Below are 65,604 nucleotides of genomic sequence, written 5' to 3'. Positions count from 1 at the left end.
TTCCCTGCTATGAAAAAAATTGCAAGTTTAATTAATAATTCATGTACCAAATTAAACATTAGCACTCATTAAACTCACCTCCTGTTTAATGTGGACACTCGTTTTCTTCTGTCAGATTAATCGCTAGGGCTAAATTGTTATTCTTTGACTTGCAAACAGTACTAAATCCTGATCCCCCCCCTCCCCCGAAGAAAAAATTAATTTAAATAAATATTAAAACTGGGAGTTTCTCCGGAACATGGACAAAAGTCCCCTGGTTAAATTTTTAAAAGTATTTATGTACAGAAAAGGACGGGGAAAAGGTGATATAGAGGATGTGAGCACCATGCAAGTATATAAAAAGTGAACACCAAAATCCATGTTTTTTTGGTCACGTTCACATACAAAAATTAACTCTAGCAGATTTTTTTGAAGATAATAGTACGCTACACACCTGGCCAATGGGACCCATTTTAAGTATGTTTTGAAATTGCTCGTACATAATCCTCATGGTAAAGTTTCCTTCTGAAAGCTTCTGCAGAAGCTCAGGTTGCTGATCCATGGGAACAACTTCATGAATCTTGTCCATAAATCCAGACCAATCACCCATGCCTATTAAAGTTCAAGTTGTTTATTACCACAATTTCACACTGAAAAGCAGTTGCAAATAGAGTAATTAGATGGGGAACAGCGGGAGAAGTAAAACGAACCCAAAAGACGGCTCACAAATGGTTTAACATCAAATACTTCAAATTCATCCATATGCTCTCCAGTTCCAATAAATATAACAGGACTTTTTGTTGCTGCAACTCTGAAAAAAAAAGTGGAGATATTAAAAAAATCGGATTTCCACATTAGGAAGATCAACCCTTGATATCCTGATTTACAATTAATCATATGATACAAAAAACATCTAAATAACATAACATACAATTGCATATCCGCCTACACTATTATACTGCATTTTACGAATGCATTTCGCAAAACGTTGTGGTTTATCCAATGTAGTTCACCAAATTAGAAGTCAGACACGATTTTATATGGATATATCATGCCACAATATTCGATAAAAATCACTAGATTGTGAGTCACCAAGCTATGTGGCTAAATTATTGCTACTTCCTCGATGAACAACAGTTATAAAGAAGCCAAAAGCAATGCCAAAGGCTTAGAAACATTTTCTTTCCGCCTCTGACAAATTGAAATATTTTCCTTATATTTTCTGGTAGACGTAGTAAAGAAAATAATTATTAATCAACAAACAAGTATCCACCGATTGATTATTTAAAGGTTAACAGAAAGGCAATTTGCAGACCTCAAACCGGAAAGGCTGAATTGCAAGTTATAACTATAAACTCCTCTTTCCAGTGCAACAACTTCGCTTTACAATTAACAACATATTATCCATTTCCATAACATAATATAGCATTCTGGACTTATGGTATACAAAACAAACTTTCTTAATTTCATTACCAATATTCTCATCATAATCTCCACTAAAAACTACTCTGCATGGTGCTGCCGTACAGATATGCACTCTAGAAGTGTAACTAAACCCACAGTATAAAAAGGTATCACTGCCATGTAATGAATAATGTACCTATTCAACAAGGCTTGAGATGATACAATCACACATAAAATGAACTTAAAATTCCCAAATTGTACATTATAGAAATTATTTGAAAAAGCTACTATCGTAGTTTAAGACTTACGCACTAAGAGCACCCCCTCCCTTTGCATGTCCATCCATCTTTGTAATAATTACAGCTCCAACTGCAACACTTTGTTTGAATGCTTGCGCTTGATCAAAAGCAGCTTGACCAATACTGCTATCCATTACAAAAATTACCAGATCTGGTTTCTGAGACATTATAAAAGAGATTAGCATTTGTAATAAAAGGGAACTGAATGCACATTCAAAATATCATATACCGTTGCTTCTGAAACTTGTCGCATCTCTTCAAAAAGAGCTGCTTCCTGTTTGTGGCGTCCACTAGTGTCCACAATTATAAGATCACAATTTTCCTTCTTAAATCTTTCTACACCTTCCTCTGCAATTTTCACTGGATCCGACTCCATGTAGCTATAAAAAAAGGAATCAGAATTTGAATGTGGATATCAGATGATATTTCATTATATGATGGTCTTTGTGTTACTGTAATGAGTTTCCAAATAGATAAATAGAAAGAATAGTCCTAAATTCATTATTACTAATTTTTGACAAAATCTAATATCATACAATTTCGGTAACTGAAAAAAAATGAATACTACCACTACGGTGAACACATCCTATCACAGTCAATTTCTATGGAGTGGATTGAGCTCTCAATCTTATTAAATATCAAACCTACCATGAGTACATTATGCTATTCTGAGAATATCACTTGCATCAAATATCCTTGATAAACATCTTGTCTAAGATTTATGTTGTTTAGGTATTTAATTTATTGGGGTCAAGGGCTTATAGTCCTGGGATAAGACACCCCTCTCCCGTGACCACTGACCAATGTGAGTGACCACTGACCAATGTGATAGTTTCAAATCAATTTCTCACTCACCCCTACCTATACTTAAATCAAAAAAGTAGCTTATTAATATGTAATATCATAATCAAATAATATAAACGCTCTACTGCTCAAATCAATTTTGTTATAATTAGAAGCCTGCATAGTTGTGGACTTGTGGGACATTGCTACTCTTACTGCATATTTGCAGTATTATGGACAACAAGAATAAAAACGACCGGAATAAGATTACCTTCCATAGAAAGGAATTTTTGCTTTCGTAGCATTCTGCTTCAACTGGTCAAAAGCACCAGCTCTAAATGTATCGGCACAAACCAAAGCTGGTTTCCAGCCCTTCTTCTGATGATAAAATGCATATTTTGTACACGTGGTGGTTTTCCCCGAACCTGAAGTTAATTATATCAAATAACAACAATCCCTTATTCACAATAAAGGATACTAATATCTCAAAATCAACTTCAACAAACAATAACTATCTACTCAAAAACTACTCCTGCAAGAAAACATACAGCACCAAGTCCACAACAACACGACAAAGGTATCACAAAACCCAGCTTGTAAGTTTACTAATTAGCAAAAAAAGTGCACATTACACATTAACAAAAACCATAAATCACAATCTTAATTCCTAATATAATTGGGAAAAACAACGAGTACCTTGTAAACCGACAAACATAACCACACTCGGTTTCCCCTTCTTCGGAGCAAACGCAGGCTTCCCCGGATCCAAAATCTTACACAGCTCATTAAAAATCGCCTACACACACAATTCAACCAAATCAACCCCTCAATTCCACAAACAATTCACTCAAACCACAAAACACACACAACATCAACACGACACCGTATCGAAAACATAAAACTACCTTCTGGATAATATTACGCTTGTTATGACCAGCAGCGAGATCATCGAGATTGACAATCTTCTTAATGTTCGTTTGCATATCACGAACGAGCTTGAATTGAACATCTGATTGAAGAAGAGCGCGAGTGATTTCGTTCAGACACTCGTTCAGAACTTTCTCGTCGATGATTGTAGCATTGCTCATCTGCTGGAGAGCACGCGTGATGCTCCCCCCTAATTGTTGTAACACCATGATTGAATTGGTTTTTTATTCGATTCGATTGATTTTTGATCGGATTAAATTGAAGATTTGTGTGGGTTTTGATTTTGGGCGTAGAAGGGAGGGTTAGGTTTTGGATTTTATGGCAATTTGCAACTACTACTACTAAAGATATATATTTCGGCAACAACTGCTCGTTTCATCTAAATATATCAAATTAATCACTGATTTTAAAAATAACCTACTTAATCACTTAAAATTTGCATTAAAATGATCGTTTTGGTAATTTGGTAATGATTAAATAGACACAAAATTTTCAACAATTTAATGATTAATTTGATATAAATTTTATTAGTAACTGAGTTGAATCATTTTTCGGTAAATAAGTAATTGGATGTATTTGGATGAAATAGGTGACAAATTTGATGTTTATTCCAAAAAAATAAAGCTATATATCTCACATGTATTAATAAATATATAATTTTGTTGATTTTAAAAATGGATTGATGTGTTATTTAACATAAATAATTTTATCTTCGTACTTCTATACTTACTGTATTATTACTATACTATAATAAATAAAACATAATATAATTATTGGCGGTTTGGTTCAACCATATAAGAGAAATAATAGTCGTTAGTTTTTTAGTAAATAAATTGGAGTCATTGGATACGTACTAAAATATTCTCTTTTACACTATTTTACAAAAAATGTAAGTTTTCAATCCTCTTAACAAAAAATAATAAAGATATTATTTATTATTATATATGAAATGCACACTCAGGGGGTGAATGTGTGTTTTTTTTTATTTTTGGAATATGAAAATTACTTTCAAGAAAATCAAGTTTTATATTTTAGGTTTGTAACTCAACAGGTTATATGAAATTTGCAGTGATAATTAATTGACCGTAGAAAACACAAAAAAATAATTATTAAAACTTACTTGATCTTTATTAAGAATCAAATTAGTTGTGTAAAAAATATGTGTTCTTGAATATTTTTGAACACGCCTACTTCTTCAGAGAATACAAGAAATTCGAGATCTGTTTTGTTACTTCTTAACTAAGAACATGTGACATGTTCTATAGATCAAAATGCACTGTTTACAGAGATTGCACTAAAATAGACTAACACGTTTTTTTAAGTACTTTTAACTATTTTTATTTTTAGTGCAACAAATATAAATATAATCTTCTAGGTATGACCCTCCTTTGTCCAGTTCATCTTAACCCTTGATCTTGCACTTCCCAAGATAATGTAGACTTTCCATTTTGATGATAAAATGGTTTCTTGACAGATAATCTTGAATCTTCAGGGTTGATGTTTTCTGTAATTCTTGAAGGTGTTATCGAGATCTTCATATTGTATAGAGATGTCTATATCGAGATGTAGAATGACTTGTCGATATTTTCACTTCTCTACATGTGTAAATGACTTGTCGATATCTCCACTTCCCTACATGTATTCTGACTTGTCGATATCTCCACTTCCCAACATGTATTCTGACTTGTCGATATATCCACTTCTCTACATGTGTTTTGACTTTTCGATATCTCCACTTCTCTACATGTGTTTTGACTTGTCGATATCTCCACTTCTCTACATGTGTTTTGACTTCTCTACAGGTAAAGTGACTTCTCTATAGGTGAAATGACTTGAGATGACTTCACTACAAGTAAAGTGACTTCTCTATAGGTGAAGTGACTTCTCTACAAATGAGATGACTTTTCTACAAGCCAAATTGACTGCTCGATATACTTTTTGATCTAACTTTATCTGTGACTTCTTGACATTTGACTTAGAACATTTTCAATCTTCAGCGTTATTCTTCACCAAGCAGTTTATCTTCAATACGAGGCATGATCGGGCACGATCTTCTTCCAGATATTTATTCATATCTTGTTGACTGTTTACTGAAAAATACTTCAGTCTAGTCTATTTGAACATTTTTACAGAATTAAGAAATATCATTACATATACATACGATTACAAGTCAACTAAATCTTAGGATTGTCAATGTGACTTAGTCTTGTTATGTTAAATGCATGTCTTGCACAACATGTATTTAGGTTATTTTACCAAAAACCGAGAACTGAATCCTCCTAACAACAATATTAAAAGTTAGAGTTAACATTATCAGTAATTTTAAGAAATATATGCAATTAATTGTATAGCTATAATTATTATTGTTAATATAAAACTCAATATACTCTGAAATAAGTAATAAACATTTACATCTTATTTGGTTAGTGGTTATGATGGACTTTTATACAACATATTGCATTATTCTCCAATCAATATAATAAATTTATAATTTTACTTGACAATAAAGAACAAAATATAAATCGACATTCTTTATTGCAAAGAAGTTGTTGTGATTGAAAGGAATATGTCCTAAGTCCAATCATGTATTAGGATTTAGGAATAACTTCCTGTGTAATCTGTTTTGATTTCATTGATATTAATAAAAGACTTGTTTTGTTTTTATTACGGGTTCTATCTATTTAAGTGTTTAAATAAGATATACCATAGTTTAGAGTAAAGCTTTTATGGATTATGATGAGATCATAATAGTGAGACCTAAAAGATGATAACTCTAAACTTAAATAGTTCCTGGTCATAGGATTACTAACTGGTAATTAATAATCCGCAAAGATCGGTACATATTATGCTTGCTTCATTATGAAGGATGTCTGTTCTCATAGAAATTTGTGTGGTGACACTATAGCTAGTATGTAGGTGCTTATTATAGAATAAGTTCACTAAACATGACTCGCACAGCTGAACAACTGATGGAGTTCACTCACGTGTCAGCAGTTGTTCACATAGTGATAGTTGTACAAGTATCCTTAGACTTGAGGTCATCATAGTCATCTTGTGTACACTGAACTATACTTTGGTTTAGTTCTTAGTCTCCAGGAACAATTATTAGGGCTCTACTGGGTATAGGAATTTGTACACGAAGATAGTGTATGATCAATATAGGATCTACCCCTTCCAGTGAAGGAAGCGAATGTTCAAGGCTGATCCACTTATGCTAGTTCAGGAATCTCTGGTCAGAGTGAATGAAATTAGAAAGGAGTTTCTAATTTGCATAGAACTACGCATAGTAAATGGTAAGCAAGTGATTAAATTAGATAGGCTTGACATGAGATTCATGCCTTGTATTTAATCGGGACATTATAGGGTATAAGAAGTTTATTGTACGGTAACTATTCACTGAATAGGTTATTGGTATTCTAAGCAGTGAATTCATATTATCCGGATAGTCGCGATATGCTGAGAAGTATCCCTCACGATGTAGAATAAATATGATTAATTAATTAATCATATTTAATAAATTAGAGAATTTATATAAATAATGATAAAATAGTTTTATTATTATTTATTTCTACTACCGGCTTAATATTGAACCTACAGGGTCACACCATAAAAAGAGAATGATTTAATGGTGGAGGAATTAATTAATAATGGCTAATAATTATTTATTTATGAAATAAATAATTAATTGGCAAATTTAATAATTAATTAAATGAGATTTAATTGATTATAAATTAATTAAAAAAATTTCTTAATATTATTAATTAAAGGATTTAATTTTGGAAATTAAATCAAGAGAGAGAATTATTTCTAAAGTGTTTAGAAAAAGGATTAATAATTAAAAGGTGTTTTAATTATTAATGAGAATAATAAATGGGATAATAATAATAATATTTATGAGAAAATTTCAGCTGAAAATTTTGCCTATAAATATACTATTATAGACCCTATTTTGATTCGAACCCAAAAACCCAAAAGTTTTAGAAAACCAAATTCTCTCCACCTCCTCCTCCTCCTTAATGTCATTTTCTTGGTGGATACCGGTGGAGTGCTTCACGTTTGAGGAGCAGCTGCTAAGGATCTCCGAACGTTGCTTTTGGATCGCATATTAAAGGTTAGTAATCGATCCCTACGTTTTTACCACGATTTATATGCTTTTATTTGGATTTTGTATGTGTAAAAGTGTTTTACCATGCCTCCGTTACGTTCAAAATCCAACAATGGTATCAGAGCATAGGTTGTATGCATATAGATCTGTGGTAAAAATTTCAGAATTTTATGTGCTTGTATGAATTAATTATGATTTTTACAAGTTATATCATGGATTAATTTTGTCTGATGAGAAATCGTTTCTCAGAATAATTTTGAATGTTGATCTGGGTTCTACAAGTGTTGTAGATCGTCTGGGTATTTTTTTCATAATTTTAGGATGTATAGATTTTTTATTATGAATTTTTGAAGTTCTTACAATTAAATTCGTAATTAAATAAATCATATATATATATATATATATTGATTGTAAGTATGTATATATATATGTACAGCGTCTGTTGCTGTTTGATTGCTGCTGCGTGAAAGAAGAAAGGTACACAGATGTCAGGCTCGTTTTCCGAGGAAAAAGACGGCGACTGCTGCAGGAAAGAAAAAAAAAGGGTGTCGCGCATTCCGGGAATGCGTTACACCTTGTGGCGCATTCACGGAATGCGTTACACCTTTTAATGGCTTAAAAGGGTTGTAACGCATCACCGGAATGCGTTACAGGGCTTGTAACGCGTTCCTGTAATGCGTTACAGCCCGACTGTCCACATTAAATTTGATTTTCTGGGAGTTTCGCAACTCCGTTTTGGGCGTGCAATATACCGTTGGATTCGTTTTTCCGAGACGGATCTAATGGAGTGATCAATTTTAGTTTATATAAAAGTTTTTGAACTGTTTATATTTCCGAAAGTGTTTTAAAGCTATTTTAACTGTTTTAACTGCTTTTAAATGCTTCATGTGATACATAGAGATGTATAATGCTTAGACCAATATGTTAGATGATGTAACATGCCTACCTTGATGTTTATTCATGTTTATATATGTGATATATGCTTAGTTTATCATGCGATGATAGACTTAGGTGAACTTAAATGAAATAAGGCGTTTGTTAGACAACCTAGTATAGTGAAATAGTTTCATAACCTTAATAACAATATTATGAATACAATCATGAGATTCTTGTGTTTGTGAAACACGTAATTGAATATGAATTTTCAATATGAGAGAAAGGATGATTCTGTCAACAACAGATTTTTATCTGTAAGAAAGGGTTATTAAGTGACACCTCTTGACAATGTTCCACCTGATCTGGGAATCATCTGATTATTGATTATTGATTTGAAATATTTAATTTAAAAGGAAGAATCTCTTTATAATATGATTATGATTGTAACGTAATATAATCCCCCTAAAATTAAATAATATCAAGTAGTAATTGGCCAATGACACAACGGGCTTGTGTCGGTCATAGCCTTCCAACATGATAGAAAAGTAGTTCTTATTTTTGAATCATTGTCATTTCGTGCCACAGCCGAGGGCTTTGATTTCGAAATAAGAAATACTTGTCTATTACATAGAGATGTGTACATTGAATAAGAATCTAAAGGTCGTTACGTGCCACAGCCGTGGGCCTTTGGGGACGGATTCAATTGTACGGAATGTTGGGTTAGACTTGACTTAGAATATTGAGTTTATCGTGCCACAACCGAGACTCAATTATTCAAGAGGCTAAAGTTTGATTAGGGAATAACATAAGATGTAATTGACAAGAGTTATCTGCCTATTGAACATTACATGGCGGTTCGTGCCACAGCCGGGGTTGTGTAATGGAATGTAGGATCCCTATTCCCACTAGCATTATGAATGCTTAATTTTTCACGTAGGGGGTTGAATAAATTAGGTAAACTAGTGGGAGCCACTTATGAATAAAGACCCGATTTATATAGTATTTTAAAATGAAATCGAATATTTGCTAAGTGTTGTTATGTGTTTATCATTTACAGATTTACAATATACATTATGTCTTCTGCACTATCACTCATGAGCATACTAGATGCTCACAAATTGATTGGTCCTAATTATGCTGACTGGCTTCGAAACTTGAGAATTGTTCTCAGGATTGAGAAGCTGGAATACGTGATTGACTCACCTAAGCCTAATGAAGTTGCTAGTGATGCACATAATGATGAACATGTTGTGTATCGTAAGTGGATAGATGATGCAAATGTTGCTCAATACATCATGCTAGCTTCCATGAACATTGAGCTACAGAAGCAACATGAGCATATGGATGCTCACACTATCCTAATGCATCTACAAGAGTTGTATGATGTGGCGGGGAGGACAGCTCGATATGAGATATCGAAGGAGTTGTTCAGTTGTAGGATGTCTGAGGGATCATCTGTGAATGACCATGTACTTAAGATGATCAATTTGATTGAACGTCTTGGACAACTTGATTTTGCCATGGATGGGGAGCTGAGCCAAGACTTGGTCTTGCAATCGCTTCCGAGTTCGTTCTCGCAGTTTGTTGTGAACTTTCACATGAATAAGTTGGATGTCAGCCTGCCTGAACTCCACAACATGTTGAAGACTGCGGAATCGAATTTTCCCCCTAAGAAGAGTTATGTTCTTCTAATTGGTGAAGGTTCCAATCCTAAGAAAAGGAAGAGGAACTCTTCCAAGAAGAAGAAAGTAGGTGAGAAAACGACTACCGCTTCTGATTCAGGTATGTTCATGATAGAAGTGAATATGTCATTAAATCAAATTTCTACTTGGGTATTAGATACCGCCTGTGGTTCTCAAATCTGCAATTTGTTGCAGGGGCCAAGGAGAAGTAGGACTCTTGAGGAAGAGGAGGTGATTCTACTGATGGGAAATGGAGCAAGAGTTGCTGCTGAAGATGTAGAATCATTTCATTAACATATGCCTACGGTCAAGACTATTGTTTATATGCTTTTATTTGGATTTTATATGTGTAAAAGTGTTTTACCATGCCTCCGCTGCGTTCAAAATCCAACAGTGATAATCCTTCACTTTTTTGAAATAAATAAATAAGATAGATTGGTAGTTTTAATTTTTTCAAAACCATCTTTTTTCAAAATAAACATCTTATATGAATTGAGGTATTGGAAAGAAAATAAATTAAGATAACTTTAAAATAACTATTGTTGCCGAAATAAAGCTGAATTATCTGATTATTGCTCGCATCTCACAATTTAACAAAAATAGGTCTAACAAACTATAATTGTGTTTCCATAATAGCATCTCCGTAATAAACATCAATATATATATATATATATTCCAAAATAAGACCAAGTTCGTCGATATTTCACACTGGTTATAAGGTAGTATATTTTTTTAAAAAATTACTATTGTCATTTTAAAAATATTGATATCTAGTTACTATTATAGTGAAAATAATAAAAAAATAATATGAAATCCTGAGTTTATTGTTTAAACTTACTTATTAAATAATGCTTTTATTTTTGAAGGTGTCGTGTAGTGATTAAAAGTATATTTTTTTTTTATTTTTAAGATATAAAAATGTAAATTGAACCATTGAATATCATGTATGATTTTCTTTTTCTTTTTTCGAAAATATTTTGATGCGAGGATCCGCAAGTAGATATACCTTTATAGCATCGTTGTCCTAACATACATTACATCTAATATGCCCCCTCTTTCAGATATAAGGATATTACAAGTATCGATTTTTTTTAAAAATAAAATTTCTTGCAAAATAAACACTTTTGAGGTAATACATTTTTGAAAATTTCCCCCAAATGTTTTTCCAATCTTTATTATAAACAATAATATAATAAGGATATTAACTCGTGCAAGGCACGGACTATTTTCTAGCAATGTTTTGTAATACAAAGGGTATGATTTTTAAATTTCAGTTTGTGCGGGTTTTGTTAGAAAATAAAATGTATTGCCCTAATTATTTATTTGAAATGCACGAAACATGTCATCAATGATTGTTTAGATTGTTGAGTGATGAAGTATTATGTAGTGTTTACAGTTTTTTTCTTTTTACGCGTTGATGATTCTGGTCACGATAGGTATATGTGATCTTTGAGTTAAAGATGTGTCGATACTAAATGTAATTTTTGTGGTCAAATATTTATGGGTGTAAGGTAATTGAAACTTGTTATATTTGAAATCGACAATGTCTCTATCCAACTTCAGTAATCTCGTATTAAAGTATTGTTATATTCATGACCGTCATGTAGATTAAAATATAGGTATGTCAAATGATATATATGTATTTTATAATATGTTATAGTGTTGGTCGTGTTGATATAGGTCAGGCATAGATTGTTTTCTAGTATAAGGATTAATATAAACTTTTCTTAATTATTATTAGATTTTTATTCGTTAATGATTTCGACCTTTTCCATATACTAATTCAATAATAATATTTATTTATTTTTCAACCCAGAGTCTTTTATCTGATATGATAGGTTAAAGACTAAATCGAAATCAACTGTATTTATAGCTTCTACGGAAAAGCATACATCTTAAAAGTTTTGGTGATCAACAAATTTTGTGACGACTCATGTCAAATTTCATGTATGTTAAGTACATAAAATAATTCATCTTTGTCCAATTCAGTAAATTTGATACATATTAGTTATTGAATTGATCTTATAAAAAATATCAAACACATTTAATATATTGATATAAAATATTTTATCGTATTGATCAGATGTCTTCTTCATACTCATATTCAAATTGACTAAACTTACGTAGTGAATCGGTTCACATAGGCAAATGACAAATATTTTTCAAAAAAGGGCCAAATTTTGAATTCAAATTAAGCTGAAATATTTAAAGTTTTTTTAAACAAAGGGTCAAATTATTATTTCGAATTCAACTGTCGTACACCCTCCCTTTATATTCCTGAATATATATTTTCAATTCATATTGTTCAACCCAAAAAAAATTCTTTAATTTTAGAAAATAACAATAAATGTAATTATTTTAGTCGTCACGGGTGTTACTCGAAGCCATCGAGTTCAGAAGCAGCAATTATGAAATTAACGTATTGAAATACATTTTCAGCTATGAGCATATCACCCTACGATACAAATATAATAGTGATCATTATCCCTCTACTTCCGATGTTGATTATTCTACAACACCATATAATAATATCTATGGTATTCTTATTTATAATTTTTAAACCCGAATTTTTTTCATATGACCTCACAACATATGTAAACACTTTCAGGAAAAAACTTTCATTTTATTTTGAAAGGGCAAATGTCAGGCAAGTTTGAGAAATCTCTCTCATACCAGCATATGTGTTTAATCCAGTTTTTTTTATAACTTTTGAATGTTATTATTTATATTATTTTTAATTTGACTTTATAAACTGATGAAAATCAGAAAAGACATATATTGAAAGAATCGGAAATTTTAACATAAAATATGTGTAAAAAACTGGGACCCCGAGTGATTTTGATTTTAACCGGGAGAAATTATCACATAATGAAAATAATTTAAACCATTCTTTTGCTCCAATAAGTTTGAAATTTATAGTAGATACAATATGTAATTTTTTGAATATATTTTCTTATGAGATATCCTTTCATATGTGTTATTTTGAAATTCCTGATGAAACTTGCTCTAAATCCGGGGTGACACTGGTTAGTGCGTGAGCCACGCACGTAATTTTACAATGTAAAATTGTATATAAAATATTATCAAGTATTCCAATTACCGTTGTATTTTAAGAAAATAGTTTATCGAAACTCAAATTGTTAAAATCCCATTATGAAAGAAATGCTAAGTAGACTTGTTTTCAAGGACCCGGGCTAAAAAATGACATTAAGATGTAAAAACACGTTAAAAAAATTATGACTTATGATTATTAATCTAATTGCAATAATTTTTATAGAATTACATTTAACATCTCTTATTTTTATTATTAAATTAATTATTTATAATGTTAAATATATGCATATTAGTAAATCTTATTATGTGATAATGAGGAAGTAGAAAACTATGCACTCATGACATTTGAGCAAGGAGAGTTATCATCGTCAAAAATACAGGTATCAACTCTTACCACTATTAATTTAAATGAAAGTCAATATAAGGAGACTGTTGAAAAGATGACACTACTAGAAAAAGTAGATTAAACATCGTCTCTTAGACATCGGCTGCTCTAGGCATCGATGTAAGAATTGTTTTTACATCAGTTTTTCCCAACCGATGTCTTTGTGTAATATAGACATCAGTTGTTTTATCTCAACCGATATTAAAAGTGTGTTTTTAATAAATGATCCAGCACGGCTCCCATGTTTCCCCCCTTAGCCAAATAATTCATTCTCTCTTAAAATTCTCCCCATCTCATTTTTTACCTTTAGCAAAATTTCAAAATCGTCATCTTTCCCTCTTTTAACTTTATACATAAGATTTAAATAAATTAAAAATTAAAATACATTGACATACTCTCATCTCTTAAACATAAAAACAGAAATCAAATAAATCAAAAACTCTCTCCTCTCTCTCTGCTCGACTGAAAGAACAACTCCATCTCTCTCCCTCAACTGCTCTCGCTCTCTCTCTCTCTCTCTCTCTCTCTCTGCTCAACTCCTCTCTTTGCTCTCTCGGTATGCCCTCTCGTCAAACTTTGAAAAGTTTGGAGGTTGTTCAGGATGGGAAGTAAGCTCAAGTTAGAGTTTAACGGTTTAGCAGTTGAGAACTTAAAGCTCAAAGCGGAGTTTAAAACTCAAGTCGGAGGTCAAAGTTTGAATTAGGTAAGCCTGATCCCTAATTTTTAAATTGGGGATTTCAATTTCAAACCCTAATTTTGTAATTAGTTAATTTTAATTAGATTTAAATAGTTAATATTCTACCTGTTTTTTAATACTTCCACAAAGTTTAATTATGCATTAAGTTGTCCACATTACGTTGGTAGAATGGGACGAGGATCGTGGAGCGCAAAGAGACACGACAGGGGAAGATATGAAGGGGGGATGCAATAGACTACTTTCATAAGTTGATGTTGTAGTTTGATGGTATCCTGTTCTGTGTTGTTTCTTTGTTGTGAACTTGTTTATTACTATCATGTTGTAGTAGCACCGTGGCTTAGTAATTGTGTATGTATTTGTAAACTTCTGTTAATTTCAGTTCATCCTTGTATTGTATGTTTGTTCTTATGCTTTTTTGTTTCAATATATGTTTTCTGCGTGTTCCTGAATGCAAAATGGTTCCGATATTTTGTTCCTGTAAATGTCGCAAAATGTCAGAGTTTCTAAATCCTACAAGATATTGGTTTCATTCATTTCATGAGTTTAACTACAACATCAACTTATAAAAGTAGTCCATTTTTATTCTTCTTTTTTCTTGTTGTCCAGAATTATTTTAGGGGAAGATATGATCTTGTGAGATTTATAAAGACAGTGCAAAAAGTTGGGCTTTATGTTCATCTCCGAATTGGACCTTATGTTTGTGCTGAATGGAATTTTGGGTATTCATCTTTCGGAGATCTATGGTTTCGTATTCTTTGTGTTGCTTCTATTGCTATTCAGATTTTTAGCAAGGTGATAAAATTGGTCTTTCTTTCTTTTGAGATGCAGAGGTTTTCCTGTATGGTTGAAGTATGTTCCTAGAGTTAGCTTCTGAACTGATACTGGACCATTCAAGGTTTCAAATCTTATATGTACAGTAAATTAATTAATTCCTGATTATTGTACATGGTTGTTAAGTTTGATTCTCACATGCTTCGAAGGTTGCAATGCAAGGATTCACCCAAAAAATTGTTCAGATGATGAAGAGTGAAAACTTTTTGAATCACAGGGAGGGCCAATAATCTTATCTCAGGTTTGCGTCCTTATATAATCAAAGAATATGAAGTGGCAATGTGTAGTAATAGATAATAATATACTAAGGTTACCTCTTGGACTTGATACCGGAGTGCCTTGGGTGATGTGCAAGGAAGATGATGCACCTGGCCCAATTATAAGTATCCTCGAAGCTGGCCATATCTATTAAATGTTTTTCTTACTATTGTTTCTGATGATCTACAATCAATAGATAGTTCAATTACCTAGAAGATGAAGATTCAAAAGTTTACCAATTACCTAGCAATTTTTGTGCTTCTTTCTATTGCTTGGATAGGCTATGAGGTATGTCATTATTTTTTGTTTTCACGATATTCAACTTATGTAGTCTACCTTGCGGCAGCTAATGTAATCACGTGTTATTGTGTGTGTATATACTAATCCTCAGAGCACTCTGAATATTTATGGATCCATCTAATATCTGTATGTATGTTTCTATTGATTCTGATCATTTATAGTTTATTTGTTCTTCTTTTCTCTTCTAATGTTTGTGTCCGGGTTTTATTGTTAACTTGGTTGGTGATATTTAACTTCAGGAAGGACACTTATGGTGTATTCTCCGAGCATGTTGATCCGAATGAGGTATTCTTTTGTACTTGATGCATGGTTGTTTGATCTAAAAATGAATCATATTTGTTAATTAATCTTGTTTATCCTTTATAGCTTCCTGATTACCATGAGATTATTGAGAATCCTATGGATTTTGGCACCCTAAGGAGGAAACTCGATGTAGGATTGTATTCAAACCTGGAACAATTGGAGGTTAGTTATTGGGTTTTTGCAAACTAGCTACTGTAATTGTGTAATATTGTGGTAGTATATAATATATATAGCTAGATCATGGTGATGAACTCTGAAACAACATGATTTAGGCTTGTAGCTATTGATAATGTTATCTAGTTAAATATTTTGGTCCGGATTATTACACGGCTTTTGGTCTTACCCTTCATGTTTCCTCTAGGTCGCCCTGTTTTTAAGACTTAACCTTCTTTCAAGTCATGCCTTTAGGTCTTCTCCTATGGTATATCTGAATTTAAATAAAAGGCCAGTCCATGAGGGACATTAAGCGCACAACTTTAGTGTTTGGTCAGACTCAAAAGGTTAAATGCTAGTTACCATATTGCCCAGTCTTAATCATTTAAGGTCATTTTTAAACACCTAGTAGAAATTTAAATATGTACAATATTTTATTTCTTTTTTTTTTCCGGATATGTATACGACTATCCATATCTCTTTAGTTACGCGGCTACTTCTATAACTATATTCATTAAATTTAGAGTCTAGTCTGTTATTTTTCCGATCATATGCGTTGGTTGATTCATGGCTCCGCGAGAATATAATATAGATACATATGTATCTGAACTGAGAAATGTTATAGTCATTCTTGGATTATCTATTTTGGTTTCTTTTGTTGTGGTATGCGTCGCTCTGATGCGTACTTCCATTTTCAGGTGAGTGTTTGCCGCAGAAACCCCGGTCTATTCTATTCTTTGCAAAATTGAATTATATCTATGTGTGACATGTTCAATCTCTAAGCAATTATGACTTGTTCAGAATTAATAATTTCGAGTTTTTTTATATTTCATTCCTTTTGCTTTTTAGATTTAGTATTCTTTATTTTCCATATTGTCTTTTGTGTTTTTGCAAAATTTTCCGTAATATCTTTCTGTATTTATGAAGATTAGAGTACACTTCAGTAAACCTTCCCAACTGAAACATGGTTACCTTTGCTATATATTAGCAACACTTAGGGCATGTTTGGCCACCACTAAATAAGTGGCTTATTGGCTTATAAGCCCGTAAGTACTTATCGATGAGTGTTTGTCGACCCAACTTATAAGTTGAATTTACAACTTATAAGCTGATAAGTTGAATGGTAGTAACAACGTACTTTTTCTCAACTTATTTTAATTTTTTTTATTAATTTTAGTTTTTAAATTTATGTTTTTAAATGTTAAGTTAATTTAAAAGTTATGAATTAAAATAATTATATTTAAAAATTATTTATTTTAGTTCATTATGTTAAAAAAAATTGACTTATAAGTAAAATTAACCAAACACTTAACTATCTTATAAGTATTTTATACTTATCACCTTTAAGCCACTTATTAATTTTAAGTTATAAGTTACTTATTTTAAGATTTCTCAAATGGACACTTAACAATTATATACTCTATATAAAGTTCCTTATTTTTTATGAACTTCTTTAAAGATAATAAGTGTTGTACAGGCTGTTAATCTAGACATAAGTAAATCATTTGTTTTTAATTGATATTTATCTTAAATTTTAATTTTATAAGTTTGATTATTTTACAGGCATTTTCTGTAATTGCTACTTCTCCGGTGCACGTAGACCTATCATGTGTCCTCGAGCATCTTATTGAAGAGTTAATTGCATTCTTAAGGAAGGTATTTTGAATGATTAATTCTATAGTTTAAAATATTTTGAATAAAAAATCCTATTGGAACTTCTATAAAAAAAAGAACTTATATTTATTCCTCTCCTTTTATTATTCCTTGGCTTATTTATTTAGCTTGTTTCTTCTCAAATACAGGCTAATCGAGCACCGAGACAGGCAACACTTGAAATGCTTAATGCGCTGATTTCTGCCAATGGTGACAAATTCGGCTCAGCCGCATAAGGAGTTATCATCGAGGAACTTTCAACCGTGATAAGGTTTTTCTTTATCGGCTACTTTTTCCGAAGTACTATACAGAACCTTTTGCATATTTTCACTATCTGAATATTTTACTTATTCTCTGGCTTGTGCATGTTACTTTCTATTTTTGTTTATCAAGTCTGGGGGATATTAGGTATCTTCTAATCACATATTTTAATTTTTTATAATAGAGATTTTGACTTGCATGTGACTGCTCTCGCCATAAAGCTCTGCTCTACCGTGCTAGCTGACAGAAATTCAGCACCACAAGTTGGCTCAACTGTCAGATTTAAAGTTTCACCCTTCAACGTTTTGTCGCGAGCCATCTTCATTGTCTGATCTTAATGGAGATACAAAATAGTTAATGCCGGTACATCTGATTTTATGGCATGATGCATTAGCAACCCTTGTTTACATTTCACATCTTTTAGGACTAAATCTTCTTAGTAGTATAAGAATTATAACTCTGTTTTTCCTCTGCTTGTACTATGTTGGGATGATAATTTGGATGTTTGGAGATTGGGATGCTAATTTGGATGTTTTGGAGATTGGAATGTTAAATTTGGATATTTGGAAGGATATGACAGTTTGGTAAATATTGGAAGCTGAATTCGATTGTTGATTGGCCATTTTTGGTTTTTCTGGCAATTTTTTGGCATCTATGTTTCTAAATTTTGCATGAATAATACAGGTGATCAGGTATCATTTTATACAAAGCAACTGATTTTAAAACAAAGCCATTTATCATCGGTTTTTAGATAAAACTGATATTAATTTAACACTATAAACATCTGTTACAGAATAAAAAAATGATGTCTGTCAAATCTTAATACATCAGTTTTAGTTGAACATTGACATCAGTAAAACCGATTAAAACCGATGTTAAATACTATAGCAAAAAAAGTCTTAAAGCAGAAAACCGATGTTATTAAGCTTTATAGACATCAGTTTGTCACCAATAAAAATCGGTTTCCAATAAAAAACTGATGTCAAATGTTATATTTACATCGGTTTTAAAGGAAAACCGTTGTTACTGGTATTAATAACATCAGTTTAATGGGTAAATGGAAAGATTTTGGTTAGCTCACATATATTTAAACTGATAAAAATATCATATTATGATAATATATGAAGATTAGATATACATGAGAAATTTAATATTAACTTTGATAGGGACAATATCCCTATTGAATTTCAAGATTGTATTTTGTTAGAGTCTGATATTGAATAAAATCAGCAGCTTTTGTCAAAAAAAAAGTTACAGATATCGGTTTCAATCACAAAACTGATGTTATATGTCTTATTTGACATCAGTTTAAAACCGATATTAAATGGGGGGTCTTTAACATCACCCACGAAGACATCGGATTTTTTTGTTCATAGACATCGGTTTTTCTATTGACGTTTTTCTAGTAGTGTGAGCATAGAAATGTTCCACATCCATACTAGCATGGTAGCAGCTACTCAGGAGGTCAGTAGATTATCAAAAGCTAATGAGAAGTTTGAGAGTGAGAAACAAAAGTTTGAGCTACTGCTTGTGGAGTTTGAGATAATCAAGCAAGAGAATTAATATCTAAAGAACAAGCTGAAGTGTGCTAGTGAAATAGAAGCTATGTTAAGAGAAAAGATAGAGAAGAATGAGGTGAAACTGAAGTCATTTAGGAATGTGTCTCAGCTAGTTGGTCAGTACCATGCAAAGAACATGCCATGTGCAAACATAACTATTGGTTTGGATTATGATGCATTGAACAACAACAAAAAGGTTGAAGGTGACAAGGGAAAAACAACCGTAAATGAAGATGTCTCAGCTATGCTGAGAAAGGTTGGTTCACCACTGTTCAAAGCATGTGAAGTAAATTTCAGTGAAGAGGAGTTGATCATAAAGCAAGAACTTGCTGATGAGTACAATGAAAAGAAATGCAAAGAAACAAATCCACCTTCTAAAACTGAGAAGAAGCCCATGGTGGATCAAACCCCCAAGAAGCCAATCAAGGAGGTTAAGACTGAGAATGCAGAAAAGAAGAAAAATAGAAATGGGAAGGTTGGAATAAACAAAAGCAATAACTTTGCATTTGTTGCAGATGCTCCCAAGTAATAGTGTCAAAAGTTTGGCTTTGTTAATCATCTAACTCACCTTTGCAAAAAGGTTGTTAGCACGCCAGGATTGGGAGAATGCAAATATAATAAAGCAAAGGCTGATGATCTCTACTCATTCTGTGACAAGTTTGATTGCATACCTTGCAACATGAAAGTAATTACAAGTTGCCACAAGCTGAGAGTAGATCTTAAGGAAGTCAATATTGAGTCCTCAGCTAAAAAGGAAAATACACATTAATCAATGAATTCTATTCTTTCTGAATCATCAAATTTAACTTCTACCAAATCTGTTAAAAAGAAGAAAGTGACCAACATTGCTTGGGTTGCTAAACACACTTAATCCTCATTGTGTGCAGGGCAAAGTGAAGAAGGTCATATGGATCATAGATAGTGGATGCTTAAGACATATGACAGGTGATATGACCCTGCTATCATAATTTGAGGAGATGGTTGGCCCATTATTGACTTTTGGAGACAACATCAAAGGTTTCACAATGGGATATGACAAGATAATTTCTGGAAATGTTGTCAGAGATATGGCAAGATAATTAAGTATTGACTTTAGTTGATCCACTTGAAGGGGTAAAATCTATAGGGTGCAAGTGGGTTTTCAAGAAGAAAACTGACATGGATGGTAAAGTACAGACCTATAAGGTGCGACTAGTGGCAAAAGGTTTCAAACAAATTCATGGTATAGACTATGATGAGACTTTTTCACCAGTTTCTATGGTCAAGTCCATTAGGATTTTGTTAGCAATAGTTGCTTACTTTGACTATGAGATTTGGCAAATGGATGTCAAAACCGGTTTCTTATATGGGAGCCTTGAAGAGGATGTATATATGATACAACCTGAGAGTTTTGTCGATCCAACGTTTGCTAAGATGGTTTGTAAGTTGTTTCTATCTACTTATAGATTGAAGCAAGCCTCAAGGAGAATGAATATTCATTTTGATGAAACGGTCAAAGACTTTGGCTTTATTAAAAACGAAGATGAACCATGTGTTTGCAAGAAGGTTAGTGGGAGCCATGTGATATTCCTAGTATTATATGTAGATGATGTATAACATATATGGAATGACATACATTCTTCACAGGCTGTTAAGACTTGGTTGAGAAATAATTTCTCGATAAAAGAATTAGGCGATGCTACCTATATATTAGGGATCAAGATCTATAGAGATAGATTGAAGAGATTAATCGACCTAGTCGGAGTACATACATTGATAAAATATTGCATCATTTTAGGATGCAGGAGACAAAGAAAGGATATGTTTCGATGTCTCATGGGATAGTGATCTCAAAAGATAATTGCCCCCTAAATCATTAGATGATAAGGGCCATTTGAGAAAGTTCCATAAGCTTTAGCAATTGGATCTATAATGTGTACAATGATATGTATTTATCTTGATGGTTTGTATGCTTTGAGCATGACGAGCAAATACCAGTCTAATCCAGGTGAGGGTCACTGGATAATTTTCAAGAATATTCTCAAGTACTTAAAGAGGACTAAAGATTTATTTTTGGTGTATGGAGAAGATAGGGAACTAGTTTTAAAGGGTTACAGTGATGCTAATTCCTGAACCTAATCTTTGGACAGACAAGGATGATTACGTGTTTATGTATGTTATGTGTTTTGTCTAAATGTAAGTGATGTTAGCTGGAATAGTTCACAGCAAGAACATTGATGATTCTATAATGGAAGCCGAATATATTTATATTTTTGAAACAACCAAGGAGACTGTTTAGGCATGTCCATAGGCGATATCACCTTATTAATGAGATTAATGATCAAGGAGATATAAATGTAAAGTGCATATTATTGATAATATTGCAGACCCACTGCCCAAGGCTTTGTCACAACAGAAGCACGATGGTCGTACTAGTTCCATGAGTATTAGATACATGGGTGATTGGCTCTAGTGCAAGTGGGAGATTGTTAGTGTTTGTGCCCTAGAGACAACACTATGATGTTTTAGTTTAAGACATTTGGATTATTAATTTTTATGTTCTATCAATTATTCCTTTATACTTTATTAATTCTTATTTTACTGCGATATAAATGTTAGATTAATAAATATCCTTGGATACGTGACTTAGAAATGAGAATATGAGAATAGTATCAATATTCCTAAAGGTCCCTAGTCGAGTATTATTATTAAGGGACAATACTAAATGCATTAAGACTGGTGTATTTGTTGACTGATGATCACATCTCATTGATCATAGGTATAGTGATACTAAAGTCAAAAACACAGGCAGATGTAAATGTACATGGTGCTGGAAAGACCCGATATGAGATTCTACATGTCTGTTGTGTCATAAGTAATTCTCACAGTGATAATGATGTAATAGTCCTTAGACCTGAAGTCATTATATTTCTATATGAGAATTAAAATACATTGATTCCATTAAAAGTTATCCTTGACCGGGTAATGATAAAAGTGGACATTGGGTATATTATGAATCGTATGAGAAATATGAATGATCTAGATGGGATTTAACCCTCCTATTTTAGGAGTGATATTATTGGCCTCTTGTGTGAGTTAGACTATGAAATGCGTGGCCACGCTCAAATGTTAATTTGATATGATAGTCTACTCATTGATCAAGGAAACTTGGATTAAACTATGATGAGGATGACACATTACATGCCTCTAGTTTAATTTATAATATTTGGTTAAAGGGATTATATTACATTGTACATTATTCACGAAATGTTTAATCGATCACCGATTCAATTATTATTACTTGGGTAGCAATGATGCATTACTAGATGCCGCTCATTGTTTACGATTTTAAATTAGATTTAAAATCCGTTGTCAACGTAATAATAATATATAGGGTCACACACTAAGCATGCTTGAAGGATTATTTAATTTAAATTGGATTTAAATTAAATTAAAGTAGTTCGAATTATTCATAATATTAATTAAGTATGACTTAATTAATTAGATAAATATTGATATTCGAGTTTACTAATATCAATTATGAAATTTAGTTGTTAAATAATTAAGTGTGACTTAATTATTATACAAATAGGAATTTTGAATTAATAATAACTCCTAATTACTTAAGAGTTATAATTCTTTTTCTACTCTTTATATAATATCTCTTGTGTGGCTGATTTTGGGTGCAAGACTTTTACTAAAACCCTAGCCACCAAGAGAGAAGATGGAGAGAGCAAGAAGAAACGAGTTTGTGCTAATACACATCCAATCCTTGAGTTCAAGCATTCGTATGGATATCGATAGAGCGTAGATCACGAGAGCAGGATGCGTGGTGATTGAACAATCTTTGGATCTCCATTATTCAACCAATTTGTAAAGCTTCTTAAGGTAAGCAATCCGACCTACGAATTAAATATCTGTTTTTCGCATGGATCCTGCTGTGGGTTTCGAAAATTCTAGTTTTTCACATTTTTTAATTACTGTTTCCATTGCATTTATGTGCTCGAAACCCTTCAAATAGATGAAGTGTCGAATGAACAAGTGAATCATGAAAATGGAAGCTCATCTCAAATACCCGAATTTGATAGCACAAACTCAGGGGAAGAAAGAGGAGAAAGTTTTGCAAGTCATGCCAATGATGAAGAAAATACAAAAAATTTAAGTCAACAAACTCACACCAGAAAATGGGATATGGGTCACACAAGAGAAGCAATAATTGGTGATCCAAATGTTGGAGTGAGGACTAGAAGTGCAACTGCTAATGAATGTCTACATACATGATTTCTTTCACAAATTGAGCCTAAGAAAAATGTGAAAGCTCTACTTGATCCTGATTGGATATCTGCTATGCAAGAAGAGCTAAATCAGTTTGAAAGAAACAAAGTTTGGGAATTGGTTCCTGCATCAAAGAACAGAAGTGTAATTGGAACAAAGTGGGTGTTCAGGAACAAAATGGATGAGAATGGAATTGTCACTAGAAACAAAGTAAGGTTGGTTGCAAAAGGTTACTCACAGGAGGAAGGAATTGATTATGATGAAACTATTGCTCCAGTTGCAAGACTTGAAGCAATAAGGATCTTTCTTGCATTTGCTACACACTAATATTATAAGGTATGAACCATCCGCTCTTTTGATGGAAGGAATTAAGGAAGTTGTACAAGCTACATTTGGCAGTTCAACCTCTTCAATTCTCAACCACCATTATCTACATCATCAAATCTCCAACTTCAATTTCTACAACAGCAAGGTTCAACTCTAACGCCTCTAATGACTCACTCACAGCTCAGGTTCAAGCTCTCACTTCTCTAGTGCAGAGTCAACAAAATGACATCAGGACCCTGGTAGTCTCCCACAAACATCTTCAAATGCATAACTAAGTTCATTTGGGAGTTATCATGGGTGCCTTGAATGTTCCTTTACCTGTTCTTCCTGAAGCTGTGAGGCCAAAAATTCCCAATCCACTACTCCTGCCTGTCAACAAGACTAAGGGGGAGATAGAAGCTAGGATTCAACAGTCCAAGGGAGCTGGTAAATCTACACAATTTCAAGAGGCTGAAAAATCTACTACTCACTCTGGTCAAAGTTCTATGCAATTAAAACTCTCTCAAAGTGTCAGTAAAGACAGGCTCCAGAAAGCTGCAGAAGGACCCTGTCAAGATAAGGAGTTCAATGAGCTACTGGAAGTTCTAAGAGTCTCTCTGGACAATAACTACATTACCTACAAGAGAGCTTTGGCCAACAACATCCATTTTTTTAGAGTGGTAATAGTGAAAGTTGACAACTTTTTGGAGAAAAGAATTGTAGCCAATATCAATGACTGTGGCTTAGACAGATGTCTCCAGGTGTCTCTTTCAAATCTACAAAGAATGAGAGCATCTGAGCTGGATGTGATAATTGACAAAGTTAATCCAGTAATTCAAGAGGACACCCAATGGCTCAGAGAACTCAAGCAAGCTCAGATAGCTGCTTTTCCTGAAGCCTATCTTCATCCAAGAAAGGGGGTGGCCTACATCCGTTTACAAACTAAAAAGTGCAAGTTCTTCACAGTTCCAAAGAATTGTGTAAGAGGAAATGTGAGATTGATAATGACCCTTGAAACTGATCTAAATTCCAAGAAGAACAAGGAAATTGAATATGAGGAGATAATCAGAATCTTGGGAAGATGTCTTCAAAATGCTGATACCATGTTGCCAAACTCACAATTCAACTTAAAAGATGACAATGATGATGATGAGAAGAAGCATGATCAGCAAAAACCTTTTGGCTCAAATCCAAGTCATTTTTCTAAAGCAACTGGTAGCAAAGTAGAATAAAAGAAGAAGGATGAGAAGAAGAGAGATGATAAGAAATGGGAGATTAAAGAAAAAGAAAGAAGAGGGAAGATGGTGAAGGCTCAAAGAAAAATGTCCAATCAATTCAAATCCAACATGCTCAAGCCACTAAACCTACAAGCTCAAACATTCAACTACCTTTGACCTCAAAGCCTAAGCTTTTGCATAAACAAACTGCAAACACACTACTTAAAATATCAATCACCACTAGGAAAAACCACTCTAAAGAAAATCTCAAACCTACCTTCATTTAAGCCACCACTCAAAACTCATTTCAAATTTATGGGGAGAAAACCAAAGAAGCTACAAGTTGAAGAAAGGGCTATATGGAATTGTTTTGATCAAACTGACTTTCTGCCACTAAATTGGTGCATCACAGATGATGACTACTTTCAACAATTAGCTGAAGAAATGGTCAAAGTTTGGGTTGTATCATTGAGGGAAGTCATAATCTATTATCAAGATGGATCATACATTTTACTTAGCAGGAATTTAATGGACACATTCTCAACCACAGAAATAAAAAGGGTGATTAGCTTGATGAAGGGGAAGGACACTGGTACAAGAACATGGAGGGCTGTGTTGTGTGTATGGTTGAAAGTAAGGGATGAAAAAAGAGCAAAAGCAAAGGCTGAAAAGGAAGAAAGGGATAGGAAGTATGCAGCACAAATTGCCATGTTTGAACAAAGATCAAATGAGCTCAAGGTAAAGGGGATGAGCGGAATTTCTAAGGATGGACATTTTCTGAACATTAAGGTTGGCAGATTCTCAAGATTCAGAGTTGGTTACTTGAATGGTTATTCATTGGATGATTGGCTCAAGCTTGTGGAAGCTCTAAAAGGGACTGTATTGTGCAAGGCATACATGTACTATAACAAGACTAAGTCAAACTGACAGCCCTAAGTAAGTTGTATGATAATCTAAGTTTGCATTTTGTATTGTATCATTTAATTATGTAAAAATGAGAATATATTAAACTCGAGTATTTTTCTGTAAACAGTCTCAAGCCTAAGAATAAACTCTGAAAGAAGATCATGAAGATCATGCCTAAGAGAAAGTGTGAAGAAGCTTGGAGTTAAATAAATCTGTTTTGGGAAAAACATTCTAAGTCAAGAAATCTACAAGTCACAGATTAAGTGTTATAGAGAAGTCATTCGAGAACTCCAGAATGACTTATCGAGAAGTCAAGAAAATCTTATGGAGAAGTCTCAGGGATATCGACAAGCCAAATTGAAGACATGAAGATTGGAGATATTGACAAGTCATTTCTTTACTAGAAGACTCTAAGATATCGATAAGTCAAAATATCACCAGAGAATTCAGAGATATCGATAAGTTGATTCTACATGCAAAGAAATGGAGACCTTGATAAGTCAAGTTCACTCGAGGACTCAGAGATCTCGATAAGTCAAAGTTACACTCGAGAACTCAGAGATCTCGATAAGTCAAGATTATACTCGAGAACTCAGAGATCTCAACAAGCCAATTTCACATTCGAGAACTCAGAGACTTCGATAAGTCTATCAACTACAGAGTAATAAGAGATCTCGATAAGCCATTATACTTATCGAGATGTCTAGTTCTCTGTATACCAAACTGGAGATCTCGAGGTAAAAATCAAAGTATAAAGTGCAGACTAGTTAAATATCCAAGATTGTCAATCAACAAACAAATCAATCAATGATTTGAAAAGTCTACAAAAGCAGTTTGAAGAGTACAAGATCAAAGGCCAAAATTAACTAACAAAGTAAAGTCACAGACATGCATGATTTGTAAAGATACACTAAGCCAGAAATAGAAAGTTTTAGTTAACTTAAAGTAGGGTTTAGTACATGCTATTGCATGTTGTGTAAAACCAGTATTTACTGTTTTATAAAGTAAACACTGAATGCTTTGTTTTAATAGTAACAAAAAAAATCCAGAAATCTTGTAACTCTCAAGAGAGAAGCCGAGTTATTAACATAACAAAAACCCAGAAATTTGTAGCAAAACACATACTTGATTTTAATATAAAATTAAGTCAGTTTTGAAAGATAGTGTGTTTCTGTGCATTTTTTATTATTCCTGTTGAAACATATTATCTCTACAAGTTAGATTACTTTGTTCACCATCCAAAAATAGTTCAAAAAGATTAAAATTGTCTAAAACACATTCACCCCCCCCTGTGTTGTATTTATTACCTAACAAACTAAAATCTTTGAAGAACTTCAAGTGCTAGTAAATCTTAAGGACCTTATTAGAAATGAGCCAGGTTATGAGAATTTCATGTAATGAATATACTTCAAACTCATGTAATCACTCAATGTATAAAAGCTGTATTTGTATTCTGTCAATTTTTTGTAATCTTTTATTGTTCATTGTAACTTGGGGTTAGTCTTGTTACCAGGCATGAATTTGTGATAAACAATCTTCTCATACATTGACATTGGGGGAGATTGTTGTGCAAGTCATGCATGTACTATAACAAGACTAAGTCATATTGACAACCCTAAGATTTAGTTGTATGATAGTCTAAATCTGTATTTTGTATTGTATTACTTGAGTCTGTAAAAATATCAAAGATCGGACTGGAGTATTTTTCTGTAAACAGTCTTAAGCCTAAGAATAAAGTCTAGAAGAAGATCAACAAGATCATGCCTCAGATAAAAGATGAAGAAGCTTGGAGTTGAATAAATTTGTTTTAGGAAAAATGTTCTAAGTTAAGATATCTACAAGTCACATATCAAGTCATATAGAGAAGCCATTCGAGAACTCCAAAATGACTTATCGAGAAGTCCAAGATATCTTATAGAGAAGTCTCAGAGATATTGACAAGCCAAATGAAGACATGAAGATTGGAAATATCGACAAGTCAAATTATCATTAGAGATCTCAGAGATATCTACAAGTCAAAATGTATATAGAGATCTCAGAGATATCAACAAGTTATTTATACATTAGAGATCTCAGAGATATCGACAAGTCAAAATGTCTATAGAGAACTCAGAGATATCGACAAGTCATTTTCTACATGCAGAGTTTTGGAGATCTCGACAAGCCAAGTTCACTTATAGAGAACTCAAAGATCTCGACAAGTCAAAGACACTTATAGAGAACTAAGAGATCTCGATAAGCCATTATACTTATCGAGATGTCAGTTCTCTATAGATCAAACTGGAGATCTCGATATAACCCTCAAGTACAGAATGCAGAAAAGTTAAAGATCCAAGATTATCAATCAACAAACGATCTAATCAATTAGATTGAAAAGTCTACAAAAGCAGCTTGAAGAGTGCAAGATCAAAGGTCAAGATTAACTGACAAAGGAAAGTCACAGACCTACACGATTTGCAAAGATACACTAAGCCAGAAATGAAAAGCTTTGGAGATAACTTAAAGTAGGGTTTAGTACATCTTATTGCATGTTGTGTAAACATGTGTTTACTATTCTATAAAGTAAACAATGGTCCTTTATTTTAGTTGTATCAAACAGATCTAGTTTTTCTTGTAACTCTCTCAAGGAAGAAGATGAGTTCTTTACTTAAAAAGAACCCATGATTTGTAGCAAAACACTAGCTTGATTTTAATACAAAATTAAGTGATTTTGAAATGTTGTGTGCACTGTTTTATTTTAGCTAACATAATATTACTGCATTTCTAATCTGTTTTGTTAACCAAGAAACAAACATTTAAAAAGTCTTAAAAATATCAAAAACACATTCACTGTCACTCTGTGTTGTATTCATTACCTAACATTTTGAATTTGTAATTTTGAAAATTAAATATACTTTGTACATGGAGGCTAAATTTAGGGAAATTATTAAATTGTTAATCCTTTGATTAATTGATGACTCATGTTCCTTTACACGTACTATTAATTTTTGCATATAATTTATTCTTCAAGCTACTGGTACGTAGTGTTTTGTCTAATTTTTTGTATACATGAACGAAGAAAAAATAAACCTAGTCGCGATTAAAAGACTTATTGTTATTCACGCTCATCACTCATATATCGAATGTATGAAGAAAGATGTAAATGTCTCCATGTGTCCATATTGTGTTTATATAAGCTGAAGGTACGTGTGAATCATATAATTTAAGAATGTGGTTGATATGGAGTCACTAAATCATTCTTATCCTATATTCCTATATCAACTAAAACTTTCGTCAATGTCAGAAGCTCTTAATCAGTGTTGTGAAAATCGCATTAAGCGGGCGCTTAAGCGGCCGATTAAGCGGAAGCGGGACTTAAACGTTTCGATTATAGTAAAATCGGGTTTTTAAACGTTTAGTGGAGTTTAAGTGGGTCAAAATCGGATTAAGCGGATCAAAATCGGATTAAGCGGGATTAAGCGGGTGAATTAATAAATAAAAAATAAAACAAACAGATAAACTCCAATTTTACAAATGATGATTGTGAAATTAAATTTTTTAAACTATTACTAAAATTTCAAGATTCGAGTATCGTCATCAACATATTTTATTACTTTTATTATATTTTTCTTATTAATGAAAAGTATGTACTGATTATGAATAACAAGATAAAAATATAAAAAAAATTATATATAATCCGTTTAATGGTCCGCTTTTAAAACCATTTAAGCGGTCGCTTTACCGCTTAAGCGCTAGAAGGCCATCTCTCCGCTTAGGTCCGATTTGCGCTTTTTACAACACTGCTCTTAATACGTGTTACATGAGATCTTTTTAGACATCAAAAATCCAATTTAAAAATATGTCTCAGAAACTATGAAGGGTCTATGGATGTACGCCTTGTGCAACAACTGGTGGATATTGCTAAAATAAAGTGCCCTGTGATTCATCCACTCTCACGCATATAAATTTGAAGTAATTAAAGTAATTAAACAATACCCTAAAATAACATAACAATGATTACAGCCTTATGAAATTTATCTATTTCAACTAACATGTATCTAGAAAATAAATTATTTGACGAAATACCTTTTAACAATATTTTGGTATCAAATTTGATTTCATCCTTCTAATTTCGCCTCTAGATTTGTATTTCACGTAATTTTAGTATAACACTAAAATTTGTTGGAATTCTATTTAATTTCCATATTTCCTTTATTATAACAATTTCTATTTCACCCACAGATTTCTATTTCACGTATAATTATATTATCTTTTACTGACATTATAATTTTAAAATTATTTTATAATTGCAATTCTTTTGTTATAATCTACGTGACTTGCAAATAAATTAAATTTATCATATATTTATTTGAGAAAAAATGACGAAAATACTTTTTTTAAGGTACTTTTGCCCAAAATATCCATTTTAAAATAAGGTGTCCTAAATATCCACCGGATACTTACGTCACTTTCTGTGGAGTATAGGGTGAATAGAGTATCATGGTTGATACTTATCTGTCAATGGAGTATCAGTCTTGATACTCTTTTCTGAGTCGAGTATCATGCTTGATACTCCACTATCATTGAAGTATTATGTATTTTATTTTGAAAATTTTAATATTTATTTAATAATTTTATTATTTAAATATGTATCTTATTTTATAATTTTTAATATTTTATGATTTAATAATTCCCCATTTGGAGTTTAAAAATATTTTAGAACTGAATAAAAGTAAAATTGATATAAGGTTTAGGGCGCTTTAAACCTTAGAGCTTAAACTCTAATTAAAGTGTGTACCTTAATTTAATAATTTTAAAATTTAAGATGATATTCCACTAACAAAAAAGTTATCTTATATGATTAAACTGATAAGTGAGTATCTGGATTGATACTCCACTGACAAAGGAGTATCAGGCATGATACTCCACTGATAAAATTTTGGGATTTTAAAATTTTAGATGATATTCTAGTGACAAAAAAGTATCTCATATAATACTCTATTAACAAAAGAGTATATGGGTTGATACTCAACTGACAAAAGAGTATCAATCATAATACTTCACATAATACTTCAGTGGCAAATGAGTATCATTCTAATACTATTATGCTATTGGAGTATTTACTTCACTGAAAATGAAGTATCTAATATGTATTTTGGGTAATTTAAAATTTTAGTGGGTATTTTGGACGATGGGTATTTAAATATGATTATTTAGGAATTTCATCCTTTATTTGACATTCTTTTTTTAAATTTCACGTCAAGTAAATAATGTTGTCGATGTAATTGTTCATTATGGTTATAAACTTATAATAAAAAATCTATTATAATTTTTGAATAATTATTAATTAACTAGTTTACTAAGTCATGTTTCGCAACAAATTTCTAATACAATGTTCACTTTTTTTTCTTTTATATTTCTTATCTGATCTTGGTCATTCTTAAATTATGAATAACTAGCATAATAACCCGTGCGAGGCACGGGTCATTTTCTAGATTTTTTTTATATCATACAATTATATTAGTAAAATTCTTAATCGTTTTCTTATTGATAAATATTGTATAACGTCTAAAATATATCAAATACAAGTTGAGTATCTATTAATAACGTTCTTAACATTTTTAAATATATCTCATTAACTATAATACATATTTTCTTATTTGTGTCGTGTAATTTGTATTTATTAAATGAATACAAGTAGAGTAGTCACTGTACTGTACGTGTAAAAGAAAAAAATTGTAATTAATCCATCAAATATTGTCAATATGTTTATAAAAAGAAACTAAAAATTAACATATCTGTATATTACAGAGTCGAGTAAATTTTTTGAGTTTTGGTCAAATAAACCCGGAGTAATGTGGTATTTTATTACTAAAGTCATTACTAATTTACAATTATCTTGCTTAATTTAAAAGGATCAGATGATCAGTAATGCATAATTAAAGTGGTCAAGAGCTGCAATCGTAATATTCAACAAAGTAGAATTTACAGTTCAATTAATATAAGTTTATTTTTATGAAAAATATAATTTCTTTAATTCAACGTTTATGTTAATTTAATATCATTGCTAATTGCTAATGTCTTAATTCATTAACTAAAGTTGATCTCGACCATGTATTTAGCTTTTAATCATCTCCATTATACAAAGTTAATTTTATAAGATGTCAGGTTATTGTCAATTCATAAATTAAAATTAACATAATCTATTTAGTTTTTAACACTTTGAAAAAAAAACTTAAATTTAATAAATCATTCTTATTTTCAGAACATAAAAGACTTTTGTTATTTTCTTCTAGTATATATATCAATAACTCTGAAATACAACATCAAAATTGAATCTTTTAATATCTTTTACGATAAAGTCACATGTGTGTGTAAGTATGTAAATTATTATTTATTATATTTTTGAGTAAATTATGTTGGTCTCGTTTATTTATATTCTAGATATCTTGGGCATGTATATATCTAATTGTTATTCAGTAAATTACTCAAAGAACATGTATTTATGATTATAAATAAATTATAATTATTTATATATCGTAGTCGTAGTAGCACTGAAAATCAAACAATATATATTTTTACTCAACAGAGAATGAGTCATGGATCTGACATAAAAATAATTCATGATTGTCAAGACTAACTACAGATATTCAGAAGTTTTTTTTTCAAAAATCTGAAAAAATTTTGTACTAATATCATCATTCAAATCATTTTAAAGTTTTTTTTCATTTATGATACTGATATTTCTTTTTATAGTAACTTGATAACATTGTATACTATTTTTTTTTAAATTAAATATTTTCAATTTGATGATTTTTTTAAAATATTAGTTGAACTTGTTAATACTTTCAAAATATCGACTAATATTATTTATTTTATTTAGATAGCATAACATGGATTAAATCAAATAGTACAATACATTATAGTTTTAAACTTTGTTCAAATAATTTAAAATAGCTGTACAATATTTTCCAACACTAAATATTTTTTTTGTAAATTTATTATTGCTAATTTAATTTTTATTTTTCAAAATATTGAATTATATAATTTTACAAGTTTCTTATATATATATATATATATATGAGAGTCTTTGTTTTTAGTTCAGTACGGGAGTCCATATATGTTCTGCAAACAAAATAGTATAAAAAATAGTAATTTTGATATATAATATCAATTGACTTGATCGTATAAAAAGCTCAAAAATATTAATTTTTATTAATATAAGATATTATAAAATTTATCCTTATTGGTAAGATATTCCCGTCCAATTCGTAATTTAAATTTATTAAATCTAGATAGTGATGATGTATTTTCGGCTGGGTCATGTATTCAAATTTCGAGTATTTTTTAAAATGAGTAAAATTCTGATTTTGAAGCTAGTAATTTTGATACATAAATCAATTGACTTGATTTTATAAAGATCTCAAATATATTAATTTTGTTGGTAAGATTTTCTCGTCAAACTCGTAATTCAAATAAAACCTAAGTAGTGACATGGTATTTACGGGCAGACCATTTAGTCAGATTTCAAGTATTTTTTGAAAAATGGGTCAAATTCTAATTTTGAATTCGAAATAAATCGAAGTACGTTAATTATAACTTATCTAAATATGTAGTACATATATATATTATTTATATAAGTGTATCTCTTTTTAACATATAAAAAATTAACTATATGTAGAATTTATTTTTTTATTAAAAATATATATTAAAAATATATGAGACATACTTTTCAAACTAAATTATTTAATAAATAAGGTAATGATTCGTTTATATATTGTACTTAACTTTATATCTCAAATTCAATTGTTCAAAACTAACTCTACAAATATATTAGTAACCATGTTTAAAGTTAAATAAATTGTCGTTATTTACGACAGTCACATATTATGTATATGATAAAAATCTTAAGTAACAGTGTGGTGTAGTGGTAAGGTGATGTGCTTGTGAACTTGAAGACTCAGGTTCAATTCCTCCTAACAACCTCTTTTTATATAAATTTAAAATGCAGGGGTAAATTAGTCATTTCAATGAGACTTTTTAATCTCATGAATTTATCCCCTTGTTCTCCTATTATATATAGAAGAGATAAATACATGTAAAAAATCAAGAAGTTTAAAAATTCGTTCTCTCATATTAATTATATTATTTATTATTCAATAATTAATATACTATTTTTTATTTAATAATATAAAAAATTGAGAAAATTACAAAAATAGACTGAAATGAATGAGAAGCGTCAACTCACCGTTCTCGTCTTCTCCACTACATAGGTATAATATAATATAGACTTTTTTGCACATTGGTGGCTTGTACTATTATTTTTTTTCACTTTTGTGGCCGACTTTAGAAACTGAGCAACTGTGTGACTATAAAAATAATTTTAAGCCATCTGCATGGCTCCGCATAAGGACCGTTAACGGTGAGGCAGGGCATATTGGTCAGTTCATATTTCAACGGCTCTATTGTGTGTGTATGCAAGTATAACCCTCAGTTTTGCATACCCAAATCAGAAAATCTCCAAATTGAAGCAGATCTAAACCAAGAATGAACCACCAATGTTTATGCAGAAATTGGGCAGTGGAGAAAATGTCATGGACTGAGTATAATCCGGGTCGTCGATTTCTAACATGTGCTACCCAAACCTGCAACTTCTTCAAATGGGCTGAGCCAGAGTTTGATAGTCGAAGCAGAGGTGCGATTAATGGTCTGTTGAGGAATATAGGGAGGAAGGATAATGATCATATCATGGAGTTGGTGGCAGCTCGAAATGAGTATAGTGAGGAGATCAGGCAGTTGAGAAATGAAGTCACGAAATGGCGTGCATTTGTTGTGTTGCTCATGTTGTATGTTTTCCATACATGGTTTAGCTCAGTTGCTGAGGAAAAAGGCGATATCTAGTGTTGCTCATGTTGCTCCTGTTGTATGTTTTCCTGTTGTAATATGGATTTTAAGGAAGGATGTTATGTTATTGTATTAGGACTAGTCTTGTATTAGTGATGTAGTGATGTTATTAAAGTTGTATTAGTGATGTACTTTGGTTTCTGCCATTAGAGTTGTTGTCCGTGTTATTATAGTAGTGATGTTATGTTAGTAAAATATTATGCCAAAAGAGCAACATTGCCATAATCTTCAACTCAGTCATACAAAATCAGCCATAATCTAAAATCAGTCACTAACAAAATGATCATAGACATTTTTGATCATCAGCCATAATCTAAAGTTTTGATCACTAACATAATGCACAAACATAAGTACTCATACAAAGAAACTTAAATCCTCCATCCTGGTTTTGCAATCATATTATCTTTATTGCAACCTTCTTTCTTTTTGCTGCTTCAAGTTGTCTTAAAGTAGTTACTTCATCTCTTTTACTACCTTCAGCTCCATCATTTTGACCTTGTTGTCTTGTCATTCTTCTTGTTTTAAGTTTCTACACAGGAACTTCAACCTTGTCATTTGCAGCTATAGCAGTGTTGACAAGATTGATTGTTTTCTACAAATAAAAATCCTTGATTAGTTGTAAACAATCAAATGGTACAACTAGAGTTTTCCACTAAATTTTTAGTACCTTTGCAGAACAAGTCCTTGAGTTATGTCCTGTCTTTTTGCAAGTTTTGCAACTAACAGTTGTCTTGGCAATATTTGGCTCTTTTCCTTCCTCTGCAGCCTTCTTTATTTCATCACTTTTCTATTTAAACAATTTTATACATTTGATTAGCAAAAATACTGAAAATATGTAAATGTACAAAGAAGAGGAGCATACCTTGGCAGGACATGTTCTTATGTTATGGCTTTCTGCCTTGCAATATTTACGATTCATCTTCATTCCAGTCCTTGGCAATTTGGTTGCATTTTCAAGTATATCATTATCGGTATTTCTTTTCTTCTTGGGCCTACCAATCTGAGGCCTTATAGTTGGTGGTAGAGGCATTGGTTCAGGGGCCTCTTCCCAAAATTCATGACCAGCTATTGGTTCTAGTGTGTAACTATAAAGCTGTTAATTCAAGAAATTAGTAATGTAGTATAGATAAATTAATAATGTAGTATAGAAAAATTAGTAAAGAATTTGAAGAAAATATATTACCTTCATGTACTGAGATTTTTTGTAATGATCACTAACATGAATTTCCCAAGGGTCATTCCTAAATGTTATACATGCATGATAACAAGGAATCCCTGTCAGATCCCATTTCCTGCATAAACAAGTTTTATTATGTAGGTCCACCACTAATTTATGTCCCCCCTCAGAGCATATTACACTGTATTTGGTTCCTCCAGACCATGTTACCACACAACCAGGAGAATAATTTAGGGCCCTAAAAAACCATTCTTTAAGTCATAAACATATAGAGTCATATGTAAGACAAATAGAGTCATAAAGAATTGTACATACTTGTTCAATTTTTTTGTGCACTGGACATATAACCAGTTCCTTTTCCATCATTTTATCCCTTCTCACTTGTATCATTCTCATCACTGCTTTATGAATCTCTCTCAACATTGTTAACACTGGTAGGTCCTTGTACTTTCTAATACTGCTATTGAACACCTCACAATGATTGTTAACAAACATATCACTGCAAGGTGTTGTTCTAAAAGCAGACCTAGTCCATTGTTGTCTGGGTTTTTGATTCAGCCACTCATAAGACTTGCTAGATACCTTCATTAATTATAGACATAAATGCATAGCTCAGTGACATTGCATATAAATTATAGATATAAATAGATGGTGATTGACCATACTTCCTTCATCTTATCCATGTGCAGGTTAAACTCCCATGCAGTGCTTGCCCTTGCAGCCTTCCATAACAAATCTTTCTGTGTAGCACTTTTGCGCTCTTTGACCATATTTTGGAAAAGATGCATTACACAAAATCTATGTTCAGCATTTGGCACAACATATTCCAAAGCATTAATTAATCCCTGCATAAGACCATTACACATTAGGGCTAATACAAATAGTGAAATTAAAAGGGAAATACAATTACAAATACCTTTTGCCTATCTGAAATAAAAGTCCAATCCTTGTCATTCACAATTTTAATATCCTGGTAAAAGTACTGCAAGAACCAGTTCCAAGCATCTGTATTTTCAGCCTCCACAATTGCCCATGCAATTGGATACATTCCATCATTTGCATCCACTCCAACAGCTGCTAGTAGTTGTCCACCATAGGGCCCTTTCAGGTGACAACCATCCAACCCAATAATCCTTCTACAATGTTGACTGAATGCTTCTTTGAGTGGTCCCAGACAAACATAAAATCTCATAAACCTACCTCTATCTTTTTCTGGTTCAGGGTTCTCAGTCAGAATCTTAATGGTTGAAGATGGTAGCACTCTTTTCACCTCATGAGCATACTTCCAAACCTGTGTGTACTGTTCCTCACGTGTTCCACTAATTTTCATCAAAGCCCTCCTTTTAGCTCTATAAACAGCATGCTTGTTTACATCACATTTCAAATCATTCACAATTTTCCTATGAAAAGCATTCACAGGCCATGTTGGGTTCATTCTGAGCTCAGTCTCATAATAATCAGCTATCCAAGCTGAATTGATTTGTTTCTGCTTAAATGTGGGTGAGCAACTGTGTTTGTTATTTAAGGTCTTGATCTGAAATGTGGGGATTCCTTTATGCATTACTGAAGCATAAAGCTTCCATTCACAGGGTTTTTCACACACATACTGCACTTTCTTTCCAAAATTCCTAATTGCATGTTTCTTTACTGCTTGTCTTAGTAGTTTGGAATCCCTAAAGCACATTCCTAATTGGAAGACAGGTTTTATCATGTCAATCTTTTTATTAAAAACTGGATAACTTAATTCATCCTCATCAGTTGAATTACCTACCATTCTCTCATCTTCACTATCAGCATACACACTTGAATTACCATCAGAAGCACTATCTACCTTATCATAATAAATATCATCCACATTTTGCTCAAAGATTAAATCATCATCTAATTCATCTACATTGGAACTGTCTGAATGAAATGTTTCATCACTACTTTCCTTTTCTCTAATTACATAATCCTCGTCACTGTCAGGATCTGAAAAGTCTTTCACTAAGCCCTCTAATTCCCTAAACTCTTGTTCAGTGTCTATTTCTTGTTGTGTAGTGCAAGGGAACTGAGTACCATTCAAATCAATTTTATCATGTTCAGGGGGTATGGGTTCCTAAATTCTAAGTTTTGTAAAGAAGATAGTGGAGTTTTAAATTTCACAAAGATGTCAACATATCTTTCCTTAGGCATCAGTTCACACATTAACATTACCTCCTCATCTGAATCTAATACAAAGCATCCTCTTTCCATATTTGTACTAGGTAATTTATACCATAACTGGGCAAATCCACCAATGCATCTTATTTCTTTTAACATATTCTTGGTGATTTCAATTAAACTTATTTGATCTGAACTCACATAATCAATATAATCAATTTCACCCCCAACATAAGACTTAGGGTTTTCAGTCATTTCACCACCACGATGAAATTTAATAGTAAAATACTCAATTTCTACAAATTGACAAACAATAGAAAACAATTTACACTTTAAACAAGTATGCAAAAATATGTAGCGGGGCATTTTAAAAGTAAAAGAGTTCGATTAGGGCAAAAAAAACTATAATATACCACTTAAACAAATACTTCGAAGTTCAAAACAACTTAAATATTTACCCAATTGAATGCAAAGAACAAAAATTTCAGATATACCACTGTAATCAGGGCATTTACGAGGAGCGTATACGTGTTCATCTTCCTTCTATCGCTTATACCAACTCATCTTCACACGATCGCTTCTTCAATTATGGTTTTGATCGGCTCTTCTGAAAAGGGGGTAAACCAGCAATGCGTTTTGGAGGCAAAATAATGTGTCTTTATCTGGTTTTTTAGGGTTTCTAACTAATAATTCAAGGAAAAACAGTAAACGCCGTTAACGGTCCTTATGCGGAGCCATGCAAATGGCTTAAAATTATTTTTATAGCCACACAGTTGCTCAGTTTCTAAAGTCGGCCACAAAAGTGAAAAAAAATAATAGTACAAGCCACCAAAGTGCAAAAAAGTCTATTATATAATAATTTAATATTTTTAAAAAATATTGAGAAAATATATTTATAAAAACTTGCCTTTGTAATATTTCCTCTGCTAAAAATTAAAGAAAAGTTATTAAAAAATATTTTATATTAGGTTTTTTTTTTGGAGAAAGTGGAGACATAATATTAAAAAAAATAAGAGAATATCAAGATGGTAAATTGATTTTAAAAAATAAATAGAATTTTTAGGAAAATATTATTATTATAATGGTAGGTTGATTTTAAAATTTTGAATGTATAATGTTGTAGGAACTTGAGATGATTTTTACAAATGATCATTATTATTAGATACATGTCACTTGAGAAGAGACAATTTTTTTTTTTTGTGTACACTTTCCGGGTGCCGCCCCAATATGTGTATTTATTTACATTAAAACATTTCTTTAAAAATATATATTTATTATTTCGAAACAAAGAGCACCTCCTAATAGCAACCTATTGGTTGCAAATAATATTTTTATAAAAGGATTCCCTGCCAGTGCAAATATCAGAACCAAACAGCAGCATTTCTTCATTTTTCTCCTAGGCCGGCCTTGGCCTTGGCCCTTGAGAACAAAAACAGGTTAACCCATTTATGGTATCAGCTATGCACTTGACATTTATAAGCTCAAAATACAAAGCGAAAATAATAACTCCTACAAAACTTGTATACATATATCCAAGAGTCGATAATTGTCTTGCTGCCACATCTCTGGAGTCTATGATATCACCCACATATTATGGTTGATATGTTTGTGATGTTTAAATTTAAATTTAATCTACAGGTATCGGTTTAAAATATTTACGAAAGAAAAAAGTTTATAAAAAGGTCCATTTGATAATTATGACCAACTGCACTAATATTCAGAGTCTGGAAACCCCACACTCTGAATTGCAAACAACAATTTCTCTGTGTTCTATCAAAATTGCGGGCTACAGGTTGTCTTTAAACCATTTTGCAACTCCATTTGCTACAGTCCTGCCAAAACAGAGCAACTAGATCATTATATATATGTTGCTACTGACGATACATACTTTGAATACACCATAAGCTTTGGCCTTTGAATGGCTAGAAAATCCATGTCCAGAATAACTTCGGTCATTATTGGATAAGTAACAAATAAGTTAACACATGATGTGCACTAAACGAGCAACGAAACACCAAAAGAAGGACCAGAGTGAAAAGTGAAAACAAAATTATCAATATGAACACTAGACAAACTTTTTCAAACCAAAAATGAAGGTCAAGCTGCAATGCAAACTACGTAGACAAGACAAAGGCCCATAACTAACTGTGGTATATCTAGATTATGCGCACACAAGGCATTAATTCATTTCTTTAAAACCTCCCCAGCACAAAGAAAATGCCATAATTTATGCAGTTATGCCACCTTACACACTGTGGAAAGAAGGTTGTCTTAGACAAATTACTTCACAAGTAAAAGCTAGCAAGCCATACATCTCGATTCTAATCAAAAAACGTTAATCTTAGAAAAGCGATTTGATGTTTTTACTGCATCTAAAAATTTAAATACGTTTACCTTCAGATCAAGATAATTTGTTACATCTTCAAATCATGAAGGACAACCTATAAGTCTACATAGCATTCCATATGTTGGAATCTAAACAGAAGATTTACATTATCTTAATAAAATTAAATCTTGATTGATAAAAATCTAAAATGAGTCTCATGCTGGCATAATTTTTCAAAGGCCAACCTTAAGACTAGCGATTATTACTCGATCCAACTATCAATTCAGATACTATACTTGAGCTTTAAGGATAACTATTATAATTCACTTCTTTAGAAACTGTTATATAACAAAATTATTAAATTAGTGTATTTAGGAACCACATATCAGATATTCTGCGTATTATAAAGGGGAGGAATATTACCCAGCTAAATCTTTTAATGAATTCCATACGTCATCTTGGCCTCCTGATTCCTCATTTTCTTCAATTATCGAACCGTTTTGACTTTCTGCAACACTACCTGCAGGGATGGGGGGCATCTTTCAAATTAGAATCCTTACCAACTCAGACAAACATAGGTATGTCATTGCTTGCACAGAAAGAGAGTCATTGCAAGTTTATGCAGGATAAATGAAATAAACATTGTCCTACAGTATTCTGAAAATATGACGTAATATTGTTATGGAAATTTACCAGCTTGCTGAACTTTAGAATGGCTCCGTGTACGGCTGGTTGGAGTGCCATTAAGAGAAGCAAGTTCCTCAAGCAGGTCACGCTCTTTAGTGCTAAAGGAAAAGGGAAGAACTAATCAGAAGTTTACATGTAGTCCAACAATTTGAAATAAAATCCAATTGCTTCAATATTATACTCTTGGTGACTCAGTGCAGGAGTCATCATTGACAATTTCCAGTTCCAGCAAAGACCATAACCACTTCCCCAGCCCATCTCTGGTTATAGGGATGGTCATCACTTCGCCAGGGAGAGCTATCCCCTGCCCAGTTCCCCAAACCCAAAACTAATCTATTCAAAGAAAAATACTAGCATATCGGGAATATCACATATTGAACATATAGAAATCTATACACACACACATACACGAAGCTACACTATAATTTACTCGATCCAGTGAATGCTTTCATATAACTTGTAAAAATGACTATCCAAATGCAAAGATCCACTCAAACTGAAAAATAAATAGAGATTCAAGCTCTTGCAAATGGTGGTCGGAGCTAGCAAACCACTTCTTACCGGCCTATGTATATGAGCAGGCAGACAGGTAAAAAGCGAGAGATCTGTGTGCACATTCACATTCGTGCGTACTGACAAAAAGAATTTAAAGAAAATGTAGCTTTTATCCAGTTTAAAATGCACAATGAATCTCAGCTTACATATACTTCTGTAGTTCTGTTAATATCAAAATTATCAAAGTATCAGTTGCAGAGCATGATTTTATTAATCAGCAATCATTGAACTAGCCAGCTCAAAAAATATAGCTAGACGGAACACAAAATTATTAATTTACTCGACCCTAGTTAAAGTTTTAGATGTAAATATCTATACATAGCCTGAGAAGCACAATAAATTACGAACTTGCAAATATTGGTTTAGACCTGACGAAGCCACTTTCCCGTGGCCTGTGTATGTGATCCACAAGATGGAGATCTGTGTTTGTGTGTGCGTGACTGGTGAGTATAGAGAAAATAAATAAAATAAAATAAATAGTATACGTGTTTATAGCTTTTGTGCAATCTAATAACTGCACAGCTTATTTTAGGATTACCTGCATTTTGGTTGATGTTAGAAATAATTCAATGCAGAACAAAGTTATAGACTCGACAATCATTATACAACCATAACTATGATGTTAACTCGATGGCGCAGTCACACACCTGATTCGTTTTGGTATACTGACTTTTACAGTAAATGAGTGGTCGCCACGCATTGATGGTCTATTCAGTTTCGGTGCACCTTTCTTTGATAGGACAAGCACATCCCCAGGTTGTGTACCAGGAGGGATTTTGAGTTCAGTAGTCCCCTCAACTGTCTTCACCTGTTCAAGACAAGTACTCAAGTAATTGTGACTTCACATGATACCTAGAAGAGATTGCATACATCCAGGGCTACCTTTGAGTAAAAGAATTGATATTATAACAATATTATTATATTTATAGGCATAGACAGGAGTCCAAGACTTACTTTAGCAACTGTTCCCAATATTGCATCGAGATAACTAATAGACACTGTTGAGCTTAGATCTATACCATCTCTTTGGATCTCTGGTATTTCTTTAATATCAAGGTAGACGAAAAGATCTCCCGAAGGACCCCTGTTATACAAAGAATTAGAGCACTTACATCACATGCTTGTTATGCATGCATGCATATTATATGAAGCAAAATTTCAAGTTAAACAGGTACATACTCAACAACTTGTCTGAATTGTATATTCATACATCTGCCACACTTATATACATAAAAAATTAAGGGCCGTGGTTTGAACATTCCAAAACTTGAACTTTATACTCCAATATGCCAGTATTGCCCTATTGTCCAACACTTGAAATGTGCTCACAGTATTTAAATCTGAGCAAATCTATTTCTCAAAGATATGCTGGTGCCAAATCCTGATAGCCCACTTGGTAAAGCTGTCACATCTAATAGTAATATATCCCCTAGATGTAAAATATTAGTTGTCCTTAACGATAAAAGTTAGCTCAGAGTCTTGAGTTTTCCAGTAGTAGCAAAGTTTAATCACTATAGCATAAGTATTTGTAGGTCAACAGGAGTTAGGATCTCTGTTCATACCAAGGCATAATATTGTGCAGGTTTTTAAAATTGTAAATAAAAATTATATCACAAGTTTAGGCCTCTTTTATCCCTTTTTTTCCTGCCCTGGGAGAGGTGCTTGTCTCATGTTGCCTTAAGAACCTAGATCATATTACTATAAAAATCCCAAAGTACAAGGTGACTCCAAGCTAGTCATACTTGGTAATTGGTATGATTTCCCCCATTTCTGACAGTGGCACTTTAAATTAAACTCCTGACCTCTAATTGAATCTTCCCATTCTTCAGCTCAGCCATCGATTACAGGCATGCTTTGTGGAATGTAGCTTATTCAAAACTTTCTTCGATCAGCAGTACTTTCTCTACTTTTTTCATACTGCAACCATGAGCTACTAGTCTACTACAACTTAATATCACAAGAACTTAATTTTGTCCTGACAGCTTTAAAGATAACACTAGGCTTCGGGTTGATCATCAGTGCTGCAAGTATGAATGGTAAACACATCACTTGCACAACGACTTTTTCAATTACAAGGGAGATTTATGGTAACATTGGGTCTTTTCAATTTTATCTTCTTTCAGTGAAACATAAAATCATGTATTACATTGAAATGTAAGGCTGATGACTACTTATACATTTGTCATAGACCATTAAAAGAACTTAAATCCTATAACCATTTGAATGACATAGCCATTCCCCAGTTTCACGGAGCAGCAAGTCACAAATACTACTAACGAGAAACAGCTTTCTACAGTTCAGATCTCGAGCATTTTTCAACTGAACTGGACAAAGATGCAGCACACTTACCTAGAACACCATTTGTAAATGTGTGTAGGGGGGGAAGGGAAGAATGGAAAATATTGTTATCGTTTCAAGAGATAAGGCAGGGGAGAATTCTTTTCTATTTTTAGCACTAACAAAAGTTTGTAATAGGGAATCTTTTATAAATCCCACCCCCCCCCCCCCCCCCGCGTGCTACTGTTATTCTTACAGAAAGTACAGTATCATACAGTTAAGTTTTCTGGAAACTTTGGATAAACTGAGGTGTGTTTGCTTCCAACCTTAATTCCTTGGACCTCAAATCAAGGGTATTACGACATAGTGGTGGCAGTTTTTCAGACACAATGGCATTCATATGGTAGCTTCTACATGAAGTCGTTAATTTATATACATATACACATATAATAACAATCTATATTGCAATTAATATTATTGCAAGTCATTTGGGTCAATTTTTCATGAGGAAAATACTTTTTTTCTGCACATGATGGCACTTTATGCTTACATTATTCTGCAAATTTTTGAAGTGTTGAACAAATTGTTCTCACCTGAGTGCGAGTGCGAGTCTCTATAAATAAACAGCCACTTATCAAATATGTGAAATTAATTTATTTTATAATAAATGCAAACCCGTATCACAACATTTGAAAATATTTGTATATAAGTATGTGTATAAAGAATGGGTGCTATAAACAAGTTGCCTTGCTAACAGGGTGCTCTAAAACAAGTTGCCTTACTAACAGCCCAGGCCCAGTACAAAATGGTGTCCAGATCATTCAGTTGCGATGGATGTCATTCAGTTTATATATGACGATAAAAAGAAGCTGTAATTAGTCCCGGATATAAGTCTGATAAAAGAAACTGTGCTAAGTGGGATCAACCCTCAGGTACAAGACAGTACCATGTATTGGAACATTCAACCAAAACAAAACTCGTATATCATGTTACAATTGTAGTAATTATAATGATGAATAGCAGAAGAAAAATAGAGTTAGAGAGGTGATAAATCTTGTGCTAGTTCGAACTAAAAGATGAAAAGGGTGAGATATAGTTTGAGCTAGAGGAACTGTATATTTACATACCCCTTTGGTCCAGCATCACCTTCCCCAGCAACTCTGAGTATGCTACCTTTGCCCACTCCGGGAGGAATTTTGACTTTAATATCTTTCTTAACACGTACACGTCCCTCCCCAGAGCAACTACGACAAAACTCAGAAATCACTTCACCGTTGCCACCACATTTTGGACAAACAGAAACCTAAATTATGCAGAAGTAGAGAGTAAGCAAAACAACCAGCAACAGGATATTGATAACCGACATAGTAAAGACAAAATTGTTGAATATATATCAAGTACAAAAACAATGGTAAAGCAATGATGCAAGACGAGATATTGAAAAATATGAATAAAATCAATACAATAACAGACTAGCATGGGTGAATTAAGCGCAGAAAATCCACTACCCAAGGGTTTCCCAACCGCAGAAGGGAGAAATGAAGATGGATTGCAACCCATGAACAAAGAGACTCAATTTACTATCTGATTATATCTCAATTATTAAGTCTTATATGATATGTGGGGATTAAAATACTTATGAAGGGAATAACCCCAGTAATAAACCTAATGCCCTAAGGCCCGTAAACAGTTGGGCTTATTATAAATAATCTACTACACATTTGATAAACTAATAGTCTCATATATATATGCACTATTCTACACCCTAGATAGGATTAAGCTATTTTTTTACTAAACAGGATTAAGCTATTTACTAATAAACATATAAAAAACCCATTTACTGCGACTTCTGTTTCTCGTCAAATGGTTATGTAAAACACCCCCTCTCGATAATGTTAGACAAAACAATTGAAATGTTCTTATCCTGATGTCTACTAGAGTAAAATATGTAGAAGGTATATCATACCTATAACGATGTTCAACTTTGACTATGAATGAGATACTTTTAAGCTACATTGTGACATATGATAAAGAGAAAGAAAAAACTTTAAATCAAAGTTAGGTGTGCACATTATTTATTCTTCGATCGATGTAACAGATCAGGAAATTAATTTACATTACATTACCTGTGAAAACATGCCAAAAGGTGTTTGTTCAGTTCGCATGACTTGACCTCTACCACCACAAGTTGAGCATATCCTCATTTTGGAGCCAATTTTAGCTCCCGTGCCAGTACAAACTTCACATGTCTCGAGATGTGAAAGTTCAAATTCTTTTTCTGCTCCATATATAACAGCTGAAAATTCTAGTGTCATGTCATAGCTGGCACAAAATGTACATAATCGATTAGGTTTCTGTAGAGATAAACGGAGCTCAGCCTCCAACAGTACAAACTCTCCGGATTTTAAAAAGAAAACAAACATTTCAACATCAAACCAAGAATCAAAAAAATTAACATGGTATTTCGCCTTTCTCAGTAGATCTTTAGATATTACAAGCTCAGCACAAGTTTTTCTCATTTGCTTGTTACTTCACTACAAAAAAATCACTACACTGTGCTGCCGACTTCAACTTTCAACACTATCGCAGATAAAAAAAAAGCAAGCACAAATGCTAAAAGTAGTAATTTGTTTCGACCTAAAAAGCAGACGTGAAAAGGCCCGGGCAACACATATGAACTGCAAGACCAAAAGAAGCTAATTGAATATGTTTACCATTTATTTACACGTTATAAGAAACTATTGGAACAAGCAATTCAAGCCTGCCTGGTAGATTAGCAAGCTGCAGTGGTTAGTATCTAATTATCTATTTTGCAGCCATAAGGTGCCAATTTAAAAAATCAATGACAATATAGGATATATCTGATTCAAGAATATATATAAATCATGATAATATATACACAAAACCGAAAACTCTAGCAAGTTGAATACGTATTCTGAAAGAAATACAATAATTATATAAATTCACCGTATATCTTCGCCTTTAGTAACAGTAGTACGACCACGCGTTCCAAACCCAGAAGAATCCATACCAGGGAAACCACCACCCATGTTAGAGCCAAAAAATGTCTCAAATAAATCAAAAGGATTGCTCTGCAGCAAATTAAAATTGTATTAGCTGAAGTAGCAAGTTTGCAGCATGCAAGCTGCATGCATGCATCAAACCATCTCTGATTGAACTTTATGCAGCACCAATGTTGGCTTGGTAAAGAGGTTTACTTCCATGAAATGGATGGGCAAGCTATAATGAGCATTTACTTCAGTGTAAATCTTTATATTTTATTATATTCTTTACCAGATCCACAGACACTTGCTCTCTGAATTCCTCACGTATAACTTACATATAATTTCTTAAAGTTAAAAAAAAATCTTCCTAAAGATCTACAGCATAACTTAACACAGTACCACGCACTTTGTAACCAGTTATGATATCCTTTCCTTTGACAGAGATCTGTACGCCCACACATTCTTTAAGGACAGAGAGTGCATATAATTACATGAGCAAAGAATTCGGCAGCAATACAAAACCATGAGAAGAAGAATGAGAAGTTCTGCGACATTTAATTTATAATTTAATAATAGGCAACCACAATGTCACATTTTGTGGTATATGAATTGATAGATCAGTTTTTTCTTTCCTCTTTGACTAATAATGTAAAATATCTGATTATGCATCAATAAAAAACCTCAGCATGTCTAATTGTCTACCTAGAAGACTATAAATGTACAAGTGAATAACCTGCAGCAAAGGAAAGTGCCGCAATAATTTTACACTTTACACTTAAACTATAATGATGTCATATAATACATCTCTGGCATTTGAGAACATAACTGCTCTGGGAAAGTGATTCGTCTTCTTGGAATATGTGTGCCTCACTACGTTACCAGGAGAGAAAAGAATCACATATGGATTATAGATGAAAAGGCTAAGTATCTATCATAATTTGGCGATTTGAGCACTGTATGTATGATATTCAAGGTCCTTCAGTTTTTTGCATTTTTCTTTGAATACTCAAGAGTCAAGATCATGTCATGATGGGGTGATAAAGCTTCGGTTGGCCACCATAGCCCAGGTATTGAACCTCTAACCCCACTCTCCGTGTGCAAATGATCTTTGTAACAAAAAGACTATAGTCAAAGAGTTCGCCATGCTTAGATATATACTATCTTTAGTTACTCTAATGTGTAAATTAGAAAACAAAAAATTAATTTTCAAAAAGTAGTACCGTGTATGCACCAGCCTGTGCCCCTGCTCCACTCTTAAGCCCGGCTTCACCATACCGGTCATACAAAGCCCTCTTCTGGTCATCTGATAACACCTGACAATATTGTGCGTCAGAATCAAATAAACATCGAATGGGTGAATGGGTGTCAACAAGTAATTCAGTGTAAGACTTCTAACTCGTAAATTCATATTTTAATTATTTCCAAAACAACATGAAATGCAAGTGGTTTGTAAAGCTATGAAGAGATGCTCTACAAAACAAGATTTCTTTTGATAGTAAGAACATGCAAGTCTTCACAGTTGTTTACATAAATGTTTACGTGGTCAAATTCAATAATTCAATTTAGAAACGATTGTTGTTAGATGTTGACACCTGTAAATTGCAGATAATGAAAACTGAGTTGCCATGAAAAATAAGATTATGGTGCGTATGTTGATAAATCCCAGAGATACATAATTTAACAATCTAATTAGGAACGTCACTCCATACAAGGGCCAAATGTTAATAAAACCCAAATATAAGACAAAAGGCTAGGATCACTGGATCAATAAAATTAAGATAAGCGTGAATCCTACATTCGAGATTTCTAACTTAAAAGCACTGGTCTAGAATATATTATGCGATATGTAAAAAGAAATTACTGTGTTTGTTTTCATTTGTATAATCTTAGATGGATCATCAATCCTAACAAATTATAGCACATAATGACATACATTTAGATATGCATAAATAAGTTTTTTAATCATGTTTAGTAGGATAAAATAAAGCAGTGTACTGTATACAGCTTCTATCAGTTACAATTTTAATATTATTGTCAATTATGGTAAAAACAGATAGAGAGAGTTCGGAATGCTCAATTTGCAGTACTGATGTGCTAAGTAGTAAGTATCGTGTTCAGTTTTCTAGCATCACATCAATACATCGCCAGGTCATGAGAATATCCAGTAACTGCTGTTAAAGCTAATAAATATTACCATATATATAAAAAAATTATATGGGATACACATATGGCTAGTTATGCATATGGCTAATGGATATCCAAATATTTATACGGGATATACACATATGGCTAATGGATATCCAAACGGGTATCCCAACAATTTATTTTTATATGGGTTACACATATGGCTAATGGATATCCAATTTTTTTTCTTTTTGAGAAAGACATAAAAATGGGGTACCCATTTTGTAAATGCGTATCCCAAACGGACCCGAAGGCTAAAATTGGTCAACACCTTAAAAATGGTTTTGTTTCTTCTTGGTCAATTTTATCTAAAAAATGGTTCTTTTGACATTTTTTCTAATGCACAAAAGGATGTGTGAATGTAGAGAACATATAAATGGAAAGTTAAAAGTGAAGAAGCTGCTTATTAAATTGAAATAAGCATTGAGAATTATGTTATAGTGAGGGATTCTCCATCATAGCTTTGTTCGTTTCAAAACCTATGAGTCTTTGATAAAAAAAGTCGGACATAAATAATCGAGGATCTAACATTAGTAAATTATTAGCTTCATACATACCTCATAGGCGGCACTAATTTCTTTAAACTTTTCAGTAGCTCCAGGTTGCTTGTTGACGTCAGGATGATACTAAAACGCAGCATACGTAAAAGATTTCAGAATTTATGAGAAAAGCTACAGATTTAAGTTTTGCATTGCTAACTAGGCAGGCTATTATTAAGTACATAACTGCCCAAATCGGTGAATTGAACCACTTTAAACACCGCAAAAGAAGTCAAAACTAACTGAACATGTATCGAGTAAAAGCAAAGCAAACAGTGCCAGACAAGAGGGATGGAATCATAGATATGAAATAATAGAAAATAGACTCTATTTGGTCCCATCCAGAAATTAAAACTTCTACTTTAATCTATTAATTGAAACTTCATGTTTTACCATTTTAAAAAAAATAACGGCTAAGCAGATCAAATGGTCATACAATGACCCATAACGAACTTGAGTAGAGAAACTTCAATACAAGTCCCGTCATATTAAATACGTTTGTCACAGCATGCTAACAGCATATCCTCCATCTGGCATCTCCGCGCCATATATGACAAAAAATACATTGTTAAGGCTACAAATCTGTGTGTTGTGTGTGATAATCGTCAGAATAACTGTAATAACTAAAAACTACTAAATTTGTCAATATCGTTACGACGTAAGAACCTAACCCAATCCCTAACTGGCTACAATAACGTTCGATTTTTCATCACATAACATTCCTCAACAGAAACTATCTTAGACCCTTATTCCTTCCATTCCACAACATACCAGGTCAAATCAATATTCCCTATCCAAGTGATCTTCAATCAAAAGATTTCAGTTCATTTGCACAACTGATCACACCAGAGATCAACATAACAACTAACTGCAAAATACTCGTTCAAAACGCAATAACTTGTTTTTTTCCTTTTTGAAGCAATGTTTATCAATTACAAGTGATCCCTCATATGTTCTCATTATTCCTTGCAAACAAACACCGCAACACCACTCATCCATCTCACATTTCAAGTACAAGTCACCACAAACAATCTAAAGCAAATTAACATAAATTTCAGCAATTTTATGCAGCAACTTGTTTTTCCTTTATGCAGCAATGTCTATTAATTACAAGTGATCCTTCATATGTTCTCACACTCATCCATCTCACATTCACAAACAATATAAACCAAAAATAACATAACATTTCCGCAATTTTCAATAGTTAAACAGACTAACAGAATCTAAATTAAAATTCACATCAATAAAACAGTAAATTAAGCACTAATCACATCACACAACAAAACGAAACTCGACACAAATACGAAGCAACACGCATTATAACGAGAGGCACCTGCCGAGCTAATTTCCGATACGCAGCCTTAATCTCCTTACTATCAGCAGCCTTCGAAACACCGAGAGTCGAATAATAATCAGCCGAAGCATACACACCGCCTCTAACGCGTTTCACACAAACTCGACTCCTATTAAACTCATTAAAACTAAACGAAGTAGAAACAGAAATGAAGCTGCTGTTCTGCGACAAAAACGACGAGTAGTTGGAAGAAAGGAAGCATCTAGAACGTTCGAAGCTAGGGATGTGAGAGAATGAATTAGGCGTTGAAGCCAATGCTGTTGCCATTGAATTGAGAGATTGATTATTGTTAGGGTTTGTAAGATGGAGGTTATGTGAAGTGTTTGATTTTTTTTAATTTGTTCATAACGGAACGAGGTGGACGGAGAGATTGTGGAGAGAGAGAGAGGGAGGGAGAGAGAGAGGTTCTGTTTTTTTATGGATGGAAAGGGAGGAGGATGTGGTGCGAGCACGGGCTTACGCGATTTTTCTATACTAATTTTATTTTTTTATCTTTCTTTTCTTTCCGGTGTATGCTAGCACGTTTTTCTTTTTGTATAACAAAGTCCGCTTTACTTACGCGCACTTCAACTAGTCCGAGAAATGTTATTGTTTTCACATCTATACTAATTTATACTAAATTATAATAACCGAACAGGGGTATAATTTGTATTTTGGTTAACACTGTTTTTGGTTATCTCTTTTGATCAGGATCGTCAGATCTCTTAACCAAATGATCATAACTGTTAGATCCCAATAGTGAAAAAATACACCAGCCCAACTTACAGGTTCTAATCCCGCCAACAACACACATTTTTATTATTATTTAAAAAATTACAAATAAATTTCTAGGTTCGAATCCTGGCTAACAACAAACATTAATATTAATATTTATAAATAAATATACTAACCAAGTTCACATATTCGAACCCCGCCAACATCTCCGCCAACTTCAAACATTTAATTATTATTTATAAATAAGGTTAATGGTTCAAATTTCATCAACCCTATACTATTTTATAATATACTATTTGATTTAAATTAAAGTTATACACAATCAAATTATAATTATATTGTTATTAATTAACGTATTTATTTATTTATATTAGAATTTCAATAAAATCATATAAAATATAAATATTAACGGAACCCGTGCATCGCATTGGTTTTAAGCTAGTTTTATTAATACTAGTTTAAAACCTGTGTGATGCACGGAGTCTCCATGATTAAATTATTTTTAATATTATTTTACCTCGATTGAATATTATATTAATTTAGCCCTTATGAAAATTATCTATTAATTTGTTTTAATCCAATTTAATTATATTGACCAACGATTTATATTTTGATTTAAATTTTATAGTAGGTCGATTCAATAATTTAAAAAAATTAGTCGAATTAATTGTATTTATTATTTTATTTTAGATTGAGATCAGTTATACTATTTTGACAAATCTCACTAATTATATATAGTTTTCTTTGAATTTTATTTATTCGGGATAAATATTATAATTTTATCTTATTCGAGATAAATAACTTATATTATTTTTGTTTTATCGTACCGAAGAACGAATTATATTTTTATTATATTTCTGTCGGTTTCTATTGTATATTTTTTTTTACCCCAGACTAATAATATTTATTATTTTGTTGTATGAAATCCTTATACCGACCAAATTTTTATATATTATTTTGTTGTCCGAAATCTTTGTGACTAACCGACCAATTATAATTATAATAATTCAGTAAGAGTAATTAAATAATTTCCGGTAAGTACCGACTGAGCGACTTCTAAATTTTTAATATTTCGTCTATGATAATATAGTATAGATGATTTGAGAATAATTATAAATATACATATAGGTTCACAAGTTAGTGATATTTCAGTTTTAAAAAATAATGTATGATTGAAATCTATACTTTTAATTATATTTTTATAGGTGTGTTTACAAAAGATAATTATGTTTTAATTAAAAGGTAAATTTAAGCTCAAAAGTATACGGATTATTTTTAGTCTGTTAACCGACGAAATGAAACTATCTACATACAGATTTACGTTAATTTAATTTGTTTAAACTCGGATCAATGATAAAATTTTATATTTAAATGATAAAAAATTTATGTTATCCCGAAAAACGTACATATTATTTTATTGTAGTTGATCTGATTATTTTTATATTTTAAAATTGATTTATCATGAATTAATTGTATAATTTTTTTAGCCCACATAAATAGTATATTTTGATTTATTTTAGTTCAACGACTATTACACTAATGAATCATCTTTATTTTCGTTTTATTAAAATAGTTTAGATATTTTAGAAATTAAAGAAAACCCCTAATGGGTCGAATCTTGGTCATCCCCATCTTCTAAGCCCCCATTATACCTACAAACCAATTAAGTAGATTTTAATTTTATTTTAACTTGGATTAATAATATAATAATTAATTTTAATTTAGGTTTGATTTTTGATTTTAGCGTAGATCAATAATATATATATTATTTTTTTAGTCTCAGACCCGTTATATCTACCGGATGCAGCTATTTACATTTAGTTTGTTTTTAGTTTTATTTTAGCCCTAGGTGAATATCATTTTGTTTTAAATCGAGCAAATGATATATATTTTATTTCATTTTAGCATAATATTATATCGATCAACGAATTACCTTTCAAATTTTTGTTTTTAGCCCGATTCAATAATTTTTTATAATCAGCTCAGTAATATTTATTATTTTGTTTTAGCATGAGTCATCAAATCTTTGTTTTAGTTTCCAACTCGTCATATGCCCTAAAAAGAGTTTTTAGGCACTTTATTCAATCCAATTCGGCTAATTATATTTAGTTTTTAGTTTTATTTTATTTTAACCAGGGGGCTAGTATTATCTTATTTTAGATCGAATGGATAATATATATTATTTTGTTTAGTCCAATGACAATATATCGATCAAACGAATTTTCTATCAAATTTTTGTTTTATCCCCGCCTAATTATATCGAGATCAATAATATTTATTATTTTGTTTTAGAATGAGTTTGCAAATCCAACTAAGTTAACTATATGTAGTTTATTTTTGTTTTTTATTTAAGACTGAATCAATATTATAATTTTTTTTAGCCATGAATTTATAGATTATTTTGTTTAAACCAAAATTAGTGGACATATTATAACTCTATTGTGAGTATCTATCTATTTATAGAGTATTTTATTTTATACATTACTATAATTACGATGACATACCGATTATCAACCAAACTTTCATTGTTTCATTTTTATTATAATAATATAAATATATAGTTGCATGTTCACTTTTCAGGTGTCCATCACAAAAGCTAACGAATCAACTGATCTACTAGGCGCGGTGCATATGCAGCGGGCAAAAACTGATGGACTCAATAATTACTACTCGTTCAATTCATGAGCAGGAGGATTGATTTTCAAAGGACTCACCAACGTGCAACAATCAGCGGGGGCCATTTCTTTTTCACTTTATTAGTACTATAACAGCTATATATTTCTGTACATTCAATCAAGCAACGGCTATATACGAATAACGGTCACTTATTTTAGTTATAAATATTGATTCTTTTGTGTTCATTTTTACCCAAAAATTTAACTTCTCAATATTATCTTTTCTTTCATATATTTATACATATAAAAATATATAATGGGTACTAATTGGCTCCCTTCCGAAGAATTACAATTATGTATTTCGTGGGCTCGACAATTTGTTGATCCGATCACCGGTTGATATTCAAACAAGAATAATTTATGGGGGCGAATTCATGAGGATTATGCAAAAAATTGGTGTGACACTCCTGAGAACTCTCATGTCGAACCTCGTTCAAAAGTTGCTATTGATTCACACTGGACACTATAAGCTCCACCCCATCGACTTGAACAATTCGTCCACTCCTAATGCATACAATCGATACTTTCATTCATACCCGGAAATCCTCTTTGTTCGCCTCTTGCTAAAAGCCTTCTTAAATCTGCAAGTGTTGGAGCACGAAGGTACTCTTCACCAAAGAGCTTTTTCATGCACTCAAGTGTAGTTGATTCTCCCATTCTGCATATTTCGGCACATTGATCAGCTGATGCGCCGTAAGCTAGCATTCGTAATGCAACAGTCATTTTTTGTTGGGGTAGCAACCCCAATAATCCAATTGCATCTGCTTTTTTATGCCAATAAGAATCTTGAGTGCATAGATCTGTCATGATGTGATTGAAAACATGGGGGCACATTCTATATCTTCGACGAAAGTCGTCTTCACTGAATATAGGACGATAAACGAAGTAATCTTCCATGAGATTTTTACCTCTCGACAACCTTTGTCTATGATGATTGAGAGATTTCCCAGGCCGTGAGCCACGTCCTTGTGGTTCATTTGAAGTCTCGATAAAATCCATCACCATTGCCGCTTCGGTGACCATGATATTCATGATTTCAGACTCTTCTTGACTGTGTTATCTCTGACTCAATAATCTTTTCAATGCATTCATTTTGATAAGAAATTGTAATGATTTTGAGATACTATACTCAGAAGATCATGATATTATTTATGGACAACTTTTCTATCTGCAAATTTAGATCAAGACACGTGTTATTACGTGATTCAATGAAAATCTTATAAAAAATTTAAATTTATCCACAATTTTATCAAAAATCTCAAATTATATAGCAATCTATTATTGGATATTATTTGTGGGACCATTAAATAATAGAGATGAATTTAAATTTATCATATAAAACTAAATTATTTATTTGATGAATAGTAATCGATGAATTGATAAAGTTTTATGGGTGCATAAAAATCAACAAAAATAATTGATTTATCGTGAATAGTAATCAACTCCATCAATTCGATTCATGAATTGATGGACTTTGTGGGCGCATATACTCTCAGGGTTGATACTTGATAGCTCACTTGAATTCAGTATATTCATTTTCTGATTCCTGTTAAATTCGTTTTACTGTTTTGTGCTTCAATTAAATTTTGCTCAAATATACTAATAAGTCAGTTTGAGTCCAAAATAAAAGAGTCGCGAGATATATAATACGGGAAATGTTATTTTCAGAGTAACTTCCTTAATTCAAGAGCAAAAAAAGAATGAATAGATAAAATTGCTCATGCATTCACAATTAAAAACTCTTAAAAATTTAAGGCATGGATAATTCGGTAATTTTACATGCTTTTGCTCTTGAAATAAGGAAGCTGTTCTGCAAATGCCATGGAACATGATTTTTATCTCTTTGTATTGGTTCTCTCCAATGAAGATAGGAACACACATAGAATTGTATTTAGTACAATTGTGAGCCCAAAGAACAAATAAGAATTGTATTCAGAGACTCACAGGTTACAATAAGAATCATTCTCAGCGTCATAAATTGTATTTAGTAGAATTCAGACATGAAAATGCAACCAAAGAGCTAATCCAGAACCAACAAAATATACACAAGAATGCATTACAACAAATTGTGAGCCCAAAGAACAAATTCAGCTTGTTTGATCGACCTTGTCGAACATGGAGAAGATGACTTCAGAAATTCCCCGGACCATAAGTCCGTAAGAACACTTCTGCCTGCCTCTGGTCCCTGATTTCTCTTGAAAGAGGTTGATGTAAGTTGGATGATATTCTTCGAGAAGAAGAGTCGTATCCTTTTTCACAGCATTCCTCTCCTTTGCAGCTTCGAACTCAAGACCCTGGACTAACCTTAGATTCAAGTTGCAACACCATCCAGCAAGCAATATCAACTTCTCTCCTAAAAGGTCAGAACACAAGATTGTAAGTAGTTTGCATTTGCAACTAGTCTAAACTAGCACAGCACGGAATATTGCTTTTACAATTTGCAAACTTTTCAAGATTTGAATTGCATTTCAAAACAACACAAATGGACCAGTAGGCCAAAACAAATAACAATAGAATCAGTTTCAACTCTCCACTCATTACAAATTAGCTCTGTCTAACACTTTCATCATCTCAAATTTGTTGGGCAAAATCAGGAAAAAAATTGTAATAGTATGTAAAATATGAATGACAGGTTAGTCTGGACAAATGACACAAGACACCATTAGCACCATATTTCACAACATTAGCGAGATTCATTCAAAGGTAGTGTCATTCGGTACACAATCACCACCTTCGTCAAATGCAAAGTGGAAATAAAAAGTTCCACCTTCAGACAACTAGGCTTGTAACATGGATCACTGTTATGATATCACAATCGATTACATACTAACAAATCAAATACTGCAACTACGGGAAGCTAACAGGAAGAATTCACGATAGTGGATTGCATCCTGTCAAATTCAAAAAGCTTTTCTCTGTAGCATCTCACATGTAACAGTCGATACAGGGAGACAGTACCAAGGCAAGTTATCTACTGGCGAGGCTCCACTAGAACATACAGTGGTTTCCCGTTCAACTTGCCAGTACCCTGCGTAAGAAGCAGATTTACATCTGTATCGTTAGGAAAAGGTCTAAGCATGGAAAATCAAGGAAATCTATTAGGAAAATCGTAAAAAAACTCCAAGGTGACACCCTCTTCGATTTAAATGTCAACTAGAACCTGATAAACCGCTTAAATACACCTATTATTGAAATTTCATTTTAATTGATATGTTTAATGCTGCACTTGAAACTCTTGACCACTACTAAAACTAAATTTAATAAAGACTTGGTTTTGGATTAGTGATTGGTTTTGATATTTTTATTTTGGAATATGAAGAGAGTAGAGGATAGGCTCATTACATTCAAAAAAAGATATGGGAATTTATCATAATCATAAGTAATTTAAGTAATTGAGCGTGAGAGCCAAATGAATTGAAAGATTCATGTTTGGTTCGGGAAGGGATAATGGAAGTTTTTAAATGAATGGAAAGAGAATCTACTTTCATTAAGTGATTTATTAGATAATCGAAAACAGAGGATCTTGAATACTATTCGAAATTCAGAAGAACTGCGTGGGGGAGCCATTGAACAGCTGGAAAAGGCCCGGACTCGCTTACGAAAAGTGGAAGCAAGAAAAGTTATTACATGTAACACCAAAAAGTTGGAGCTATTTTCTTGATCTCAAAGTTTCACCCATTTGTTATTTTTCTCCTTCTTAAAAGGATATAAACTAAAGCTATATTTTATATATTTATATATATCAAAATTTATATTTTACATCAATTAAGACAGAAAAACTCATAAATAATAGATAAAAAAGGTGTATATCATTTGTTAGTTTTGTTTCAGGTAAGAATAGAGAGACTCGTGAATTAAGAATGAAACATGTGCCATAATTATAGCTAAAATAATACGTAATCTTTTATCATACAAGTCTTTTGCTAGCATGATTAGAACCCTAGAGATGGGGCACCCAGAATATAAAAAATCAAATATCATAACCTAGTCACCCAATATTATTGCTGTTTAGCTAATGTAATTAGTAATATATCATGGTCTGTGCATACCCTAACTAGCATGTTGCTCTTTCCATGCTCAAAGATCACTCATTTCTGGTATTTTAGGTGAACTTTTTGTGAAATTATTGTTATTGTTAATAGCACGGGATAAGTACAATTCAAAAATGGTAAATATTAGACTGCTGATATACCTTTCACATTCAACAAGTTCGATACCTAAAGATAAATCTGGGATAAACTATATGTCCATACAGTCAATTCCTTGGGTCTGCAAAAAAGAAATTTCTTTCCGTTGAAGATTAATAGATGTCCTGAAATATTTCTAACAAAACAATTTTGAGCCCAAAGTTTGGGAGACACAATCAGGTACTTTCTTAGCTTATCTGCTATGACCAGTGAAGGTGAGGACTATCATTAAGAAACAAAGTTCAAAGTTTGACTTTTCTGAATTTTTATTCTAGCTTAATCTAAAACAGACACCAAGCAATGTGAGTCCCTAAAGCAGTTCACACAACAAAGACATAACGAATAAAGTGTAAAAGAGAAGAATAGAACTAATAGACTTAAACATTTGATTGACTGAAGCATCAGACTAGCAATAAGGTCTCTCTCTCTCCATCACCGATGACTGTATACAATTTTTATTGCTGGCAAATTAATGAGAAAGGTTTTGCGACCTATATATTGGTACAAAGATCGTCCTAGCTGCATAGATGTGATATATGCATGCCATTATTATAGTTTTTTCGTGGATTGTCATCTTTGCAAAGGGACCGCAATTGAATCTCAAAAACAACAGATTTGTATATTATAAGGTACTCAGGGTCATTGTTTTCTGCACATTCTCGTCTGCTGTAACGTCTATATTCTATTCAACAACAACAATATTCAATGCAGAATGTCTCAGTTAATGATTAATGAGTACGGGGATTAATTTAACTAGGTGCCTGAGACTGTCATTTCCACCTTTCTAGGAGTGGATCCAGAGATGCTACATTGTCACGCTATATTGTTATGCTATGACAAAGCTAATGTAGAAGATCATGTATGGTAGAGATGTAGTTTTGTCATAAAAACCAAGAAAAATACATGGAGATGAAGAATACCTTAAGCTCTGGTATTCCAACAACACATGCACATTCGACTACCTCCGCCCCAACTCTTTCTGAGTTGATCAAAATCACAATGGTGTTACTTGTTAGCATGGCTGAAAACTAAAAGTCAATTGAGATAGGCAGAGATAATGTGAATAAAATCAAATTATAGGAGAACCACGTGACTTTACCTAAGAGTCTGATGGCTGCAGAGAGGGTTCCACCTGTCGCCACTATATCATCAATTACCAACACACGTTCACCAGGATGAACAGCCCCAACATGCATCTCCAAACAATCAGCTCCGTATTCAAGTACATATGCTTCTGAGATAACTTCACCTAGACATGTCAGGTACTCGAGAGTATTAGTATCAAAAAGTTAAAAATAGGAACAACTTAGCACACGAATATAAGTGAGATTTATTTGATTTATCTAGAAGACTTGGAAAAGTCTATGAAGGATGTCTGTATATTCTAAGTCACCTAAAGATACCTAACTAATAGGAATTCTGTCACTTAATACTTTGTCAAAATTTAAACTAACAAGGATTTTGCACAGCTGAAGGCTTGTAATTTATTGACCAGTTATTTTACTAGAGGTTGTATGAGATAACCTGGCAACTTCCTCGGTTTACGCAGAGGAATAAACTTTGCACCAATGGCCAGCGCAATAGGAGGGCCAAACATAAATCCTCTAGCTTCAACTCCTATAACAATATGATGGTAAAAGCACATAAACCTTTCAAGATAGATCAAATAGAAAAATCAAGATTTAAGCTCATTCATCCTCTTCTCCCCTGAAGAGTTCATGAATTTAAATTCTCACTTTCGCTCACCTTATACTCCAAAGATTATGTGAACTACCAAAAAACTGTTTAACATATTTCGGCAAACTCTAGAAGTTTATTGTAGAACAGAAAAAGATTTTTTTTAATGTACTATCAGTTTTTCTTGAAAGAGGAAATTCCACGTCAACTTGTTCTTCATCTTCTCTCCTTTTTTAGTTTGATAATGATCACAGTCACTATCCTTTCACTCTGTACAGTTGTACAGTCACATTCATAGAAATATAACAGCATTAGTACTAATTATTGTTCATATAAATATAACAGCATTAGTACTAGTTATTATTATCTTTATTTGTCTTTAGCAAAGACTTTACCAAAAGGAATTTTAATGCATGTTGCTTTCACATTTAAAAATAACAGTGCAACAACCTCCTAAGTCCTAGGATCCCAAAAATCATGCTGACAGAATGATATACAACAATTGAAAAAACAGGCAATAAGGATTGCCTAATAAAAATGGATAAATAGGTCGCGAGAAGCTTCATTGTAGGAGCTCCGTGTTTAAATGACTTCCTCATTTTAAAACAAAAAGAATGATATATTAGATTAGAGTACGAATTTAGCTTCTTATATCTATGTTTTTGCATATATCGTATGGAATAGCATCTCCAAGTTACGAGAAAATCTAGTCATAATGAGTAATAGTAGTGGATTGAATATTGCAATGTGGCACAAACTATTTCCACATAACACTTGAGTACAAGTAGTTTACTCTGAAACCTGTTGCAAAAATTAATGGTAATCCAAGAGCAAGAGAAATCAATAGATCTTAATAACAATAAACACAGTTAGTTAAACCACTCGAACTTCATAAAGTATACTCAAGTTCTGTTGATAGCAATTGACCGGATGAAATGCGAGATTATAAACTTGAACTAATTGAAAGCTAAAGAATCATCTTGTTGCTAGGTATCACACAATTTGAATATTTTAGGATTCAAAATATTCAATTTTCGCGATCAATAATATTGATAGGAGATTAGGAAAATTCACTACTTAATTCGTGATTTGAATAAATGAAGTATCATGTGTATGCACCACAGAGAGAAAGAGAGAGAGGGGGAGAGAGAGAGAGATGAGAGAGAGGGGGAGAGAGAGAGAGGGAGAGAGAGGCACCACAGAGAGACAGACAGAGGGAGCGAGAGGGAGAGGGAGACAGATAAGAGAGAGGGAGAGAGAGAGAGGGAGAGATGTCTGTGACGCGAGAGAGAGAGAGAGAGAGGGATGAGAGAGATGAGAGAGAGGGGGAGAGAGAGGCACCACAAAGAGACAGACAGAGGGAGCAAGAGAGAGAGAGAGCGGGGGGGAGAGAGAGAGAGAGAGAGAGAGAGAGTGAGAGAGGGGGAGAGAGAGAGAGATGTCTGTGACGCGAGAGAGAGAGAGAGAGAGAGAGAGAGAGAGAGAGAGAGAGAGAGAGAGAGGAGTACCAGCAACAGCAGAGATGTTCATATTTCTATAACGATCGACAAATACATCAACGGTTAGCTTGAAGGCTTTATGATCCAATAACAGCGTAGTAATGTCTTGAAACATTATTCCTGAGCAATTGCCACAGATATCAGTAAGAAATACAAACATATAAATGTATGATACATGTGGAACAGAGTGAGAAAATAACCTGGTTTAGGGAAGTGAGGAATTACTCGTATAGAATCTGTTATGATTTTTAATCTCTGCTCTTCTTGTAACCCATTTTTTGTTGCATACATCCTTCCACTCTCTCTCTCTCCTCTCTCTCTCTCTCCCCTTTCCCTCCCAAACTCTCTCTGTGTGTAAACTTCACTTCACTCTGTACAACTGTTTTTCTCTTCCGCTCGTATTTATACTCCTATTTTCGGGGGTCGGGTTAACAATTAGGATTAACCGAGTTTTAAAAATCCGAGTTTTAAAAATGAAGGAAAGTAAGTGAAAAATAAGTAAATTAGTTCATTTTTTTTCGTAATTTTATTCGCGAGTTTAAAAAAAAAAACAAAAACAAGTGTTAATTAATACAAATTTGACTATCTTTCATTTCAAACTGAGATAAAAAATTTTTATCTTTTAATCACTTTCTTCATTTCTATTAAAAAAATCGGGACCTAAGGAAACTCTTGGAGACTATTACTAGATGAAATACACCTACCGTAATATTTTATTGGATAAAACTCGATTGTCCCAATGCACACATTTATAATGAAATATTGCGGTAGCCGTAATGAAAATATTGTAACAATTAGATCACATTAAGAAAATATTACTACGGTTAATTATTTAGAAAATAATAGTGTATTCATATTTTCCAGCTCACACTTTGGACCTTTTGAATAGCAGAATTTTTATTTATTTATTAGTTCATGAAAGTCACAGTTATCCTTATTTCTTAAAAAATGAATATATGTACATATAAAACGATAATTATGATACTATCAGTGATTAGTAATTATGAGAATTTCAAAATTGCGTTATTACATTTGACATGTTTTAATATACACAGGGATCAATTTATTTATACGCGCATGCCAAACTCATATCACTATATTCAAATTTTCCTCAAACCCGCTTAAATTAAATTTTAAATTATTTTGTGTTATTTAATTATTATAATATTGTTAAAATATAAAAATTACTATAAATATAATAAAGTTAATAGGATAGAGATGAAACAAACTTATCGTAAATAAAAAATACATATATTAAACTCAAAAATATTGTATAACACCTAGTTTGACATTACTCAGTTATGGAACTGGGTTGAAGATAAAGTTTAAGAAATATACATACAAAATTGATTGCACTTCATAGTATTATTGCATATCATGTGCAACTTATTTAAAAGGGTAAAATTCAGCTGTTCATACAAAATAACATAAGTGCTCTAAATTCGGTTGTTTCAATTGAGTCCTCTGAACATCGCTCGCACTGCTAATGGGGAAGATTCATGCTGGATTTTTCGGGAATTTATTACCTTCATTTTTAATTTTCAGAATATTTGTTTCCAGTTTGTTAAACAATCGGGAAATAAAACGGATAAATATTTAGATATATTTATTTTTTAACCGGGTTGAATGATCAGTCGGGGGTTTGTCTCTTATTAATGAAATATGATTGGCAAAAAAAGGGTAAAATTCAATAAAATATTACCAAAACTAATCTTCTTAATTTTTGCTAAATAAATTGGGATTTTTTATGGTAGTAACTAACTGACATATAAACGGGCTTTTCTTTTCTTGTTGGTGGTTGAATAATAAATGTTAATGCCCCTGCATTCACATCAATTCCACCAATAAACGGGCCCATTTTTATTGGAGTTAGTGACTAACGTGTGTCCATTCTTGTGGAGTAAAAAAAAGACAGCTGTGGTGAAAAGGGCAACGGCTAGTGATTGAGAGTAGGCACTAGGGGTGCATAGGCCAGGGACGATTACTTGATGTGCTGTCGTATCCATAACCAAAGATAGGCCTCATATACAGTTCTAAAGATTTTGGCGTGGGCCTACAGGCCTGAATAGTCCTCATCAAGCCCTTCACTATTAGCTGGAGTGTAAAATTTACAAATTGGTTAGTCTGAATCTTTTTTCGAAAAAACGAGTACTCGGAATTCGAAAAGTATTCGGAATGAGTACTCGGATAACTCTAAGAGGTGGAGTATTATTTTTTTTATTAATTTTTTCTTTCATATGTAGTTGTATATTAATAATAAATAAAACTATCTAATATAGTACTAATAAATTAACAACACGCTCCAAATAATTAATGGGATTTTTCATTAATACTCAAGTTTTATAATTTTTGCAAAATTATTATCATTTTTTAAAAATATTGTAAAAATATGTGCAACCATTTTTTCAATCGCGTTTACAAATTGAAATTATAAAATAATTGCAAAAATACATTTTGTAAATTAAAACAATATTTACAACTTAAGATGCAACATAAAATACAATTCGAAATGCAACCTAAAACACTTACACAATTTATACTAAATTGCAACATATTATGTAACATTGTATTTTTGCAAATATTTTCAGAGTAAAATAGTATTCTTGCAAATCTTTTCAGAAGTTAATAAAATCGCAAATAATTTTACAAAAAGTAGTATTTTTGATAAATTTCCATAACTAATTTCAAATATAGATTGTTTGTTTGATAACTTTTGACCGAATAATTAAACATAAGTTTAAATAGTATCATTTCTAATATATATCAATAGTTTTTGGGATAGTTTTAAATAAAATAATAAAAAATTAAGAAAGTCAAGCTCGGGTTTGACCTCGAGTACTCGGAGTCAAATCGAGTTTTGACCGATTTTTTATAAAAATCATTTTTGAACTCAATTACTCGAAACTCGATTCACACGAGGGGTTAAAAACGAGTACTCGACCGATTCGACGATTCGCGGAGACACTAGTTTTTCATAGTTATCCAACAAAAGAGAAAAGGTCAAAGTAGTAATAAACATAGTTATCCAGATAGAGGAGGAGGGGGGATGATACTATGATTATTATGAGATGGGCCATGGGCCGGGCTGGGTCCTAAGAAGATAAAGGAGAGGTAAACACTGTTGAAGCGCACGCCGAGATATTAATAGTAATACTCCATCCGTCCCTTAAAATATTTGTCGATTTATATTTTTAATTATTAATATCTTTAATTTCGTATTAATAATAAATATAAAATTTTATTATATTAAAATACTTATAAATACAAATCCAACAAAATCAGTCATAATTATGTTTGATCTTATATATTAAACGTAAATTAGCAGTCAATTATTTACTGTGAATAAAACAAAAAATTAAAATGAAAAAAATATTTTGGGACTGAGGGAGTAACGTACTACCTTGAGGAGTACCATTGTACCAACCCCAAATCCACCCATCATCACTGCATTATTAATTTTCTGCACCACATTTTGCCCCCTTTTCCCCTGCTTCGCATCACTTTTTCCAGGCCGATCGGGGTTGGTCAATA

At 32.4% G+C, this 65,604-nt stretch overlaps 4 protein-coding genes across 10 annotated transcripts in view; all 4 read right to left on the bottom strand.

The window, feature by feature from the left end:
* The window catches only part of LOC141661911 (signal recognition particle subunit SRP54 2), a 5,957-nt gene extending 2,223 nt beyond the window's left edge, over nucleotides 1–3,734 (bottom strand). The window contains exons 1-7 of the mRNA XM_074468936.1: nucleotides 3,371–3,734; nucleotides 3,162–3,261; nucleotides 2,737–2,890; nucleotides 1,912–2,062; nucleotides 1,692–1,840; nucleotides 690–790; nucleotides 434–591 (exon numbers count right to left, since the gene is read on the bottom strand). Coding sequence (XP_074325037.1) covers nucleotides 434–591; nucleotides 690–790; nucleotides 1,692–1,840; nucleotides 1,912–2,062; nucleotides 2,737–2,890; nucleotides 3,162–3,261; nucleotides 3,371–3,601 — 1,044 coding nt within the window. The 5' untranslated portion in view covers nucleotides 3,602–3,734. The remainder of the gene's footprint in view (nucleotides 1–433; nucleotides 592–689; nucleotides 791–1,691; nucleotides 1,841–1,911; nucleotides 2,063–2,736; nucleotides 2,891–3,161; nucleotides 3,262–3,370) is intronic.
* Nucleotides 3,735–39,892: 36,158 nt separating this feature from the next.
* On the bottom strand, nucleotides 39,893–51,802 carry LOC141661910 (uncharacterized). Its single transcript, XM_074468935.1, has 11 exons — nucleotides 51,301–51,802; nucleotides 49,986–50,054; nucleotides 48,465–48,557; nucleotides 47,207–47,331; nucleotides 46,366–46,561; nucleotides 45,367–45,542; nucleotides 42,917–43,046; nucleotides 42,610–42,770; nucleotides 41,414–41,505; nucleotides 41,144–41,240; nucleotides 39,893–40,226 (listed from the first exon to the last, which is right to left on the bottom strand). Exons 1-11 carry the CDS (start codon nucleotides 51,586–51,588, stop codon nucleotides 40,181–40,183), a joined length of 1,473 nt encoding a protein of 490 aa, XP_074325036.1. The 5' UTR covers nucleotides 51,589–51,802; the 3' UTR covers nucleotides 39,893–40,180.
* A 3,412-nt stretch (nucleotides 51,803–55,214) lies between these two features.
* Nucleotides 55,215–55,733, bottom strand: LOC141725101 (uncharacterized). Its single transcript, XM_074527501.1, has one exon. It carries the CDS (start codon nucleotides 55,731–55,733, stop codon nucleotides 55,215–55,217), a length of 519 nt encoding a protein of 172 aa, XP_074383602.1.
* Nucleotides 55,734–56,623: 890 nt separating this feature from the next.
* On the bottom strand, nucleotides 56,624–62,440 carry LOC141661907 (adenine phosphoribosyltransferase 2). Of its 7 annotated transcripts, none has more exons than XR_012550163.1 (8): nucleotides 62,274–62,440; nucleotides 62,083–62,193; nucleotides 60,422–60,514; nucleotides 59,997–60,146; nucleotides 59,818–59,876; nucleotides 58,903–58,979; nucleotides 57,640–57,738; nucleotides 56,624–57,063 (listed from the first exon to the last, which is right to left on the bottom strand). XR_012550163.1 is itself a non-coding variant. In XM_074468929.1 (7 exons), exons 1-6 carry the CDS (start codon nucleotides 62,362–62,364, stop codon nucleotides 57,682–57,684), a joined length of 561 nt encoding a protein of 186 aa, XP_074325030.1. In that variant the 5' UTR covers nucleotides 62,365–62,440; the 3' UTR covers nucleotides 56,624–57,063; nucleotides 57,640–57,681. The 7 variants fall into 7 exon arrangements, 5 of the variants coding, with proteins under 5 accessions (XP_074325030.1, XP_074325031.1, XP_074325033.1 ...); XR_012550164.1 differs by having other exon boundaries at nucleotides 57,669–57,738; XM_074468929.1 differs by lacking the exon at nucleotides 58,903–58,979.
* Nucleotides 62,441–65,604: the final 3,164 nt, after the last annotated feature.

Source organism: Apium graveolens, chromosome 5, assembly GCF_009905375.1.
Source record: "Apium graveolens cultivar Ventura chromosome 5, ASM990537v1, whole genome shotgun sequence".
Lineage (NCBI taxonomy): Eukaryota > Viridiplantae > Streptophyta > Magnoliopsida > Apiales > Apiaceae > Apium > Apium graveolens.
Note: the sequence above shows the minus strand (reverse complement) of the source record. Positions and strands in the feature narration are given on the sequence as shown.

Excerpts from the sequence above, each read along its gene's own strand:
- LOC141661910 (XM_074468935.1), bottom strand. The coding sequence starts at position 51,588 with ATGGCAACAGCATTGGCTTCAACGCCTAATTCATTCTCTCACATCCCT. Across the intron at positions 43,047-45,366 it reads GGTGATGCTGGACCAAAGGG|GGGTCCTTCGGGAGATCTTT; the intron begins GTATGTAAATAT and ends TTTGTATAACAG. Across the intron at positions 41,241-41,413 it reads TTCTAAAGTTCAGCAAGCTG|GTAGTGTTGCAGAAAGTCAA; the intron begins GTAAATTTCCAT and ends CCATCCCTGCAG.
- LOC141725101 (XM_074527501.1), bottom strand. The coding sequence starts at position 55,733 with ATGGTCACCGAAGCGGCAATGGTGATGGATTTTATCGAGACTTCAAAT.
- LOC141661907 (XM_074468929.1), bottom strand. The coding sequence starts at position 62,364 with ATGTATGCAACAAAAAATGGGTTACAAGAAGAGCAGAGATTAAAAATC. Across the intron at positions 60,147-60,421 it reads TAAACCGAGGAAGTTGCCAG|GTGAAGTTATCTCAGAAGCA; the intron begins GTTATCTCATAC and ends TGACATGTCTAG. Across the intron at positions 59,877-59,996 it reads TGCAGCCATCAGACTCTTAG|AAAGAGTTGGGGCGGAGGTA; the intron begins GTAAAGTCACGT and ends TGATCAACTCAG.